The sequence below is a fragment of the Juglans microcarpa x Juglans regia genome, chromosome 7D (genome assembly GCF_004785595.1).
Source record: "Juglans microcarpa x Juglans regia isolate MS1-56 chromosome 7D, Jm3101_v1.0, whole genome shotgun sequence".
Lineage (NCBI taxonomy): Eukaryota > Viridiplantae > Streptophyta > Magnoliopsida > Fagales > Juglandaceae > Juglans > Juglans microcarpa x Juglans regia.
Window position 1 is genome coordinate 8,208,105 of NC_054606.1, and position 72,089 is coordinate 8,280,193.

General features: G+C 37.3%; 1 protein-coding gene, 2 long non-coding RNA genes and 2 pseudogenes across 3 annotated transcripts in view; 1 reads left to right on the forward strand and 4 right to left on the reverse strand.

The window, feature by feature from the left end:
* Positions 1-8,523: 8,523 nt before the first annotated feature.
* LOC121239149 lies at positions 8,524-9,212 on the reverse strand (annotated as a pseudogene).
* Positions 9,213-25,185: 15,973 nt separating this feature from the next.
* LOC121239151 lies at positions 25,186-42,938 on the reverse strand. Its single transcript, XR_005935248.1, has 3 exons — positions 42,800-42,938; positions 41,571-41,655; positions 25,186-25,361 (listed from the first exon to the last, which is right to left on the reverse strand). It is a non-coding gene; the product is annotated as an uncharacterized LOC121239151 (long non-coding RNA).
* A 31-nt stretch (positions 42,939-42,969) lies between these two features.
* Positions 42,970-43,580, reverse strand: LOC121239152. The gene is made up of 3 exons (XR_005935249.1): positions 43,433-43,580; positions 43,127-43,352; positions 42,970-43,040 (listed from the first exon to the last, which is right to left on the reverse strand). It is a non-coding gene; the product is annotated as an uncharacterized LOC121239152 (long non-coding RNA).
* Positions 43,581-43,793: 213 nt separating this feature from the next.
* LOC121239684 lies at positions 43,794-44,428 on the reverse strand (annotated as a pseudogene).
* A 25,289-nt stretch (positions 44,429-69,717) lies between these two features.
* LOC121240056 (abscisic acid 8'-hydroxylase 2) overlaps positions 69,718-72,089 on the forward strand; it is a 4,932-nt gene continuing 2,560 nt past the window's right edge. The window contains exons 1-6 of the mRNA XM_041137508.1: positions 69,718-70,041; positions 70,238-70,556; positions 70,659-70,808; positions 71,042-71,296; positions 71,659-71,748; positions 71,903-72,088. Of these exons, the coding sequence (XP_040993442.1) occupies positions 69,797-70,041; positions 70,238-70,556; positions 70,659-70,808; positions 71,042-71,296; positions 71,659-71,748; positions 71,903-72,088 (1,245 nt within the window). The 5' untranslated portion in view covers positions 69,718-69,796. The remainder of the gene's footprint in view (positions 70,042-70,237; positions 70,557-70,658; positions 70,809-71,041; positions 71,297-71,658; positions 71,749-71,902; position 72,089) is intronic.

Here is a 72,089-nt window from a genome sequence, read left to right on the forward strand (position 1 = left end):
ATTCATTCTCGGAGCCTTGAGTGTGCGTATAGAAAAGACCATACTGAAAACCACTTTGTTTCCAAAGTAGGTGCATCAGAAATATAAAAGTTTGTACCAACCTGAATAGAGGCCACAGTTTTACACCCGTGGTAAGGTTAGAACGAAACAGAAACATAAATAGAATGTTATGCCAGATGTTTTCATAAATCACATCATATCATATCAGAGTACAGAAAATCTTCAGAACAACATAAAATCAGATCACAAAAACATAATTTATGCACAAAATTTCATATTCACTCTCTTTTTGCACAGTTCAAAAATAGAATATAAAAAATAAGCTCATGTCTACACTAGTCATGACAGAAAATACTTTCTTCTTAAACAGAATCTCATAAGTAATGCAAAACAAATAACTGAGGTAGTTCAAATTTCTTTTCATAACCAAATATGTATATTTTCCAAAAATCAACCTCAGCTCATTTTATTTTAATGCAAAGTTTAGCATAGGAACCCCGCTTATCTGGACTTCTTAGTTTTTTCGAAATTTTCCTAAAAAAATGTCGAACAATAATTAATCGTCACGTATAAAATAATCACGTAATTCTCTTAAATTTTCAATTAATCACGTATTTCGCTATTTAATCATAAGCTTATAAAATAACCTATTTAATTCCTCAAAACCTAAAATTTCATAACATCAAATTATAAATCATCACTTTCTGAAATCATCAATATTGATTTAATAACTCTGACTAAAACATTTAAAAGTCTGACCTATTTATTATTGAAAACAAACTATAAAGTTTAATACTAGATAATATAATTATCCCAAAATATTTTAAAATAAACCATAACTATTTTTAAATAGACTAAATCATATCTAAAGTGTAAAAATAACATTACACCAATATTTTTTACTCTTAAAATAAATCTTTACTTAATAATATGTTAAAATACTTAAGATATCTCTGTAAACATAAAATATATTAGAGATTACTAACTCATATTAAAAGTTTAAAACACCTTAACGCAACTTGTAGCTCAAAGGGTAATAATGTAATTTTATTTAATTAAATAATACATTACCCAAGTTACGTAAACTCATGTTAACAAAAACTACCTGAACAAAAACTCATGTTACATAAAAGCAAAATAGCAGTTTGTGAGGCAGAGGCTCACTGAGAGATTGAGAGCTTGATGGGCGGCGAGTTGGGCAGTTGTCTACGGTGGTGGGGGCAGTGGTTACGATAGAAAAAGGGGCGGCTGAGCACGTGGGGTAGAAAGAGAGATGAGCTGGAGGAAGAGAGTTCAGCGTGAGGTAGGTAGAGGTAGCTCACCGTGAGGGAAGGTGTGCGGCGCTGGGTGCGGTGGAAGGTGGTGAACTCGGCTGCTGTGCACTGGACGAGAGAGAGAAACACGGTGAGAGAGAGAAAAACGTGAGGGAAAGAGATGAAGCTCACAGTGAGGCGCGACGGACAAGGGGTGTCGGAAAGTCATTGGCGGTGGTTTCTATGAGGTTTCGACGGTGGAGATTGAAGGCGATAATGAGGTGCAACACCCAGTGAGAGGCCAACGGAGGGGGGCTCGATGGACGGCTTGAGCAAAAACTTGCTCTATTTCGGGGAGCAAAAATAGAGGTGTTTGTGGATGTGCCATGATGACTCGCAGTGGTTGCCCTGGACATGCACTTGGGCTGTGACGTAGTTGTACTCGGGTTGGGTAGGGTGGTTCTGTATGGAGTGGAAGCACGGGAGTTGTTGTTGTTTTTTTTTTTTTTTTTTTTCTCTCTCTGATGCAGCAATGCCTTGCAAAGTGATGCCATGTTGCGTCGGGCTGACTCGTTTGCAGCAGTGGAGTGGTGGTTGAAGATCGTAGCAGCGACTGCAATTTGGTGGAGGGTTTGACGGAGGTTGAGCCACAGTGTAGGCATGCTGCGAACGTACATGTGTGGGTGGAGGCGTTGGGCTGAATTTCGGACAGTGCGAAGAGACTGAGTTATGGTGCTGCAGGTTGGTGTTTTGCAGGAAGTATGAATAAATATATAGGCGACAAAAACAAACTCTAGAGAAAAGAGGGAGACGTGCAATATCATGCATGCCGTGGAAAACGGACGAGGAAAACGAACTAGATGAAGTCGTGCACGACAAGAAATCTGTGGGGCTGTGCGATGAACTGTGAAGTTGCCGTGTGAATATATAGATGATTGAAACAAAACAAAAACAAAACCCTAAAGCTGAGGAAAATATAGAGGCGTACGTGCATGGGAGTGCAATCATGCGTTGCGGCAAAAAGAAAATCATAAACTCAATTGGTTTTAATGGTTTAAGAGACACGGGTGTGGGCTTGGGTCTTGGGCTTTTTCTTGAGTCATCGATCATGACTCAATTTCTAAAAAATAATTCAATTAGTCCAAAAATTTTCTTGACTCATAAAAATATTTTTAACCTAATTATAAACACCAAAGAAAATAAAACTATAAACCAAAAAAACAAAGATTTTAAGCCCTTAGTCTATTCCAAAAAAAAAAAAAAAAAACTCGAACAGTCAATTGGGTTTTTCATACGCATAAGCCTAAAAATATATAAAAATCAGGCTTGACTGGGTCTGGGTGTTACACTTCTCCTCCTCTCTTCCTCCATTTCTCATATTTTCCTCCTCTCGTCCTTTCCTCCTCTTCTCTTCTTGGGGACAAGGCTCGCTGCAATGGAACAACTGGTGGGAAAACTAACTACCGAGGTGGAGACCCTCCAGAAGGAGAACGAGAAGCTCAAAGTAGCCACCAAGGAGCCAGAAAATGACGTGGAAGCCAGAAACAACGAGCATGTGGGATCCAAGAGTGCAGGAGAAGGATGTGATGCTGAGGAAGAAAGGAAAAATATGCAGGACAAGCTGTGTAATCTCAAAGGAAAGTATGAAGAGATGGTGAGGAAGACGGGCACATCGTCATTAGTAGACCAACTGCTCACCAGTATGGGCCTACCCTTCAACGAGTAGGTAATGGTAGTACCCCTATCGCCAAAGTTCTGAGTGCCCCTCATGGACATTAACAAAAGGACTAGAGATTACCTTGACCACCTAGAAACCTTTTTGCATGGTTTACCAGGGGAGAAGTGGCCTACAGGCCTTTCTTGCTGAACTAGAGGGGCCTAGCGAGTGTATGGTTTGGATCATTGGCACTCGGGTCCATAGACGTCTTTGGGGAGCTGGCTTTCCTATTCATCACACATTTTATGGCGAGTCGAAGAAGGAGACACCCCGCGGCATACCTCTTCACCATCAAGCAGGGGGAAGACGATGGCATACCTGTCCAGGTTCAACAAAGAACGAATGACTACAGACCACTAAACGAAAAGATAACTTTAGTGACACTCTTGGGAGGAGTGTGGCCTTGATCCCAGTTCATGCCAGAATTGGCAAGGAGAACTCCAGCCACACTGCAAGAATTCATGGATCAATGCTGAGGACACACTTCTTCTCTCCTGTTGTTGCACGACCCTTTCTCCGTCTTCTCATGGGCCTTGCCCTTGGTTGGCGCCTTCCATTTCCTCTCTGCCTGTTCCACTTCTTTCCTCTTCTATGAAGGGCTTGGGGCTTCGGTTTGACCGACTGGCACCATCCATAAAGACTACTGCCAATCCACCCAAAAAGACGATTACAAGGGCGCCATCTGTTGCTATTACACCTACCACCAATCCCCCACTCATAACACTGAAGATTGCATTTTCTTGAAAGAGGGAAAAAAACAGGCTGGGAGGCCAAGGTAGTGGTACCCTCCAGCTGGGAGGCCACAATGGGAATGGAGGCAGAGATCACAAGAAAGGGTGGTTGTGCAGGTCCTAGCCCGATCGCCCTCGCGCACCAGATAAAGAAGGGACACCGTTAGGAGAAATTAGAACCATCACTGGGAGGGGGGTTCACTAGTGGGGCACAACCTCATCAGGGCAAAAGGCACATGCCAGACGAGCGAGATACCAAAAAAATGTATTCGGTAGAGTGCCGCCCCACCAAGTACAAAAGAAACAACCCGACCCCGACCATTTAGAACAACACTTTCCATCTCTTGCTTTCATAGAAAAAAAGAATTTAGGAGATGAAATCCTGATTACATTACCGCAAGCCAACATTTGATTTGGAAAAGCAAGCCAGAGAAAATCAGCGTTGAGATAATCTACTTTCATCCTAATCTCATCTACTGAAAAAGGGGGCCCTATTGATCACCTGAAGAGATTTTTAGGCAGAATTGGCATAATTATTACCGGAGAGCTGCCAAAAGATATTTGAATCCTTTGGGCTGGAAGATAAGATTTATGCAGTCCATAGAAAAAAAAAATAAATAAAAAAAGTCTTATGAAGCCAAATGCTCTTGGATGGGCAGTTGAATAGGGAGAGAAATCCTTTTTTTCTCCTTCATATTGAATGTAGTCTATCACTTGGAGGTCATGAGAACCTTGTGAATTGATATATTATGGCATGCATCTCTGAGGAGAGTGGCACGGCCAAACATCATCCCAGAAGCGAATCCGCTTACCATTACCCAACCAAAGTCTAGCCCAAGTTCTGCCTGAAAGTCTCTCTGTACCAAATAATACCTTTCTAGATGCAGGATATTTTAGACGGATCAATCTATTTTTGCCATTGGAGAGGTACTTAGCAGCCAAATATGAGCACCATGGCTTTTTCTTTTCCTTTGGAAATCTCCATAGCCACTTCATAAGAAGGGCTGGCTTGGTTGAAGTCCACCTCCTTCGTTAAGGTGATTGAAAAAATCTAGACCATAAAAAATCTTTCATTTTTTGTATGGGATGTTAGTAAGGATGAACATGACGAGGTCTTATTGCATTACTGTTTTTTTTTTGAAAATAAAAATTCAAACATATCTATCTCAATCTTGTGGCAATTTCCTTTTCAAATCACATCAAGATGAACTTTGAAGGAGTAGGGAAGGCTACTCTGGGAATTCGGATTATGGTGGGGTCATAAGAGATGGCAATGGTGCTGTCATGTGGAATTAAAAGGTCTCCTCTAGGGATCAAAGATGCAACCTTTGCAAAAGCAGAAACTCTCCTTCACGGCCATAGTTTTGTCCAAACTATTGATTCTTTTTCAAGTCATCATATCAAACAAAAAGGGGTTCTCTTAACATGATTAGATGGGCGAATAGTAATAATCAATAACCTTGGCGCCTATGCTTTATCCTGATAAAACATTTCTCAATATATGTTGAGTTAAAATTCATCATGTGAAGAGGGAAGCGACTCATTTAGCTGACCGTCAGGCTAACTTGGGTGTTAGGCTGCAGTCTTGTAGTCAGTGGATGGGAGGTCTTCCATTCCAGAAGAGATTTTCATTTCACTCTTTCTCCCACTTATCATCTCTCTGTGGGACCTCTTCAACTCAGCGCTTTATAGATAGGCATTTTTATTGAGAATAAGGTCCCACCTTACCTTTCAAAAAAAAAGTAGCCGAGCCGAAGGAGCTCTCACAAATAGAATTTGAGTACTACGGAGAAAAGCTAGCTGGATAAACAAGACAGGGATCACCCGCTCGGCAATGCTACCTTGGGGAGGAGACAAAACACTTTAATATAACAATTGAAACTCATATTCAAAAGCTTTTTCGATATATGAACAATCTTACTATGGAAGAGTTGGTGAACATTGTTCTGACTCATAGCTCTAAGATGACTAGCATGAATGAGCCACCTTCAACACCACCTAGACTCTTAATCATAGATAGACTTGCACTGACCTCAACATAAAAGGATGAACCTGGTCTGTCTATTTGTATGCATTGGCTTAACTCACTCCTAACCTCCCTAGACATTGCAAAGAACACATAATGAAAACTGCCAGGTAAGGGCTGTACAAGGGAACGAGAAAGGAGTTTGATAAAAAAGAGTTTGGGAATGTCCCGCTTAGTTAACAAACATCGAGTTTGGAGTCGGGGCAGCATGGATACGAGACTATTGAAGTGAAGTTTGGAATCATTTTGGTTTTCTATCTTCAGATTACCAAATTGGAGAATCACCAAGGCCTTTCAGCGATTCGACGCGCCCCCCTAAGCTAGACGCTTCACCTACCTGACCTCAGAGAGAATAGAATGAGTCGCCCTATCCCTAGTCTTACTAAGAGTTTGAATTGCTCTGTAGGATAGTAGGGCGAATGAATCGCATTAGTGCGATTTGGCTAGCGGAATCGCGCCCAGCGAACAAATCGCCTCCTTGCTATCTTAAAAAGAAAAGCGGACTCGCGCGAATCGCATCTTCGATCTTGCATATATATATATATATTTATATACCAGGTCAACTGACGCCAGCATCACCACTACGGAAACGAAATTTCCTTAGTCCTTTTTCTGTGAAACAAAGCCAAGCCTTTTCCGCCTTCCATCCCGCCTTTCCCTGCTTGAGACTGTTTTTTATTAGCCCAGTCATGAACCACCCTGGTTGGAGCTATGGTCTACCCAGCAGTGCTTCATATCCTCCTTGCTCTTTGTCTAAGATTGGACTAAAGGTACAAAACCAGGCATCCTTTTTTGTTGTTTTTCTTTTGGCTAAGAAGCCCGTAGGTTGTACGCCAGCCATACGTAGCTTGAACTGTGATGGCCACAATACTTAGCTATTGCCGATCCCCAAGACGCCTTTGGTTGAATGTTCACACCTGATCCATCGTCTGCACTTCCTACATTCACTCCCAAATTGAAACAGGAAAATAGGAATTGTAACCTCCCGGTCCGTTGTAGTCAGCCTCACGGTGTGCCTGACTGGCGAGTCTGCTGGCTCCACGGCTTTCCCTTTTGCGGGCTGCTCCTCAAGCCTTCGAGTGCCGATCTTCGCTTGGGCTGGCTCCGAGGCTCTACCCTAGCTTTTCATTGGTTCCTCCCAGGGGCCCTTTATCGTATCGCGCGCACATTTTCAAGCAATCGGGGGGGGGGCGCCGAGTACATAGAGAGCCGGTCCCGGGAATGAAAGCCCATTCCCTCGTGCTCTGGAACTCCTTAACTTCGGTTGAACAAAAAAGGTTCAATCTTGTGAAACCGTAGCGTAGGCGAAACCCACAGCCCGCCCAGAGTTTGATCTTCTCTGGTCCTGGAAGGAAGCCCCACTTTCCTTCCTTCCCCCAGTAGGCAACAACAATGGGAGGAAGACGATCAGGATCCATGTGTGGCAGCTATTGGAACAAACACCGAATCCAAGAGGTACCTACCTAGAACTCACCACTCATGGTGAAAGAGGAGAGAGAAAAGACCCATTGAAGGCCCCGGGGCCAGAATGCGGTAGGGTCTTCAAGCCTCACGCTCGATTCTCGAGATTCATGGGCCGTCTCCGAAGATCTTCGATCCGAACCTTCGCATCTACTCTCGCTTAGAGGATGAACCACGCCTTCACTATCACAAGAATATAGCGATCGAAGAGCTATCGCTCAGCTGCTTCGTGTATTACAAAGCCTATTGCTCGAATGGGGGCATGCTGCAAGAGCGTAGGTGAGTGGTAAGCGTAGGAGGCGTGCTAGAAGGGCAGCGGCAGCAGTGTGGTTCCAGGTGCCGTCGCTAGATTGAGATCTGCAGGGTGGTGGGGACTTCGACTGCCTTGTATCAGTGAAGAGAAGGGGGTGGTAGGCTTAGTAGGGCTCGAACCTACAATATAACCGTTATGAGCGGTACGTTTCAACCAATTAAACTATAAGCCCCTACGGATCGTTACATGCAATTCGCTCACCTCGGAGAGCGACGGAAAGAGGAGGCCTTTGCTCTATCTGCTTTTTCCTCTTCCCAGGAATGAACAATTGGATAAAAAAAAATGATTTTCTTTGTTTATATATATTTTATATATTTTCTTTTTGATTTTTTATTTTTATAGATATATAGAATATTATATATCTATTATTAATTAGAATAATATAATTAAGCAAGCGGCCCTTTCACGACTCAAACTACAGGTGCACTTTCCGGCTCGCAACGACTCAAACGGGCGGGGGCTTTCTATTTGCTTGCAATGCCGGCTATTCGCCTTTAGTTAGAAGTAGAAGTAGAGGGCGTCCTTTGCTTTGCCCCACACTTAGAAAAAGTCAAAAGTATGGATTAAGTAAGAAAAAGTACATAAGTAGTGAGAAAGAAAAACTTGGTTACGGGAACCGAAGGTTAGGCCGACTACTTACTTTAGTATAGCTGCACCTAAAAAAGTTTATTCCTAACTCATTTTCTTCCTCTTTCTGTCAATGTTGCCAATTCCCAGAATACTAAAATGTACCCTCGTGCATATAGTTGCCCAACTACTTTATTTGTCCGACTTCTTTAGCCACTTCCGCATCTGTCGTATTAGGGAGAGCTTGCTTCGTGGCGGAGCATTTAGCAATGCCAGCAGCCTGGTGAGGGCTAGTTGTCTGGGGACATGTTAAGGCAGGGCCTGCTGGGCTTGCTTCTCATGAGATTGGGTGAGGGAATCGGAAAGGGGCTCATAAACTGGGCGGATGGGGACCATTGAAGAAGTGCCTCGACGCGCCGCATCCACTACTTTGACTCCTTTTATGCAATTATGAACTCCACAGAACTTTCTCAATTCCAATGCAACTTATCCTTTTGGAGCTGACGTAACAAACTACGTGAGCCTCCCGACGAAGCCAACATAAATCCTATCTGACAAAGAAAAAGAAAAGGCAGTTTAATTATGGTGGTATGCCAGCCGCCTGTTATGGAACTTCCAGTTCCAATTGAAGCATATAGATCCGTAAATGGATTTGTATGTATAGCCACTTTAGTCGTGCTTGTAGTTTCTTGAAAGTATCTTTTTTCTGGGAACATGGTCAACCAGAAATTCTTATGTTCACGATTCTTCATCCACTGATGCAGAAAATGCACCAGTTTTCCATTCTCATATGAGGCCGGAAAGTTTATTGGCAACAGGTCGGCACGAAGTGATTCATCATGCTCAAACATGAGCCGATTGTTCGTTAGGGACGGTTTATTGATCATAAAATTGCCACAAATGGAATGAAAAGTGGGTCCATGTAAATGATCGAGACCTCACAAACAACAACGCTCCTTCCCCATATAGAGTTAGGAACCCAAAGGCAATCGTTGAGTGAACTGTATCTTCTTTGTGTTAGTTGACCTAAGCCGCAGCATTACTGCTGGGGTGGGGCCCGACCTCCGAACCGTACTTGAGACGAGTTTCTGCCTCATACAGCTAGGGCCGAAGACCGGGGGAAGAATAACAGAGGGAGTCACCTTGCAGCCCTTTCCTCCAATCGAGTTGCAGTTGGCCTTGTTTCAGTCAGAATAAGTACCCGGGACCCTATCTTTATAGTAGGTTCTTTAGTCTTCGCTCTCCAGAACTAGTACGCCCTTCTCTCTAAAGGGTCTTGGTGCCGAAAAGGGCTTAAATTACACCACTTCGCTGGAAGAACTGTTTGGTATAATCGCCAGGATTTCAATCAAGATGAAATCGGTTAGTTTTAATGCCTGAAAAAAAGACTGTACAAGAGGTCATATATAAGAAAAAAGAAAAGGTAGACTTAATGTCATAGAAATCGAATACATCGGAATCAGCACCGTCCTATTCGTTTGCAAAAATAGGACTCAAAATAATCATGATTCGGTAAATAGGCGGCATCCAAGCTTTACTAACTAATAGGGGTGAGGGGCCGGCAAGCGTGTACCAAACCATTCGAGGGTAGCTAAGCAAGGAAATAAGCAAAGACAGCTTACGGTCGTGTGCTGGCAAAAAGAGTATCATCAAAGTTTCCAGTGTCGAGTTGTCACAAGTAGGTTTTTTAGTCATAGCTAGACAGCCAAGATAGATAGATGTCCTTCTCCTCGGTCAGACTCAGTATCCTCGGTCAGACTCAGTAAGGCTCACATTACTGCCATTTCACCAGAAGATCAAGGCCATGTCGAAACTGAAATACCAGAGGCACTTCCTATTAGTCATTCACTAGAGTTCTTTCTTTTTAAAGAAATGGGTGGTAGAGCAAGATTCGCGCATCCAATTGTCCAGTCAAAAAGAAGAAGGTTAACAAGCACAAAAACAATTCTCAACAAAATGCTCAATCCACATCCATAAAACAAAAAATGAGAGTCTAAAGAAAGAAGAGGGGGTCGTGCCCAGTCCCAAGCAGTGCATTCTTCAGTTCTGCCTTTCAGGAATCAGATGATGAGAGGACCAAGGCTAGATGATCGTGTCATTCTCCATATGCCTGAAAAACCGTCGTATTCTATCTCTTTTTTTTTTTTTGCCTTCGTCCAGTGGAAAGTTGAATTAACCTAGGTTTGCAAAACTTATGTTGCAGGTGAGTCACCATTTCGACAGGAGATCGAACAGGGCTTTTTTTTAGCTACTGAGGATCGCTTTGTGCCTGACTCCACTCACTACCTTTTCTTTTAGCATGAACGGATAAAGAAAGGCCATCAAAGAGCTCAATACCAAACAGGCACAACTAAGGAATCGTGCACTCAAAGGAACATGTCATCGAAGAGTTTCCAACATTCATTCTCGAGCGGGGAACGAGTTCAAGACCAAAGAAGGCCAGAGCATCTCTTCCTTTTCGCCTTGCCTCGAGGGCTTACAGGTCTGTGGGCACAGTTGAACAAGGCTCGCATTCAGATACTCCACCTAAAGAAGAGAAAGGCCAGACCATAAATCAAAAAATCAGAAATCAGAATAGAAAAAACCATAGCCAGAAGAACAAAGGAACTGTACATTCAGTGTTGTGTAACAAACAAAAGACAGATATATAGTCCTATCCAAGCTTGTCAGGATCAAAGTCATTGGGATTAGATTAGCAGACTATGGATGGGTCAAGACGTCGAGTAAAGTCTCCATCATCTCCAAAAGCGGGGTGGTTAGGTTCGAGTCTTCATCGATCGGGTGGTCGGATGCAATCTCTGTCATCTGGCTCCTTCCACACAAGACGACTAGGATCCAATGGTTTACAATAATGTTAAGAAAGAAGAAGATCGAGACCATTCTTATTAAGACAAAGGGCTTGACTTCTATCGGGTCAGTGTCGAGGGAGAGTACACCAACTAGTTGGCTATGTAAAAAAAGAGTGGGCTAAAGGGGCCTTTTCTGAATGAGAAGATTCTCTTTCTACATTCTAGACATATCCTGCCTCTTCCTTCCTTGCCCGCCTCAGAATATTCCTTCCTTTTTGATTGGTGGGACAAAGTCGCATTGATTGAATCGGTTCTGGTCTTCACTGAAAAAGTGAGGCTTTACTTGACAAGTAGACCAAAATGACTCGCTTATTGGGACCTGCAAGAAGCTGAGTTTCTTTGCTTTCTTTAGTCACAGTAGTTGGAAAAAGAAAAAGTCAAAGCAACAGACCAGTAGTCCCATTATCCACCTTTAGAGAAATTTTTGAAGAAGGTTCCGTTTCACACATCTTGGCCAAGTAGGAAGAGCAGGAAATAAGTGCTTTGTTAGTTGAAGGTGTTCTCTTCTCTACTCCTAGACATTGGGGAGGGGGGGGGGGCTTTTATTGACCTTTCAGGAGACATGTTGTAATGTGAAGCTAGCAATACGTGCTTGAGTCGATGATCAATCCACCATTCAATCCTTCTATAAATGGTGATCAGACTTGTTAAGATTTTTTCTATGTTGAGAATCATCTGTGAATCCGCACTTATACCTTGACCAGTCATTGCTGTTCTCAGAAGCTTTTACACAGATGGGGATAAAGGCCTCCCAACTCCAACCAGCTCCCATGCCGCTGAAAGGTCCAAGGACATGGTATAGCCGGTTGGAACGATCACACTGTTCATCTTGGCAGGCAGCTCCCTCTCGATGGCCTCTGTCATGGTTGACTTCCTGATGGTGAAGGCTCCTTAGCCATACAACGCCATAATCGGCAGACCTACCCTCAACAACCTAAGGGTGGTAACATCGACCTATCACTTGAAGATGAAGTTCCCGACCTCTCAGGGGATGAGAGAAATTCGAGGCGAACAGGTCCTAGCGCGGGAGTGTTACACGTAGGAATTGAAACCGAGGGGTCCACGCCCACAGGACACAGAGCGTCTGTAGAGTTTCACTACGAAAGAACCTTATGACTTGTAATTTATATTTCTATGTCGGTAGTGAAAATTTTGTTAATAAGAATGTGGTTTTTTCATGGATAAAATGTGTCTCGCCAATCTCAAATCCTCAAATCCTTACTCCATCAACATAAACTATGTCAACATAATCTCCACCAACGTAATCTCCATCAATGTAATCTCCATCAAAGAAAATCTCCATCGATGACTACTTACCTCCCTGCTAGGCACCAAAGGGATGAGTTACGCCTAAGGCTACCCTATCCTTCTCACGATGGAGAGCGGGCTAGCCCTCAGCTGCCCAACATTTACCTTCCTCCTGAGTGTCAACAAACGGGAGAGGATCCAGTCTCAAACAGCCTAGTAACTTACCCTCTAGCAACAGAGAGCGGGTCGAGTTCCTCGGCTACCCGACGACTTACCCCGACCTCCGCCACGATGAAGAGTGAGATTAGCTCTGGCCTGACCTGACGACTTACCCTTACCTCCACCACGATGAAGAGTGAGATCAGCTCTGGCTTGTCACAGACGAAAACAGCCGATTAGAGCTGCCCTGCAAAGCAGGGAACAACCTCCTAAACTTGAGACAGGTTGCTCCGCAGATCTTTAATGACCACTGCCTGGGCATCTAGCCTTTTCTCAACTCCCTTGAAATCGTCAAATGCTTGGTCAGCCCTCCTCCTCTTCTCTTGGTCGGCGGCATCTTTAAGCCCAACAAGTCTTCCCTTCCTTTCAAAGCTGTAGAAAGGGACTCCAACTGCTCAAGTTGCTGGGCCTCAGAGTGACAGCCTCTCAAGTCAGCATCCTCTCAGTGCATGCTGTCTTCGATGGCTTCCTAGCCGTCCACAATGAAGGCAGCCATCCAAGATGCACCATGTTGGCAATAAAAGCAAAAATGGGAATAGTTAGCATAAGACTCTTAAGTAATAAAACAACAGAAAAGAACAAACCAATGTGAGAGACCTCAGAGACCTAGGAGAAGAAGCCCATCAAGGATTCAGTCACCCGTTTGAGAGACTTTACTCGAGCTCCTCCCCCCTGTGAACGAGTGGAGAGAGGCCACAGGGCTCACTTCGAGGGATGCTTGGTTCCCCCACATCTCCGATGATGCCCATGACCCTGCCAACCTCGGTGACAGAATGAAGTTCTCCTCCAAGACTTTGGGGCCCCCCTCTCTCACTGGAGCTCTATGAACTATCTCCCTTGCTCCTCGCCCCTCCACGACCACCTCAACTTTGGCAGCTGATGAATCGATAACCGACACAGGAGAGAGTAGCAACCATCTTCTCTACGGCAAGGTCAGGAACCACGTCTAACTTTGACTCCACCCCTTCCCTTCTAGAGGTTCTCCCGACAGGCTCCTCGGTCGAGGCCATAGAGATCTCAACGGTGGTTGGGTGTGGAAGGGCTCCGAGGAAGACAACCCCTCCATGCTTGGGTTGGAACCCCTTGAGTGATCCTCAGCTGCACCCTCGAAGACTTGACCCTCGATTACAGTCCCGTAGATGTGGAGGAGGGATTATATTTACCAAGCGAGAAAACCTGCGAGGGCCCATCGGCGAGATTGGCTCAGTGGGGACCTCGACCGTGACAGGCTAGGTGGTCAAATTGGCCGCGGAAGGAGGAACGGTCTGTGCCTTTGGGAAGGCCAGTACCTCCAGGACATCAGGGCTTTTTCCTCCCTAACTACTCGGTCGGTTCAAATGACATATGGATGGGGTCGGCTGTAGGGGAGGCTTAAATGGTGGAGGACGTCGTGTTTCAATCAGTGCTAAGTGAGGGTGGGCAAAATTTCTAATTTTCCAACTCCGACCGAATTCCGACAAGGATCAATGCATCAAAACAACGTCATTCCACTTTAAGGAACAACATCGTTTCACTCAAGTGGATCCATAACGTAGGGGAAACTAAATGCCGGAGTTTGCAGAATTTGGAGTTGGAGTTCAAAAACGGAGTCGGAACCCATGTGGGCTCCGAACTTCAAACTCCAATATTTATTTTAAAAATATAATGCATCGAAACGACGCCGTTCCACTTTAAGGAACGACATTGATTCACTCATGTGGATCCAAAACGTAGTGGGAAACTAAACGCACTTTGCAGAAGGACGTTGTTTCATTGAGAAGGGGCCCCCTTCTTTTCCCCTCACTTTCGCATAACAGTTCCCCAGTTCCCTTTGTCTCCACAGTCCACACTATGCTTCGTGAAGTTCACCTCCCCTAGTTTCCCGTCGTCTGCCATCAGCTGAGGTTGCCACTAGCCACCTTTTAGAGTTCATCACAAATTGTAAGCCACTCGGTCGGAGTCAGAAAATCAGAAAGTTTGCCCATCCCTACTCGACACTGATTGAGGTACGACGTCCTCCACCATTTGTGCCTCCCCCACAGCTAACCCCATCCATCCGTCATTTGAGTCCATAGCCAGGGAGGAAAAAGCCTTGTTGTCCCAGAGGCACTAGTCGCTCCTCTTTCCACTGCCAGTTTGACCACCTAGCCTATACGATTGTTGTTCCTGCTACTCCAACCCGTCGATGGGCCCGCGCAGGTTGTCTCGTTGGGCAAATATGCTTTCAACGTACTTCTATGGGCCACTTTTGGAACCAGCTTCCCATCGGTCAACATAGGTGGAGCCTCCTCCTGAGGTGAACATGGAGATGATTTTCTCCTCCCTATCGACCGGACAGTCTGCCATCAAGGGTCAAGTCTTCGAGGGTGCTGCTAAGGATCACTCAAGGGGTTCAAGTCCAAGTATGGAGGCGTTGCCTTACTCTGAGCCCTTCCGCGCCCAAAGGCCACCAGAAGGCCCTACTCCTGCCACCACGAGACGGCCGGCCGTTGCTCCCACGCTTGTCACTGGTTCAGCAGCTGTCGAAATTGAGGCGGTTGTGGAGGCGAGGAGCAAGAGAGATAGTTTCCAAAGCTCTAGTGAGAGAAGGGGCCTCAAAGTCCTGCTGAAGAACTTTCTTCTGCCACCGAGGGCCACCTTCTCTCCCCGCCTTCCATCAGCCCTGCCGAGGGGGTCATGGGCGTCGTTGGAGATGTGGGGGTAACTAGTCGGCCATCCCTTGAAGTGAGCTCTGTGGAGGCTGTTCCTCTCTCCACTCAATCATATAGGGGAAGAGCTCGAGCAGAGTCTCTCAAACGGGTGACCGAATCCTTGACGGGCTTCTTCTCTAAGGTCTCTCTCATTGGTTGTTCTTTTCTGTTGTTTACGCTGACTATTCCCATTTTTTCTTTTATTGCCAACAGGGTGCATCTTTGCTGACTGCCTTCATTGTAGCCGACCAAGAAGTCGTTGAATGAGAGAACCAGGCCCTTCACTTGCTGGTGCACCAAGCCCTGCAATGTGCTTGGGGGAGAGGAGAAGGAGTGGCTGGAAGTGGAGCAAGTGAAAGTCCATCTTGCTCACAAAAAGAGTCGAGGGCGAATGGGCAAGCCAAGTTGGCTCGTAATGAAGTCCTTGCTACATTGACGACAAGGAGCTCGACCGAGGAGTTAGTTGATGAATTGACCGTGAAGGTCGTGACACTTGAGGAATCACTGAGCTAGTTGTAGTGAGAGAATGTCGACTTGAGGGGCAGTCGAGAGTCTGAGGCCCAACGTCTTGAGCGGTTGGATAAAGACTGCCAATCCCTTTCTACATCTTTGAAAGGATGGGAAGATTCGTTGGCAGTCGCCCAAGTTGCTGTCGACCAAGAGAAGAGGAGGGCCAACTAAGCATCCGATGATTTAAAGGGAGTTGAGAAGAGGTTGGACGCCTAGGAAGTGGTCATTGAAGATTTGCAGAGTGACCCATCTCAAGTTCAGGAGGTTGTTCCCCCATTTAGCAGGGCAATTAAGGTCAGATGTGTTCATCCACTACCAGGCTTGGTTATACAAATACATTGAAGGCCTCAAAAGGATGTGGGATCACATCCTGGAGAACCCTCAGGAGCCTTAAAGGCACACTTAAGAGCCTTTGACTCCCGTGACCTCCCTCTAGACCCTAACGTGCTCGAGCATGGCTACACCTTGGGTAGGGACATGATTCCTGATGCCTTCTCTTTCGATTCTGAAGCTCCTGACCTAGGTCCTAATGCGCCAGCACCAGACCCCAATGAGCAAGCAAAATCCTAATGCTCTCGTACCTTAGTTTTTGTTCATGCGGCTCTGTTTGTAAAATTAGACACATTATTTCCTTTTCTTGTAAAGAACTCTGACCGAGTATCTTTGGATGCCCTTGCAGCTATTTGCTCATGCTTTATATACATTTTGAATTATTAATAAAATTATCTTTCTATCTTTTTCCTTCGCTTCGCTATTTTTTCCTCAGTATATTTTTTTTTTTGCTTTTTCTTTTGTTGGCTTGGTAGGCCTGATGTGAGGGATAAGTCAAGTCTGGGGAGAAGCGATTGGCTCCCCGGTCTCCTTTGCTAACATTGTAGCAAAGAGTGAGGCAAATTTGTGGGAACATGGCGCTTGGCTTTCCCGATCTTCTCGTCATCCTCATAGACTGACAAGTCCACGGAGACATGATGATGCCTAGAATCACGGCTTCTTGGAGGAATTGGGGAGAGTGGATCACGTGCTCCAGAATTTTCAAAGTGATTCGAGGGCATTGGAAGTGTAAGTACTCTCTCCAGAACCGGCAGCTCTAAAGTGTTGGACCTCGATAAGGAAAGACTTGATGCCAAGCGCACTCTCGGACGCCCCTGCCAGTGCCAATTCCATCAGATGAACATTTCCCTTCTTATATAGAGGCATTTCTTGGGTCGTGGAGTGAACTGGCCTATATTCCTTAGGAAGAGAGGCCGGGATGCCTTAGGCTAAGCCCTCATAATATGTAATGCAAAAATAATGCCTCAGAGAACTATTAGAAAGAGGAGGAGAGGACGAGTAGGGGAAGGAGGAGAGGAGGAGGGAAAAAACTTTAGTAGTAATTGAGTATTAAAAACAATTTCCTCATAATATGTAATACAAAAACCATTAATGCCTCAAAGAACACAAAATAGATCAATACAACAAGCTGAATATGTTTACCTAGTGTTATAAAATACATAAATATAGCAAATATCTTCCATAATCAATCTTTACAAAGTTCGTTGCTACAATGCTCAAACCGCATCAACCAGCTCAGAAAACCTACATTATTAGACAATCCTAGAGAACTCCAAATTTTATAGCTAATAGAAAAATATGATTAATCTATAAAGAAATATAACAAACCTAGAGTTAATATTATGTTATAAAGCTTAACATAATATACCTACTGATTATTTAGGTAGAACACCACAGTTAGCTTGTCATAGTATATTTATTGAAAGCTGTCAGGGTAAAGTTTTTAACAACAATACATGTCATAGTATATTCATCATCAAAGAATACATGTCATCAAATAAAAAAGTAATAGTACGAAATTAATTTGTAATCTGCCATAAAACTTTTACCTTTTGCTGTCTAATTGAAGATTATAATTTTGAAAAGAAAACAACAATATCAGTACCTAAATTAACCTTTCTTCATCCCTTCATCTTTGTATCAAAATGAAAGGTATTCCTGAATAAGTACAAAATGTCATCTATAGACCTAGAAAGTGTCTGTCTCCTAAGGCTTAACAAATCTCAAGGTTTGGATATTAAAATCTAAAATGCTTAAGAATTTTGAAAGAATACTAAAGGTCTAATAATCACAACCAACCAATAATAATATAATATTTAAAAATATAACAAACAAATAGTATATCTAGGAGAGAATGAGAATGATGAGGAGAAAGAAGCGACGAGGAGAGGAGAAAGAGAGGATGAGAGGTAGAGTGGAGGAAGATAGATGGAGGAAGAGGAGGAGAGGAGGAAGAATGAAAGGAGAAATAAAGGAGGAAAAATGACGAGAGGAGGAGAGGAAGAGTCGACGGAGCAAGATAGGTGGAGGATAGGAGGAAGATGAAGAGTGGAAGAGAAGAAGAGAGGAGGGAGAATGGAAGGAGAAAGAGTGGAAGAGAAAATGAAGGAGGATAAGGAAGGAAGGAGCAGAGGAGAGAAAAAACTAGTAGTAAAAAAAATATAGTAAATCTTCTTCTATGATATTACTTTTAGCAGAAATTGACTGTTTAAAAAAAGTTCCTCAAAATATGCAATGAAATAATGCCTAAAATAACACAAAATAGATCAATAAAAATACCTGAATATGTTTACCTAACTCTATAAAATACATAAACATAGCAATTATGTTCTGGAATCAATCTTTACAAGTTCATTGATACAATACTAAAATTGTATCAATCAGCTTGGAAAACCTGCATTATTAAATAATCCTAGAGAACCACAAATTTTGCAACTAATGAAAAAGTATGATTAATTTACAAATAAATGTAACAAACCTATAGTTAAATGAAGGAAAACGTTTGAACTTCCACGTTATAAAGACAATAAAATGTAACAAAAAATGGAAAGTCCTTGAAAACAATCCAATAAGAAACATAAAGCTTCTAACATAATATACATGCTTTGCCCTCTAAATGGGGATTATAATTTAAAATAGAAAATGACAATATAAGTACCTAAATCAAATTTTTTTATCCTTTCCATCTTTGCATCAAAATAAAAGGCATTCCTGAATGAAGGGATAAGACCTAGAAATAGTATTTGATACAAACAAAATGAAAATACAAACTACCATCTATAGACCTAGAGAGGGTCAGCCTCATTTGGATCAAAGCTGAGGGCTAGCCACTAGAGATTGTTTGGATAGAGAAACGATCTCATCTCAACTCATTTCATCATTACAATTTTCTCAAATTTCTGCACAAAATATAATAAACAATTCAACTTTTTCAAATCTCAAAATAATAATAATATTAAAAAATAATATTCTAACAATATTTTATTCAACTTATCTAAAATCATCTCATCTTATCTCACTATCCAAATGAGCTCTAAGTATTCAATCAAAGTTGTACATGCCTAAAGTCTCTCCCTCTTCAACAAATGTCAAGGTTTGGAAATTAAAATTTAAAACATAAGAATTGAGAAAGAAATACTAAAAGTCTAAAAACATTCAATCAAAAATATATAATATTAAAAATATAACATGCAAATAGTATATCTAGGAGGAAGAAATGTGGAATAGTAAGAGAAGAGGGAAGGAGGAGGAAGGGAGGAGGAGAGGAGGAAGGGTAGATGAGAGGGGAAAGAGATGAGGACAGAAAGAGTGGAGAGAGGAAGAGAGGAAGAAAGGTAGAAGAGGAGGAGTGGAAAGAGCAAGGGAGGAGGAGGAAAAGTAGAGGGAGGAAGAGAGGAGGAGAGGATGAGGAAGAGAGGATGAGGAGGAGAAGGATGAGGAAGGGATGAGGAGGGAAAAAATAATGTTTCAAAGAACATAAAATAGATCAACAAAAAAAAATCTAAATACGTTTACCTTGCTCTATAAAATACATAAACATAACAAGTATCTTTCGTCATCAATCTTTACAAAATTCCTTACTACATTGCAAAAACCGCATCAATCGGTATGGAAAACCTGCACTATTAGAAGAGATCTAAAACCTAGAGTTAATGAAGGTTGTCATAGTAATGGTACAATAAAATGAAAAGTTCATGAAAACATTTCAATAGGAGATGTAAAGCTTCCGCATTATAAAGACAATAAAATGTAAAAAAAATAAAAATTCATTGAAAACAATCCAATAAGATACATAAAGTGTGTAACTACCCTTCATCATCGAATAGAAAACGACAATATTAGTTACCTAAATTAACATTTCTTCATCCCTTCATCTTTGCATCAAAATGAAAGATATTCCTGAAAAAAGAATTAAGACCAATAAAGAGTATTTTATACAAAAAATAATAATAATTACAAAATGTCATCTATAAACCTAGAGAACGTCTGCCTCCTTTGTATGCTGAAGGCTAGCCCACTAAGTCTATCCAATCAAAGTTGTGCATGCCTAAGGCCTCCTCAACAAATCTCAAGGTCTGGAAATTAAAATTTAAAACCCGTAAGGATTGAGAAAGAACAAAGTCTAATCACATCCAACAAAAACTAATATAATATTTAAAAATATAACATATAAATATTATATCTAGAAGGAAAAAATGTGTAGTCGTAAGAGAGAATAAGAGAATGAGGATGAGGAAGCGAGGAGGAGAAGAGAAAGGGAGAGGAGGATGAGAATGAGAGGAGGAAAGGAACATAGGAGGAAGAATGGAAGAGAGGAAGAAGAGTGGAAGAGAGAGAGATGAAGAAGAGTGGAGAGAGGTAGAGAGGAGGAGAGAAGGAAGAGTTGAGAGGAGGGAAGGAAGAGTGGACGAAGGAAGAGAGAGGAGGAAAGCACGAGAGGAGGAAGAGTGGAGAGGAGGGAAGGAAGAGTAGATGAAGGAAGAGAGGTGGAGGAGAGGAGGAAATTAAGGATTGAGAAAGAAATACTAAAAGTCTAATCACATCCAACCAAAAATAATATAATTTTTAAAAATATAAAATACAAATAGTATATTTAAGAGGAAGAAATGTGCAGTAGTAAGAGGAGAGAGGATGAGGAGGAGAGGGAGAGATGAAGAATAGTGGAGAGAGGTAAAGAGGATGAAAGGACGAGATGAGGAAGAGTGGAGAGCAGGGAGGGAGGGAAGAGTTGACAATGGAAGAGAGGTGAAGGAGAGGAGGAAGAAGGGAGAGGAGGAAATTAAGGATTGAGAAATAAATACTAAAAGCCTAATCACATCCAACTAAAAATAATATAATTTTTAAAAATATAACATACAAATAGTATATTTAGGAGGAAGAAATGTGTACTAGTAAGAGAGGAGAAGAGGAGAGAGGAGGAGAGGAAGAGGAAACGATGAGGAGAAGAGGAAGAAGAGAGAGGAGGAATAGAGGTGGAGAAGAGGAAAGGAAGATAGGAGGAAGAGTGCAGGAGACGGAGAGATGAGGAAGAGTGGAGAGAGGGAGAGAGGAGGAAGAGTGGAGGAGAGGAGGAAAAGAGGAAAAGAGGAAGAGATGAGAGAGGAGAGAGGAAGAGAGGTGGAGGAGAGGAGGAGAGGAGAAGAGTAGATGAGAGAATGAAGAGAGAAGAAGAGGAAGAGTGGAGGCGAGGAGGATGAGTGGAGGGGGGGAGGAAGAAGAATTATTAATTATTAATTATACATATAAATGTTTGAAGAAGAATTATATTTGCAAATAAGTTCTATAATATAAATAGTATAAGAAAAAATATATTCATCATCTATTTTTTCATCATCCTCTCATCATCCTATTATATGACATTAGATTATAGGTTCATAAGTGAAATATAATAGATAGTCTTCAATCATCTAATATCACGTCATGAGATGATTAGTGGATGATGAAAACTTAAAGGTTTGGACCACATGATATTTAATTATAGGTGGAGCAGAGGAAGAGTGGAGAAGATGAGGAAATGAAGAGAGGAGGAAGAGTGGAGGAGAGAATGAAGATAGGAGAAGAGGATGAGTGGAGGAGACGAGAAAGATGAGAAGAGAGAAGAGGAGAGGAGGAGAAGGGTGGAGGGAGGAAGAGAGGTGGAGGAGAGGAGGAATTGTGGATGAGTGGAAGAGTGGAGAAGATGAGGAGGAACAAAAAAACTTGGAAAAACAAATATGAGAAATTTTCTGCTATGATATTACTTTTAGCAGTAATTGACTGTTAAAAAAAGTTTCTCATAATATGCATAGCAAAAATAATGCTTCAAAGAATACAAAATAGATCAATAAGAAAAATGAATACATTTACCTCGCTTTATAAAATACATAAACATAGAAAGTATCTTTTGTCATCAATCTTTACAAAGTTAGTTGCTATAATGCTAAAAGCACATCAACCGGCATGAAAAACCTGCATTATTAGACAATCCTAGAAAACTACAAATTTTACAAATAATCAAAAAATATGATGAATGTACAAAGAAATATAACAAACCTAGAGTTGATGGAGCAAAATGTTTGAAGTTCAACATTTTCAAGACAATATAAGGTAAAATAAAATAGAAAGTTCCTGAAAACACTCCAATAAGAGACATAATGATTCTAACATAACATACATGTTGATTCCTTGGGCATAATACCGCAGTTAGCTTGTCATAATATAGTCATTGAAAGTTGTCAATATAATAAAGTGTGTAACTATCCTTCATCATCGAAGAATATATGTCAAAATTAATCTTGTAATCTGCCATCAAACTATTTATTTTTACCGTCTAAATGAGGAGTATAATTTCAAATAGTAAACAAGAATATCTGTAACTAAATCAATATTTCTTCATCCTTTTTGATCTTTGCATCAAAATGAAAGGTATTTCTGAATAAACGACAAAAGACCTATAAAGAGTATTTTATATAAAAAATAATAATGAGTACAAAATGTCATCTATAGACCTCGAGAGCGTCTGTCTCCCTTGTATCAAAGCTGAAGGCTAACCACTAAGTCTATGCAATCAAAGTTGTACATGCCTAAAACCTCCTCAACAAATCTCAAGGTTTGGAAATTAAAATTTAAAACCAGTAAAGATTGAGAAAGAAATAATATATTGTTTAAAAATATAACATACAAATAGTATATCTAGGAGGAAGAAATGTGTAGTAGTAAGAAAGAATGAGGGGAGGAAGAGGAGGATGAGGATGAGGATGAGGAAGCGATGAGGAGAAGAGGAAGAGGAGAGAGGAGGAAGAGAGGTGGAGAGGAAGAAAGGAAGAGAGGAGGAATAGAGTAGGAGACGGAGAGATGATGAAGAGTGGAGAGAGGGAGAGAGGAGAAGATAAAGAAGAGAGGAGAAGCAGAGGAAAGCAGGAGATGAGGAAGAGTGGAGGGAGGAAGAGAGATGGAGGAGAGGAGGAGTGAAAAAGAGGTGGAAAGAAAGAGAGGAAAAGAAAAGGAAAGGAAGAGAAGAGGAGAAGAGTGGAAAGGAGGAAGATAGGAGAAGTGGAGAGGAAGAGTGGAAGAGAGAAGCAGAAGAGTGGAGGGAGGAAGAGCGGTGGAGAAGAGGATGAAGAGTGGAGAAGATGAGGGAAATGAGGAGTGGAGGAGAGGTGGAGGAGGGAAAAAACTAGTAATAAAAAAAAATATGGGAAATTTTCTGCTATGGTATTAGTTTTAGTAGTAATTGACTGTTAAAAAAAAGTTTCTCATAATATGCATTTCAAAAATATTGCCTCAAAGAATACAAAATAGATCAATTAGAAACGTGAATAAGTTTACCTTGCTCTATAAAATACATAAACATAGCAAGTATCTTATGTCATTAATCTTTACAAAGTTTGTTGCTACACTGCTAAAAGCACATCAATCTACATTATTAGACAATCCTAGAGAACTACAAATTTAGTAAATTATGGAAAAGTATGATTAATTTATAAAGAAATATAATAAACATAGAGTTAATGAAGAAAAACGTTTGAAGTTCCACATTATCAAGACTATATATAATGTAAAATAAAGTACAAAGTTCTTGAAAACAATCCAATCATAGACATAATATTTCTAACATAACATACATGTTGATTCTTTAGGCAAAATACTGCAGTTAGCTTGTCATAAAATAGTCGTTGAAAGATGTCATTGTAAAGTGTGTAACTACCCTTCATCATCAAAGAATGTATGTCATCCGATAAAAAAGTAATAGTATGGAATTAATCCTGTAATCTGCCATCAAACTATTTACCTTTGCCGTCAAATGAGGAGTATAATTTCGAATAAGAAACAATAATATCATTACCTAAATCAAAATTTCTTCATCTCTTCATCTTTGCATCAAAATGAAAAGTATTCCTGAATAAAAAGGACTAAGATCTATAAAGAGTATTTTATATAAATAATAATAATGAGTACAAAATGTCATCAATAGACCTAGAGAGCATATGCCTCCTTTGTATCAAAGCTGAAGGCTAGCCACTAAGTTTATCCAATCAAAGTTGGACATGCCTAAGGCCTCCTCAACAAATCTCAAGGTTTGGAAACAAAAATAAACTCGTAAGGATTGAGAAAGAAATACTAGAAGTCTAATCAGACCAAACCAAGATTAATATAATATTTAAAAATATAACATACAAATAATATATCTATGAGGAATAAATGTGTAGTAGTAAAAGTGGAGAAGAGGAGGAGGATGAGGGAGAGGAAGTGAGGAGGAGAAGAGGAAAATGGGAGGAGGAAGAGTGGAGGAAGGAAGAGAGGTGGAGAGAGGAGGAAGAGGAGGGAGGCGAATGAATGGAAGAGAAAGAGTGGAAGAGTGGAGAGAGGGAGAGAGGAGGAAAGGAAGAGTGGAGGAGAGGAGGAAGAGGGGAGGAGAGGAGGAAGAGTGGATGGAGGAAGAGAGGTAGAGGAGAGGCAGAGAGGAGAATATGAGGAAAGGAAGAGTGGAGGGAGAAGGAAGAGAGGAGAAGAGGAGGAGGAGGAGGAAGATTGGAGGCATGGAGGAAGAGCAGAGGAGGGGAGGAAGAGAGATGGATGAGATAAATAGTGGAGAAGAGGAGGAAATGAAGAGAGGATGAAGAGTGGAGGAGAGGAGGAGGATAGGAGAAGAGGAGGAGGAAAGGAAGAGAAGATGAAGAGTGGAGGAGAGGAGGAAGATAGGAGAAGAGAAGAGTGGAAGAGAGGAGGAAGAGGAAAGGAAGAGAGGAGGAGAGAATGAAGATAGGAGGAAATGAGGAGATGAGGAAGAGTGGAGGAGGGGAGGAAGAGAGATGGAGGAGAGGAAGAGTGGAGAAAAGAAGGAAAATAAGAGAGGAGGCAAGGAGGAAAGGAAAATAGGAGGAAGATATGAAAAGATGAGGAAGAGTAGAGGAGTGGAGAAGTGGAGAAGAGGAGGAAGATTAGAGGCGTGGAGGAAGAGCAGAGGAGGGGAGGAAGAGTGGAGGGAGGAAAAGAGATGGAGGAGAGAAAGAGTTGAGAAGAGGAGGAAAGGAAGAGAGGATGAAGAGTGGAGGAGAGGAGGAAGATTGGAGAAGAGGAGGAAAAGTGGAAGAGATGAGGAAGAGAGGAAGAGAGAAGGAAGAGAGGAGGAAAGGAGGAGATGAGGAAGAGTGGAGGAGGGGAGGAAGAGAGATGGATGAGAGGAAGAGTGGAGAAAATGAGGAAAGGAAGATAGGAGGAAAGGAAGAGAGGAGGGAAAAAAACTTGTAATAAAAAAAAAATAGGTAATCTTCTACTATTTTAGCAGTAATTGAGTGTTAAAAAAAGTTTATCATAATATACATTGCAAAAATAATGCATCAAAGAACACAAAATAGATCAATAAAAAAACATGAATATGTTTACCTTGCTCTATAAAATACATAAACATAGCAAGTATCTTCCGTTATCAATCTGTACAAAGTTCATCACTACAATGCTAAAAGTACATCAACTGGCATGAAAAACCTGCATTATTAGACAATCCTAAAGAACTACAAATTTTGCAAATAATGGAAAAGTATGATTAATCTATAAAGAAATATAGCAAACCTAGATTTGATGAAGCAAAACGTTTGAAGTTCAACATTATCAAGACAATATAAGGTAAAATAAAATAGAAAGTTCCTGAAAACAATCCAATAAGAGACATAATGCTTCTAATATAATATACGTGCTGAATCTTTAGGAAAAATACAACATCATAAGATGATGAGAGGATGACGAGTGGAGGAAGAGGAGGAGGAGTGGAAGAGTGGAGAAGAAGATGAGCGAAAAAACTTGAAAAAAAAATGTAGGAAATTTTCTGTTATGATATTACTTTTAGTAGTAATTGACTGGTAAAAAAAGTTTCTCATAATATGCATTGCAAAAATAATCGCTCAAAGAACACAAAATAGATCAATAAAAAAAAGGAATGCGTTTACCTCACTATATAAAATACATAAACATAGCAAGTATCTTCCGTCATCAATCTTTACAAAGTTCCTTGCTACAATGCAAAAAGCACATCAACCGGCATGGAAAACTTGCATTATTATACAATTATAGAGAAATGCAAATTTTGCAAGTAATGAAAAAGTATGATTAATCTACAAAGAAATATAACAAACCTAGTGTTAATGAAGGAAAATATTTGAAGTTCCACATTATCAAGACAATATAATTTAAAATAAAATAGAAAGTTCCTGAAAACAATCCAACAAGAGACATAATGCTTCTAACATAATATACCTACTGATTCTTTAGGCAGAATACCACATCATGTGATGATGAGAGGATGATGAGTGGAGGATGAGGAAGAGTGGAGAAGAAGAGGAGTGAAAAAGCTTAAAAAAAATATAGCAAATCGTCTGCTATGATAATACTTTTAGTTGTAATTGACTGTTAAACAAAAGTTTCTCATAATATGCATTACAAAAATAATGGCTCAAAAAACACAAAATAGATCAATAAAAAACATGAATACGTTTACCTCGCTCTATAAAATACATAAACATAGAAAGTATCTTCCGTCATCAATCTTTACAAAGTTCATTGCCACAATGCCAAAAGCACATCAATCGGTATCAAAAACCTACATTATTAGACAATCCTAGAGAACTACAAATTTTATAAATAATGGAAAAATAAGATGAATCTATAAAGAAATATAACAAACCTAGATTTGATGAAGCAAAATGTTTGAAATTCAACATTATCAAGACAATATAAGGTAAAATAAAATAAAAAATTCCTGAAAACAATCCAATAAGAGACATAATACTTCATAACATACATGTTGATTCCAATGGCAGAATACTGCAGGTAGCTTGTCATAATATAGTCATTGAAAGATGTCAATGTAAATTGTGTAAGTACCCTTCATCATCGAAGAATATATGTCACCAGAAAAAAAAAAGAAATAGTACGGAATTAATCCTGTAATCTGCCATCAAACTATTTACTTTTGTCGTCTAAATGAGGAGTATAATCTCGAATAGAAAACAAGAATATCAGTACCTAAATCAAAATTGCTTTATCCCTTCATCTTTGCATCAAAATGAAAAGTATTCCCGAATAAAGGACTAAGACCTATATAGAGGATTTTATATAAAAAATAATAATGAGTACAAAATATCATCTATAGACTTAGAGAGCATCTGCCTCCGTTGTATCAAAACTGAAGACTAACCACTAAGTCTATACAATCAAAGCCATACATGCCTAAGACCTCCTTCACAAATCTCAAAGTTTGAAAATTAAAATTTAAAACCCTTAAGGATTGGGAAACAAATACAAAAAGTCTAATCACATCCAACCAAAAATAATAAAATATTTAAAAATATAACATACAAATAGAGGAGGAAATGAGGAAAGAAAGAAATAAGGAAGAGTGCAGGAGACGGAGAAAAAAGGAAAGGATGAGAGGAGGAAGAGTGGAGAAGAGACGGCAGAGAGGAGCAGAGGAGGATAGGAGGAGGCGAGGAAGAGTGGAGGTGTGTGGAGGAAGAGTGGAGGGAGGAAGAGTGGAAAAGAGGAGGAACGGAAGAGAGGAGAAGATGATGAAAGGAAGAGAAATGGAGAAGAGTGGAGATGAGGAAGATATGAGAAACTGAGAGGAAGAGTGGAGGAGAAGAGGAAAAGAGGAGGCGGAGGAAAGCAAGAAAAAGAGTGGAAGAGAGAGGGAGAGATGAGGAAGAGTGGAGAGAGAGAGGGGAGAAAAGGATGAGAGGAGGAAGAGTGGAAAGAGGAAGATAGGAGAATATGAGGAAAGGAATAGAGGATGAAGAGTGGAGACGAGAAGGAAGAGATGAGAAGAGGAGAAAGATTAGAGGTGTGGAAGAAGAGCGGAGGAGGGGAGGAAGAGAATGGAGGAGAGGAAGAGTGGAGAAGAGGAGGAAAGGAAGAGAGGATGAAGGGTGGGGGAGAGGAGGAAGATATGAAGAATAGAAAAGGAAGAGAGGATGAAGAGTGGCGGAGAGGAGGAAGATAGGAGAAGAGGAAGAAAATGAAAGGAAGAGAGGATGAGAGGAGGAAGGGAGGAGGAAAGGAAGAGATGAGGAAGAGTGGAGGAAGGAAGGAAGAGTGGAGAAAAGGAGGAAAAGAAGAGAGGAGGAAAGGAGGAAAGGAAGAGAGGAGGAAGAGTGGAGCAGATGAGGAAGATATGAGAAGATGAGGAAGAGTGGAGGAGAGGAGGAAGAGTAGAGGAGTGGAAGAGGTGAGAAGAAGAGGAGGAAAAGATAAGTGGCGGAGAGAATGAGGGAAAAAACTTATAATAAAAAAAATACAGGAAAGTTTCTACTATTTTAGCAGTAATTAACTGTTAAAAAACGTTTCTCATAATATACATTGCAAAAATAAAGCATCAAAAAACACATAATAGATCAATAAAGAAACATGAATATGTTTACCTTACTCTATAAAATACACAAACATAGCAAGTATCTTCCGTCATCAATCTATACAAAGTTCGTCGCTACAATGCTTGAAATACATCAACCGGCATGGAAAACCTACATTATTAGACAATGCTAGAGAACTACAAATTTTGCAAATAATGAAAAAATATGATTAATCTACAATGAAATATAACAAACCTAGAGTTAATGAAGAAAAACGTTTGAAGTTTCACATTATCAAGACAATATAATGTAAAATAAAATAGAAAGTTTCTGAAAACAATCCAATAAGAGACATAATGCTTCTAACATAACATACCTGTTGATTCCTTGGGCTTACACAGTTAGCTTGTCATAATATCGTGATTGAAAGTTGTCAATGTAAAGTGTGTAACTATCCTTTATCATCGAAGAATATGTCATCAGATAAAAAAGTAATAGTAAATAATTAATCCTGTAATCTACCATCAAACTATTTACTTTTATCGTCTAAATGAGGAGTATAATTTCGAATAGGAAACGACAAAATCAGTACCTAAATGAACTTTTCTTCATCCCTTCATCTTTGTATCAAAATGAAAGGTATTCCTGAATAAAGAACTTAGACATATAAAGAGTATTTTGTACAAAAACAATAATGAGTACAAAATGTCGTCATTTATAAACCTAGAGAGTGTCTGCTTTCTTTTTATCAAAGCTGAAGTCTAGCCACTAAGTCTGTCCAATCAAAGGTGTACATGCCTAAAGCCTCAACAAATCTCAAGGTTTGGAAATTAAAATTTAAAACCCATAATGATTGAGAAAGAAATACTAAAAGTCTAATGATATCCAACCAAAAATAAAATAATATTTAAAAACATAACATACAAATAGTATATCAAGGAGGAAGAAATATGTAATAGTAGAGAGTAGGAGAGGAGGAGGAGGATGAGAAAGAGAAAAGCGAGGAGGAGAAAAGGAATAGGAGATGAGAAAAAGAGGTGGAGAGGAAGAGTGGAGGAAGTAAGAAAGGTGGAGAAGAGAAGGAAGAGCAGAGGAAGAGTGGAAGAGAGGAGGAAGAGTGGAGAAGAGGGAGATATGAGGAAGAGTGGAGAGAGGGAGAAAGAAAGGAAGAGTGGAAGGAGGAGAGAAATAGTGGAAGGAGGAAGGGAGGTGGAGGAGAGGAGGAAGAGTGGAGGAAAGGAATAGAGGAGAATAAGAGGAAAGGAATAGTGGAGGAGAGAAGGAAGAGAGGAGAATATGAGGAAATGAGGAGAGGAGGAAGAGTGGAGGGAAGAAAAGAGATGGAGGAGAGGAAGAGTGGAGAAGAAAAGGGAGGAAAGGAAGAGAGGAGAAGAAGAGGAAAGGAATAGAAGAGGAACAGTGGAGCAGAGGAGGAAGATAACAAAAGAGTGGAATGAGGAAAAGAGGTGGAGGAGAGGAGGAGTGGAAGAGTGGAGAAGAGGATGAGGAAAGGAAGAGTAGAGGGGAGGAGAGGAGGAGGGAAAAAATTTGTAATAAAAAAAATATAGGAAATCTTCTACTATGATAATACTTTTAGCTGTAATTGACTGTTAAAAAAAGTTTCTCATAATATACATAGCAAAAATAATGGCTTAAAGAACACAAAATAGATGAATAAAAAAACATGAATACGTTTACCTCGCTCTATAAATACATAAACATAGAAATCCTAGAGGACTAAAATTTTGGAAATAATGGAAAAATATGATGAATCTACAAAGAAATATAACAAACCTAGATTTGATGAAGCAAAACGTTTGAAGTTCAACATTATCAAGACAATATAAGATAAAATAAATAGAAAGTTCCTGAAAACAATCCAATAAGAGACATAATGCTTCATAACATACATGTTGAAGCATTATAGTTAGCTTGTCATAATATAGTCATTGAAAGCTGTCAATGTCAAGTGTGTAACTACCCTTCATCATCAAAGAATATATGTCACCAGATAAAAAAGTAATAGCATGAAATTAATCCTGTAATCTACCATTAGACTATTTACTTTTGCCGTCTAAATGAGGAGTATAATTTCAAATAGAAAACAAGAATATCAATACCTAAATCAAAATTTCTTCATCCCTTCATCTTTGCATCAAAATGAAAAGTATTCCTGAATAAAAAGGACTAAGACTTATAAAGACTATTTTATATAAAAAATAATAATGAGTACAAAATCTCATCTATAGACCTAGAGAGCGTCTGCCTCATTTGTATCAAAGCTGAAGGATAGTCACTAAATCTATACAATCAAAGTCGTATATGCTTAAGACCTCCATAACAAATCTCAAAGTTTAGAAATTAAAATTTAAAACCTGTAAGGATTGAGAAAGAAATACTAAAAGTCTAATCACATCCAACCAAAAATAATATAATATTTAAAAATATAACATACGAATAGTATATCTAAGAGGAAGAAATATGTAGTAGATAAGAGGAAATGAGGAAAGGGAGAGAGGAGGAAGAGTACAAGAGACAGAGAGATGAGAAAGAGTGGAGAGAGGAAGAGATGAGGAAAGGATGAGAGAATGAAGAATGGAGGAGAAGAGAAAGAGTGGAGAAGAGAAGGCAAAGAGGAGTAGAGGAGGAAATGAGGACACGAGGATGAGTTGGGGTGTGGAGGAAGAGTGGAGGAAGAATGGACGAGGGGAGGAAGAGTAGAGGCATGGAGGAAGAGTGGAGGAGAGGAGGAAGAGCGATGTAGGAGAGGAAAAGTGTAGAAGAGGAGGGAGGAAAGGAAGAGATAAGAAGATGAGGAAATAAAGAGAAGAGGAACAATGGAGAAGAGGAGAAAGAAGAGTGGAGGGAGGAAGAGATGTGGAGGAGAGGAGAAATGGAAGAGTAGAGAAGAAGTGGAAGGAAGAGTGAATGAGTGGAGGAGAGGAGGAGAGTATAAGGGAAAAAATTTGTAATAAAAAAAATGTAGGAAATTTTCTGTTATGATATTACTTTTAGCAGTAATTGACTGGTAAAAAAAGTTTCTCAAAGAACACAAAATAGATCAATAAAAAATATGAATATGTTTACCTCGCTCTATAAAATATATAAACATAGCAAGTATCTTCTATCATCAATCTTTACAAAGTTCATTGCTACACAGCTAAAAGCACATAAACTGGCATGGAAAACCTGCATTATTAGACAATCCTAGAGAACTACAAATTTTGCAAATAAAGAAAAATTATGATAAGAAATATAATAAACATAGAGTTAATGAAGGAAAACATTTGAAGTTCCACATTATCAAGACTATAGAATGTAAAATAAAATACAAAGTTCCTGAAAACAATCCAATAATAGACATAATACTTTTAACATAACATACATGTTGCTGTTTTGGGCAAAATACCGCAGTTAACTTGTCATAACTTGTCAAAATACCCTTCATCATCGAAGAATATATGTCATCAGATAAAAAAGTAATAGTACGGAATTAATCCTATAATCTACCATTAAACTATTTACTTTTGCCATCAAATAAGGAGAGTATAATTTCGAATAGGAAACGACAATATCATTACCTAAATCAAAATTTTTTCATCCCTTCATCTTTGCATCAAATTGAAAAGTATTCCTGAATAAAAAGGACTAAGACCTATAAAAAGTATTTTATATAAAAAATAATAATGATTGCAAAATGTCATCTATAGACCTAAAGAGCGTCTGCCTCCTTTGTATCAAGCTGAAGGCTAGCCATTAAGTCTATACAATCAAAGTTGTACATGCCTAAGACCTCATTAACAAATCTCAAAGTTTGGAAATTAAAATTTAAAACCTGTAAGGATTGGGAAAGAAATACTAAAAGTCTAATCACATCCAACCAAAAATAATATAATATTTAAAAATATAACATACAAACAATATATCTAAGAGGAAGAAATGTGTAGTAGATAGGAGGAAATGAGGAAAGGTACAGGAGACAGAAAGTTGAGAAAGAGTGGAGAGAGGGAGAGATGAGTAAAGGATGAGAAGAGGAAGAGTGGAGAAGAGAAGGAAGGCAGTGAGGAGCAAATGAGGAAAAGATGAGACGAGGAAGAGTGGAGGTGTGAAGGAAGAGTGGAAAAGATGAGGAATGGAAGGAATGAGAAGATGAGGAAAGGAAAAGAAGTGGAGAAGAGTGGGAGGAGGAAGATAGGAGAAGTTACAGAGTGGAATCTTTAAAAGGGGTCTATGGAATTATATCGGCGCTTGTCCCTATTTTGACTCTTGTATTGGGAATCACAATAGGCGTATTAGTAATTGTATGGTTAGAAAGAGAAATATCCGCAGGGCTACAACAACGTATTGGACCTGAATACGCTGGTCCTTTAGGAGAGGAAGAGTGGAGGAGAGAGAGAGATGAGGAAGAGTAGAGAAAGGGGGGAGGAGGAAGAGTGGAAGGAGGAAGAGAGGTGGAGGAGAGGAGGAAGAGTGAAGGAGAGGAAGAGAGGAGAATATGAAGAAAGGAAGAGAGGAGGAAGAATTGAGGGGAGAAGGAAGAGAGAGGAGAAGCGGAGAAGAGGATGAAGATTGGAGGCGTCGGGGAAGAGCGGAGGAGGGGAGGAAGAGTGGAGGGATGAAGAGAGATGGATGAGAGGAAGAGTGGAGAAGAGGATGAAAGGAAGAGAGGATGAAGAGTAGAGGAGAGGAGGAAAATAGGAGAAAAGGAAAGGATGAGAGGATGAGAGTGGAGGAGAGGAGGAAGATAGGAGAAGAGGAGGAAGAGGAAATGAATAAAGGAGGAAGAGTGAAGAAAAGGAGGACAAGAAGAAAGGTGGAAAGGAGGAAAGGAAGAGAGAAGGGAGGAAGAGTGGAGCTGATGAGGAAGATGAGGAAGAATGAATGAGGGAGGAAGAGTAGAGGAGTGGAAGATGGGGGAAGAGGAGGAAAAGAAGAGTGGAGGAGAGAAAGAGGGAAAAAACTTGTAATAAAAAAAAGTACAGGAAATTTTCTACTATTTTAGCAGTAATTGACTGTTAAAAAAAGTTTCTCATAATATGCATTTCAAAAATAAGCATAAAAGAACACAAAATAGATCAATAAAAAAAATATGAATATGTTTACCTTGCTCTATAAAATACATAAACATAGCAAGTATCTTCCGTCATCAATTTGTACAAAGTTCGTCGCTACAATGCTAAAAGTACATCAACAGGCATGGAAAACCTGCATTATAAGACAGTCATAGAGAACTACAGATTTTTCAAATAATAGAAAAGTATGATTAATCCACAAACAAATATAAGAAACCTATAGTTATCAAAGAAAATGTTTGCACCAAATTATCAAGACAATATAATGTAAAATAAAATAGAAAGTTCCTGAAAACAATCCAGTAAGAGACATAATGCTTCTAACATAACATACCTTTTGATTCCTTGGGTAGAAAATAGCACAGTTGGCTTGTCATAATACAGTCATTGAAAGCTGTCAATGTAAAGTGTGTAACTACCCTTCATCATCGAAGAATATATGTCATCAGATAAAAAAATAATAGTAAGGAATTAATCCTATAATCTGCAATCAAACAATTTACCTTTGTCATCTAAATGAGGAGTATAATTTCAAATAGAAAATGACAATATCAGTACCTAAATCAACCTTTCTTCATCTCTTCATCTTTGCATCAAAATGAAAGTTATTTCCGAATAAAGGACTTAGACTTATAAAGAGTATTTTATACAGAAAAATTAATGAGTAAAAAATGACATCTATAAACCTAGTAAGCATCTACCTTCTTTGTATCAAAGCTGAAGTCTAGCCACTAAGTCTCTCCAATCAAAGTTGTACATGCTTAAGGCCTCAACAAATCTCAAAGTTTAGAAATTAAAATTTAAAACCCATAATGATTGAGAAAGAAATACTAAAAGTCTAATGACATCAAACCAAAAATAATATAATATTTAAAAATATAACATACAAAAAGTATATCAAGGAGGAATAAATATGTAGTAATAGAGAGTAGGAGAGAAGGAGAAGGATGAGGAAGAAAAAGTGAGGAGGAGAAAAGGAATAGGAGATGAGAAAGAGAGGAGGAGAGGAAGAGTGGAGGAAGGAAGAAAGGTGGAGAAGAGGAGGAAAGGAAGAGCGGAGGAAGAGTGGAGGAGAGAGGGAGTGAAGCGGAAGAGTGGAGAGAGGGAGAGAGGAAGGCAGAGTGGAGAGAGGAGGTAGAGGAGTAGATGAGGTGAGAAAGAGTAGAAGGAGGAAGAAAGGTAGAGGTGAGGAGGAAGAGGAAGAGAGAAGGAAGAGTGGAGGAGAGGAATAGAGGAGAAGAAGAGGGAATGAAGAGTGGAGGAGAGAAGGAAGAGAGGAGAAGATGAAATGAGGACAGGAGGAAGAGTGTAGAAGATGAGGGACGAAAGGAAGAGATGAGAAGAGGAGGAAATGAAGATAAGAGGAACAGTGGAGTATAGGAGGAAGAAGAGTGGAGGGAGGAAGAGAGGTGGATGAGAGGAGGAGGAGTAGAAGAGTGGAGAACAGGAGGAGTAAAGGAAGAGTGAATGAGAGGTGGAGGGAAAAAATTTGTAATAAAAAAATGTTGGAAATTTTTTGTTATGATATTACTTTTAGCAGTAATTGACTAATAAAAAAAAGCTTCTCAAAGAACACAAAATAGATTAATAAAAAACCATGAATATGTTTACCTCACTATATATAATACATAAGCATAGCAAATATCTTCTGTCATCAATCTTTACAAAGTTCATTTATGCAGTGCTAAAAGCACATAAGCTGCAATGGAAAACCTGCATTATTAGACAATCCTAGAGAACTACAAATTTTACAAATAATGGAAAATTATGATAAGAAATATAATAAACATAGAGTTAATAAACGAAAACGTTTGAAGTTCCACATTATCAAGACTATATAATGTAAAATAAAATACAAAATTCCTGAAAACAATCCAATAATAGACATAATGTTTTTAACATAACATACCTGTTGATTCCTTGGGCAAAACACTACAGTTAACTTGTCATAACTAGTCAAAATTCCCTTCATCATCGAGTAATATATGTGATCAGATAAAAAAGTAACAGTACGGAATTAATCCTATAATTTACCATCAAACTATTTACATTTGCCGTCATTACCTAAATCAAAATTTCTTCATCTCTTCATCTTTGCATCAAAATGAAGAGTATTCCTGAATAAAAAGGACTAAGATCTATAAAGAGTATTTTATATAAATAATAATAATGAGTACAAAATGTCATCAATAGACCTAGAGAGCATCTGCCTCCTTTGTATCAAAGCTGAAGCCTAGCCACAAAGTCTATACAATCAAAGTCGTACATGCCTAATACCTCCTCAACAAATCTCAAAATTTGGAAATTAAAATTTAAAACTTGTAAGGATTGGGAAAGAAATACTAAAATTCTAATCACATCCAACCAAAAATAATATAATATTTAAAAATATAACATACAATTAGTATATCTAAGAGGAAGAAATGTGTAGTAGATGGGAGGAAATGAAGAAAAGAAGAGAGGAGGAAGAGTGCAGGAGACAGAGAGATGATAAAGAGTGGAGAGAGGGAGAGATGAGGAAAGGATGAGAGAATGAAGAATAGAGGAGAGGAGGAAGAGTGCAGGTGTGGAGGAAGAGTGGAAAATATGAGGAATATAAGAGATGAGAAGATGATGAAAGGAAGAGGAGTGGAGAGGAGGAAGATATGAGAATAGGAGAGGAAGAGTGGAGGAGAAGAGGAAGAGAGGAGGCAAAGAGAGGGGGGAGGAAAAGAGGAGGAAGAGGTGGCAGAGGAAAGGAAGAGAAAGAGTGGAAGAGAGGAGGAGAGAGGGAGAGATGAGGAAGAGTGAAGAGAAGGAGATAGGAGGAAAGGACGAGAGGAGGAAAAGTAGAGGAGAGGAGGAAGAGAGAAGGAGAAGAGGAAGAGAGGTGGAGGAAAGGAAGAGAGGAGGAAGAGTAAGAAGAGTGGAGGAAGAGTAGAGGGGGAGAAGGAAGAGAGGAGAAGCAGAGAAGAGGATGAAGATTGGTGGCATGGAGGAAGAGTGGAGGAGATGAGGAAGAGTGGATGGAGGAGAGGAAGAATAGAGAAGAGGAGGAAAGGATGAGGGGATGAAGAGTGGAAGAGATGAGAAAAATAGGATAAGAGGAAATGAAGTGTGGATGAAGAGTGGAGGAGATGAGGAAGATAGGAGAAGAGGAGGAAGAGTGGAAGAGAGGAGGAATAGGAAAGGAATGGAGGAAGAAGAGTGGAGGAGAAAAGGAAAAGTGGAGGAATAGTGGAGTAGATGAGGAAGATATGAGAAGATGAGGAAGAGTGAAAGAGAGGAGGAAGAGTAGAGGAGTGGAAGAGGGGAGAAGAGGAGAAGGAAAAGAAGAGTGGAGGAGAGAATGAGGGAAAAAACTTGTAGTAAAAGAAAATATAAGAAATTTTCTACTACTTTAGTAGTAATTGACTGTTAAAAAAAGTTTCTCATAATATGCATTACAAAAATAATGCATCAAAGAACACAAAATAGATCAATAAAAAAACATGAATATGTTTACCTTGGTCTATGAAATACATAAACATAGCAAGTATCTTCCGTCATCAATCTGTACAAAGTTTGTCGCTGCAATGCTAAAAGTACATCAACCGGCGTGGAAAACCTGCATTGTTAGACAATCCTAGAGAACTACAAATTTTACAAATAATAGAAAAGTATGATTAATCTACAAAGAAATATAACAAACCTAGAGTTATGAAAGAAAACGTTTGAACCAAATTATCAAGACAATATAATGTAAAATAAAATAGAAAGTTCCTGAAAACAATCCAATAAGAGACAAAATGCTTCTGACATAATATACCTTTGATTCCTTGGGTAGAAAATACGACAGTTGGCTTGTCATAATATAATCATTGAAAGCTGTCAATGTAAAGTGTGTAACTATCATTCATCATCGAAGAATATATGTCATCAGATAAAAAAATAATAGTAAGGAATTAATCCTGTAATCTACCATAAACAATTTACGTTTGTCATCTAAATGAGGAGTATAATTTCGAATAGAAAACGACAATATCAGTACCCAAATCAACATTTCTTCATCCATTCATCTTTGCATCAAAATGAAAGGTATTCCTAAATAAAAGACTTATACTTATAAAGAGTATTTTATACAAAAAAAAAAAAATAATGAGTACAAAATATCATCTATAGACCTAGAGAGCGTCTAGCCACTAAGTCTATCCAATCAAAGTTGTACATGCTTAAGGCCTCAACAAATCTCAAGGTTTGAAAATTATAATTTAAAACCCATATTGATTGAGAAAGAAATACTAAAAGTTTAATGACATCCAACTAAAAATAATATAATATTTAAAAATATAACATACAAATAGTATATCGAGAAAGAAATATGTAGTAGTAGAGAGTAGGAGAGGAGGAAGAGGATGAGGAAGAGGAAGCGAGGAGGAGAAAGGGAAGAAGAGATGAGAAAGAGAGGAGGAGGGGAAGGGAGAGAGGTGGAGAAGAGGAGGAAGATGAGGAAAAGAAGAGCGAAGGAAGGGTAGAGGAGAGAGGGAGTGATGAGGAAGAGTGGAGAGAGGGAGAGAGGAGGGAAGAGTGGAGGAGAAGAGAGGTGGAGGAGAGGCGGAAGAGGAGATGAGGTGAGAAAGAGTGGAAGGAGGAAGAGAGGTGGAGGAGAGGAATATGGGAGAAGAAGAGGAAATGAAGAGTGGAGGAGAGAAAGAAGAGAGGAGAAGATGAGGAAAGGAGGAGAGGAAGAAGAGTAGAGGCGTGGAGGAAGAGTGGAGGAGGGGAGGAAGAGTGGAGGGAGGAAGAGCGATGGAGGAGAGGAAGAGTGTAGAAGAAGAGGGAGGAAAGGAAGAGATGAGAAGATGAGGAGATGAAGAGAAGATGAACAGTGGAACAGAGGAGGAAGAAGAGTGGAGGGAGGAAGAGAGGTGGAGGAGAGGAGGATGAGTGGAAGAGTGGAGAACAGGAGGAGTAAAGGAAGAGTGGAGGAGAGAGGATGAGGGAAAAAATTTGTACTAAAAAGAAATGTAGGAAATTTTCTATTATAATATTACTTTTAGCAGTAATTGACTGGTAAAAAGAGTTTCTCAAAGAACACAAAATAGATCAATAAGAAATCATGGATATGTTTACCTCGCTCTATAAAATATATAAATATAGCAAGTGTTTTCTATCATCAATCTTTACAAAGTTCATTTCTGCACTGCTAAAAGCACATAAACTGGCATGGAAAACCTGCATTATTAGACAATCCTAGAGAACTACAAATTTTGCAAGCAATGGAAAATTATGATAAGAAATATAATAAACATAGAGTTAATGAAGGAAAACGTTTGAAGTTCCACATTATCAAGACTATATAATGTAAAATAAAATACAAAGTTCCTGAAAATAATCCAATAATAGACAATGCTTTATACCTGTTGATTCCTTAGGCAACATATCGTAGTAACTTGTCATAACTTGTCAAAATACCTTACATCATCGAAGAATATATCATCAGATAAAAAAGTAATTGTACGGAATTAATCCTATAATCTGCCATCAAACTATTTACTTTTGCCGTCAAGTGATGAGTATAATTTTGAATAGGAAATGACAATATCATTATCTAAATCAATCTTTCTTCATCCCTCTTCATCTTTGCATCGAAATGGAAGGTATTCCTAAATAAAGGACTACGACCTATAAAGAGTATTTTATACAAAAAGAATAATGACTACAAAATGTCATCAATAGACCTAGAGAGTGTATGCCTCCTTTGTATCAAAGCTGAAGGCTAGCCACTAAGTCTATCCAATCAAAGTTGTACATGTATAAGGCCTCCTCAACAAATCTCAAGGTTTGATATTAAAATTTAAAACCCGTAAGGATTGAGAAAGAAATACTAAAAGTCTAATCATATCAAACCAAAAATAATAATATTTAAAAATATAACATACAAATAGTATATCTAGGAGAAAAAATATGTACTAGTAAGAGTGGAGAAGAGGAAAATGGGAGGAGGATGAGAGGGGGAGAGGAAGTGGGAGGAAGGAAGAGAGGTGGAGGAGAGGAGGAGGAGGAAAGGAAGCGAGGAGCAAGAGTGGATGAGAGGAGAGAGGGAGAGAGGAGAAAATGACGAGAGGAGGAAGAGTGGAAGAGAGGAAGAGTGGAAGGAGGAAGAGGTGGAAAGTGGAAGGAAGAGGTGGAGGAGAGGAGGAAAAGTGGATGAGAGGAAGAAAGGAGAAAAGGAGGAAGAGTGAAGGGAAGTAGGAAGAGAAGAGAAGAGGAGGAAGAGTAGAAGAGAGGAAGAGTGGAGAAGAAGAGGAAGAGGAAGAAAGGAGGCAAAGAGAGGGGGAGGAAGAGTAGAGGAGAGGAAGAGTGGAGGAGAAGAGGAAAAGAGGAGGCAAAGAGAAGGGGGAGGAAAAGTGGAGGAAGAGGAGGCGGAGGAAAAGAAGAAAAAGAGTGGAAGAGTGGAGGAGAGAGAGAGATGAGGAAGAGTGGAGAAAGAGAGAGAGGAGAAAGAGTGGATGGGAGGAGAGAGGGAGAGAGGAGAAAAGGACGAGAGGAGGAAGAGTGGAAGAGAAGAGGAGATGAAGAGTGGAAGGAGGAAGAGGTGGAAGAGTGGAAGGAAGAGGTGGAGGAGAGGAGGAAAAGTGGATGAGAGGAAGAAGAGTGGAGGGAAGTAGGAAGAGAAGAGAAGAGGAGGAAAAGTAGAGGAGAGAAAGAGTGGAGGAGAAGAGGAAGAGAGGAGGCAAAGAGAGGGGGAGGAAGAGTAGAGGAAAGGAAGAGTGGATGAAAAGAGGAAGAGAGGAGGCAAAGAGAAGGGGGAGGAAAAGTGGAGGAAGAGGAGGCGGAGGAAAGGAAGAGAAAGAGTGGAAGAGTGGAGGAGAGGGAGAGATGAGGAAGAGTGGAGAGAGGGAGAGAGGAGGAAAGGAGGAGAGGAGCAAGAGTGGATGAGATGAGAGAGGGAGAGAGGAGAAAAGGACGAGAGAAGGAAGAGTGGAAGAGAGGAAGAGTGGAAGGAGGAAGAGGTGGAAGAGTGGAAGGAAGAGGTGGAGAGGAGGAAAAGTGGATGAGAGGAAGAGAGGAGAAGAAGAGGAAGAGTGGAGGAAAGTAGGAAGAGAAGTGAAGAGGAGGAAGAGTAGAGGAGAGTAAGAGTGGAGGAGAAGAGGAAGAGATGAGGCAAAGAGAGGGGGAGGAAGAGTAGAGGAGAGAGGAAGAGTGGAGGAGAAGAGGAAGAGAGGAGGCAAAGAGAAGGGGGAGGAAAAGTGGAGGAAAAGGAGGCGGAGGAAAGGAAGAGAAAGAGTGGAAGAGTGGAGGAGAGGGAGAGAGGACGAGAGGACGAGAGGAGGAAGAGTGGAGGAGAGGAGGAAGAGGAGGAGGAGGAAAGGAAGCGAGGAGCAAGAGTGGATGAGAGGGAGAGATGAGGAAGAGTGGAGAGAGGGAGAGAGGAGGAGGAGGAAAAGTGGATGAGAGGAATAGAGGAGAAGAGGAGGAAGAGTGGAGTGAAGTAGGAAGAGCAGAGGAAGGGAGGAAGAGAGATGAAGGAGGTGAAGAATGGAGAAGAGGAGGAAAGGAAAAGAGCATGAAGAGTGGAGGAGAGGAGGAAAATATGAGAAGAGGAAAGGAAGAGAGGATGAAGAGTGGAGGAGAAGAGGAAGAGTGGAAGAGAGGAGGAAGTGGAGATGAGGAGAGTGAAGCGAGGAAGAGATGTGGAGGAGAGAAGGAAGAGCGGAGTAGATGAGGAAAGGAAGAATGGAGGAGAGGAGGAGGGAAAAAACTAGTAATAAAACAAATATAGGAAATTTTTTGCCATATTATTAATTTTAGCATAATTGACTGTTAAAAAAAGTTTCTCATATTGCAAAAAAAATGCTTCAAAGAACACAAAATAGATCAATAAAAAAACATGAATATGTTTACCTCACTCTATAAATTACATAAATATAGCAAGTATCTTCTGTCATCAATCTTTACAAAGTTCGTTGGTACACTGCTAAAAGCATGTCAACCAGCATGGAAAACCTGCATTATTAGACAATCCTAGAGAACTACAAACTTTACAAATAATGGAAAAGTATGATTAATCTACATAGAAATATAACAAACCTAACATAATATATACCTGTTGATTCTTTAGGCAGAATACCACAGTTAGCTTGTCATAATATATTTATTGAAAATCGTTAGCGTAAAGGTTACATAATCATCGAACAATGTATGTTATCGGATAAAAAAAATAATAATATGGAATTAATATTGTAATCTACCATCAAACTATTTACCTTTGCCCCTAAATGAGAATTATAATTTGGAATAGAAAACAATAGTATAAGTACCTTAATCAACATGTCTTCATCCCTTCATCTTTGCATCAAAATGATGTACAAAAGATGAGCCAGAAGTACTCACTGCTGAAAGACTCTGGAAAAAGGGTTTAACAAAAATGATGAGAGGATTAGAACACTTGTAATCACAAGTTACCCGACAAATTATCTCTAACATGTTTCACATATGAATTTCTCTCTAGAAAATGCAATTAGTTTTTAACTGTATTGCTTTTTTGCATGACTACCTAACGTAAACAAAGTTCACAAGGCTTAACGAGGCTCTTAAAAAAAAATTGTAGGAAATCATCTTTCAAAAATTAAGTCTCATATGGTTTCAACCAGAGAAGGCAAATGGCAAATACACTTGCAATTGACACACTTGTGCATGTAGAATTATCCTATCAGATGAGGTCATGCACAATTACTAAAACTAGGTGTTGATTTGAGCAGCTGGTTTGATATGATGTACACTAATCAATGTATGCGGACTTTGCAAAAGCAGACCCAAACCTGTCAACCAATGATTATATTCATTCAAATTTATATTCACATATCTCAAGCACACCCAACTGTTCAATAGCGTCAGCTACATTGAAAAAGTTAACAGATTGATTTCCAGGACCTATATAAAATAAAAGTGTTACAGTGGCTGAAAAGAGCGGCAACTATCCAAATGGAAGTTAGATAGCATTAACAAAGAAAGCGTGAATCAAAACCATTAATGGTGTTTCTGTGAGAGGAGAAACCATATTAATTTTCCTTTGATCTTTTTGAGCCCAAATATGGGGGAGATCAGGCCAGTGATATTTTACACACACGCGCGCGCATGTATACAAGATATACACACAAATATGATGACCTCACGATTTTGGTGTTGGAAGTACTAGATTTAGGGTTGGTGTGTTAATATTATCGATCTCTGGTACCTTTCACAGCTTCTGATTTTCCCCCATCAAATAAAGTTGTTTAGGACCAGTACTATACGCATGCAAAACCCCCACTTCATGAATATTATCTCTAGCTAGCTATATGATCTGTTGAATGCAGAACACACTAATTAAAATTTAAGACCCACTGGCAATTAAGTGATCATATTTAAGATGACACAGATCATTGTCAGTATTAAAAAAAAATTAAAGCAATAACAATGGAAAGTCACACGTCCTTATCATTAATATACCAACTCAAAATTCATTAGAGACAACAAACCTGAAGAAAGAGATCTGAAGACAACAAACCTGAAGAAACATTCAATTCCAGCAAAAGAAAGATCCAGATACACAATGAATGTCAAACTGGGCAACAGAGACAGTGAGGAGAGATAAGGCCAATACAACCAGTGCTCACAATCTGTTGAGATATTAGCAGCCAACGAAAGCTTGACATGGATGAAGAACATTGAAGATATGACAGCAAGCTGCTCTGCTCCAGGAAGATTCCCTCTTTGGCAAGATTGACAGCAAGCTCCAAATTGTTCAACTGTAAATGTAAATAGACCCCATTTGTAAACAAAATAATTATTCTTCCATAATAAAACCAACAAAAATGCATGCTTGTGAGTATACCTGGCCACGACAAATGGTACAATTGTTTGATCATTTACAGTGGCCAATAACACCTGTCCATGCCTATTGATTGCATAAAAAACCTCTCACTGGTGAAGGCTGCTGTCAAAAACATTGGATCTGGACAGATTCTATTTCTATAAACTGCAAAAGCGATCTCCAAGTCATAAACAAATAATAGCCCAAGCTTGGTGATCACGTAGATCAAACTGTATTTGTGGGATATCTGTGAATTAAAAAAATTCATGACTATCAATTTTGCAGCAGTTTACTGAAACAAGTACCAAAAAGTAGCGACTTTGACACCTGCATTGCAACTGGAAAGTCTTCGGCAAAATCTGGGGGGAACAAAAGATCTGCTTGTTTCTTTGTAGAAGAAGGCTTCCCTACCATCAAAAATGCAAATTCATATAGTTATTAAGGATGCAAGAAAAAAAAAATTGGTTGGCAGGATGCAAGAACGTTGCAGAAGGAGAAATGTGAATACATATTAATGATAACTTCTGTAAACTAATACTCTGCCTCCAGGGTTCCCTATAGATTCTGAAAATTAATACAGTCTACCTCCAGGAACCCCACTTGATACCAGAAATGTTTATGAATCTCAAGCTCTTTCTTCCTATAGCCATAAATTCGAATACGAATCTTTTTTTTTTTTTTCATTTCTAAATAAAGATTAAGATAATAGGAGAAACAGTAGGGCTCATGGCACCTGAAAAAGATGCATAAGAGTCTGGATAACTGTTAAAAACAATCCATCATACTCCAGGATATATGATTGGAAAAGCCCATCACGCGCTATCCTACAACCATCACTACTAGAGAAGAAAGTGGTGGAGAAAGTAGCATCTTGATGGTTAGAGTTCTCGTTAAAACAGAGTAATCTGACCCACCAATCACAGAAAAAGGGAGAAAAATTAAGAACCAAGTAAAGGTTAACGGCGCTCTCATTCTGGATCAGGCGAACCACCAGGTACGAGAATGGCAATGTTGTTTCCATTTAGTAAAATCTGATCCAGCTTGTTATCCGTCTCCCTTCAGCAGTGATCTCATACTCTGTGACGTCTTCGAGGACCATATTGACGTAGACGTCGAAGCCCCTGAGAGTACCAACGAGCTCCTTGTCCCCTTCATTATCACCCATATCTTCGACCTAATGCACCTATCAATTAGTTCTGACGGGAGCAGCTGCGAAGGATTGTTAGTGGCCATTGAGTGTTTGAAAGAAGCGAGCGGTGGCAGTGCGCGAAGCGACTAAGGCAGGCATTATACCTTCTTGTGTTCTTTCATCACTAGAAGATTCTAACGGCTATTTTTTGGATTTTGTTTAAAATTCAAATTAAAACCACGGTAACTAGCTTTATTAATATTCAGCCTCCGAAGAGTTGACGGGTGATTCAGGTGAAATAACGATGAAAATGTTGGCGATCGGCCAATTGGAGTATTAGCTTTTGTCTCGAGACTTTCTCAACATTATATTCACCCTTTTACAATTAATTTTACACGACAGGAACGCCAAATCATTTAAATTATTTCGTTCTTATTAGATGTTTTTCACAAAATATAAATTTCTATTTTTATTTAGATTGTAATTTTTTATTGATGAATTCAAAGGAAACGTAAATCTAGTTTATCGTAAATTCTTACTTTTTGAGATAACAAAAACTAATCCAACATATCAAACTAACATCAATGCCTTAATATGAATTTATAGATTTTTTTTTTTTTTTATTTGTTGTCGATTAATCATGTAGTTTCACTTGCTAAGTGTATCTGCATCCAAGAGGGCATTTTTGCAATTTTGGGAGGACGATTTTCTTCCCTCCGCTAGGGTTTGACAATTCGCGATATTTGCTTTGCTACTAGGGCCACGGCATATGCCTACTTTGGGTGGCACTCCGATGTCCCTTATGGCCGATAGAAATGAGAAGGAGACGTCTAGTGGTCGACTGGAAGGGTCTAGTTTTGAGAATAGGGTCGAGTCTGAGAAGGGTGGTTTGCCGTCTGGGGTGGGGGGAGATAGGCTGTCGTTTGTGCAAGCTCTGCAGAGGCCGCTGCCGCAGTCTAAGTTTCGGATTCCTCTGAGGAAGCCGAAGCATATCAATGGTGAGTTGGGGTTTGTCTTCTATGAGGTGGAGATGGACAGGATTGCAGAGGACCTCAAGTTCGCTCTTGTGCTGAAATTTCTAGTGGCGAGATCGTCGATTGATGTTTTACGGCTGAAGATTATCAAGGCTTGGGGTTTTCTCTGAGGTTCTGATGGTTAGCTTTATGGATGATTACCATGTCTTATTACATTTGGAAAATGAGAAAGCTACCTTCATGCCTGGGCGAGAAAGGAGAGGATGGTGACTGTCTGTCAATTCAGACTGTTCAACGGGATCGTGGACTTCGATGTGAAGAAAGATCCTTCAATTGTGACTCAATGGACCTACCTACCAGGTTTGCCTCTTCATTTGTATAGGATTGATTGTCTACAAATTCTAGCATCTAGATTTGGTAGATTTCTGAGTACAGATAATGCAACACTATATAGAGCAAGGGCTACAGGGGCGAGAATTTGTGTGGAGATTGATCTTCAAGATGAACCGATTGGTGGCTTTCTGTTAGTGGTTGGGCAAAAACCCCCTTTATGGCAGGATGTGGTTTATGAGAAGGAGGATTTTATTGCAGTAAGTGTTTTAGGCAGGGGCATACGGCGGTCGTATGTAAGGCTGGGGCGATGAAGCCAAAGCCTTTCAAAAAGATTGAGAATATGAAGTCAGGGAAGGAAAGGAAAGGAAAAAACATGGAGGGAGGTTGGGCGTAAAGACATCCAAGTTAATTTGGTGGTTGTTGGGGATGGTGGTGAGAAAGGAGATGATGGCACATGAGGGGGTATGACAGAGGGTCTGCTGTTAATTGGGGAGGTGGATGGAGGAAGGGGTGGATGGGGTTGTGAGTGTAATTCCTAAAGAAGAAACGAGGGAGGCTGCTAGGGGAGATACTGAGGGAACTAGTTTATTACTGGATGCTAAAGTTAGTAGAGGCTTTAAAGATAAGGTGGTGGAGAGGGAGCACATGGAGGGTGAGGAGGAGAGGTTGGATTTGGAAATTGGGGGTGGAAGTGATGGGCTAGAGGATAGAGTTGTTTGCAGTAACATGTTTGAGATATTATCGGAAAGGGATATTGAGTTCGTGGAGGATAGTTGAAAGATTATCACTCAGACCCTGGGTTGCAAATGCAGGAGGTTTCAGCAATGAGAAAGTCTAGTAGGGTGAAAGCCCAACCTTAAAAATTGAATCTATGATTGATAAAATTTTAGTCTTGAGAATTTCTCAACACTATATTCATAACGTTTTACAATTGATTTTACAATCTTTTAACGACAGAACGCCAAATCATTTAAATTATTTCTTTCTTATTAGATGTTTTTCACAAAAATATAAATTTCTATTTTTATTTCGATTGTAATTTTTCATTGATGAATTTAAAGGAAAAGTAAATCTGGTTTATTGTAAATTCTTACTTTTTGAGATAACAAAAAATAATCCATCATGTCAAACTAATATCAATGCCTTAATATGAATTTATAGATTTTTTTTTTCGATTAATCATGTAGTTTCACTTGCTGTAACGTTCATAACATGAATGACACCCGACACTACGATGGTCTCGTGACATGGGTATGTGAAGTTCACGTAATAACTGGTTAAGCGTGCAAGGTATGTGCTTGTAACCAATTATTATGACCTTTCAGTATAAACTGTAACATTCATAAGATAAATAACATCATAAAATAAAGGTGTGTTTGCTAATGGTTGGCATAGTTTAGTTAGATGATCAGACATGCACTTAAGACACCCAAATGAGAGTTGACATTCCCTTAAATGCTTTCCGTCACAAGAAACTGCAAAGTTCTGTCCAAATCCAATCACATTTTACTATAGGATATAATTACCCAAAAGATGAAAAGATGAAGAGTTGGATGGGCTGGAAGCCTAGAAGTTGATGGGCCTGGAGAGTAAGGAGTGATTTGGATTTAGAGATGAGTTGAGATGTGTTGAAATGGTTTGTGAATAGTAGAATAAATGTTGAATTATTTATTATATTTTGTGTGAAAATTTGAAAAAGTTATTTTGGGATTTGAAAAAGTTGAATTGTTTTTTTTTTATTAAAACAAACCACTTCATTCAAAACATAACAAAGAGTCACAAACAACTGTCAAGCCAAATGGCTTGAGAGATAAAGTCCGGGAACCCACCCCACCACATTGTGATGGGATCAACAACCCAAGCGTGTCTAGCTAGTCCATGGGCTGCCCCATTTCCTAGTCTATTCACATGACCAATCTTTACAACAATAAAAGTAGCAATCAGTAGCCGAATCTCATGAATAATGGACCCCCAAGGTGATTGGTCTTCAGAAGCTGCCACCAACACCTTCACCACCAGCAGGCAATCCGATTCCACTATCAAGTGTGTGATACCCATGTGTGCAATAAATTGAATACCACCATATCTGGATGTTCCACCTCCCATTCACCCTTACTAGCTGACAGAATAACTTTCCCTTGTGCATCTCTCAATATCGCCCCAACCCCTGTTCTATGGATATGGTGGAACGGCTCCATCAATGTTGAGCTTCAAGAATCCCACAGGAGGTGGCTGCCAACCATAAAAGTTTTTCAAAGCTACAGCAGGGTGTAATCTTACTTCCCCAAACATCCTATGCATCATCACTGCATGTTCAATTACAGTCCTTGCATCAAGAATTTCATTCTCATGACGCTTTCTATTCCTCCTAAACCATAAGCTTGAAGCTATAGTGAAGAACATTGCCAAGTCATCCAGTCCTCCCAAAGATCTCACCTGCGTAGCCGCATCAAACAGACTTTGGTTTCTATCCACTTGGCCCATAACAGGAAGGTAGCATGGCCATAAATCTTCAATACTTGGATAGCTTAACAGAACATGTGGCAGATTTTCAGTATCAGCATCACAGAACCCGCACCCCTCCCTCACTTCCATCTTTTTCTTTTGCGGGTTTGACTCTGTTGGTAAACAATCTAGGCAGGCTCGCCAAGAGAAGATCCTTGTTCTATGTTGGATATTCATCCTCCATAGTGCCTTCCATAAATCCCCTTGAGACTGAGCAACAGATGATTCCCCTCCAGCTTGTCTCTTGTTTGTTCTCAACCATCTATATGCAGATTTCACACTAAAATCTCCACTTCTATCTACCCCCCATATGAGTTTATCCCGTTGTTCCCCTGGGCAAACTGGGATCCTCAGTATCTTATCAGCCACATTTGGATTGAAGAGAGTTCTCACCTTCTCTATATTCCACCACCTAGCCTCCACATCAAACAGGGTGTCCACAGTATCACTTTCCTCCCTATTCGGCATAGCAAAATTTGAATTCTGGAGCAGGCCAGATTCACAACCTGGTATCCAATTATCAAACCATATCCTCACAGTTCTCTCATCCTCTATCCTCCACCTGCACCCTTGCTTAAGCATAGCCTTTGCTACCCAAATTCTCCTCCAAGTATAAGAGGGGTTACTCCCCAATTTTGACTAAAAAAAAATAGACTGCGAAAAATACCTCGCCTTAAACACCCTGTGCAGTAGCGTACCCTCCCCATTTAGTATCCTCCACCCTTGCTTTGCCAAGAGATCCATATTGAAATCTCTCAAGTCCTTGAAACCCATACCTCCACAAGCTTTTGACTCACACATTTTAGCCCAACTTACCCAATGTATCTTCCTCTCATCCTTCCTCTGACCCCACCAAAACCTAGCCATCATGGCTTCTAACTCAGAGCAAAACACCTTAGGTAACAAGAAACAGCTCATAGAGTAAGTTGGTATTGCCATCGCCACTGTTTTGATTAGAACTTCCTTACCCCCCTGTGACAGTAACTTCTCCTTCCAACTTTGTAATTTCTTCCACACACGATGCTTAATTTTAGAGAAAGCCCTTGTTTTAGATCTACCAACAATAGGAGGTAGCCCTAGATACCTTTCATAGTTATTCTCGGCCCCAATATGCCACATTCCCATGATCTGTCTCCGAAGCTGATCACTAACATTTTTGCTAAATACCATTGAGGTTTTCTCAATATTTATCTTCTAACCAGAGGCTAACTCATAAACTTTCAACAATGACTACACATTTAGATTCTCTTCAACTGTAGCTTGACAGAAAACTATGCTATCATCAACAAATAGAAGGTTGTTTATCACTGGTGCTCCCCTACACACCCGAACCCCACTAATTGACCTCTCTTCCCCTGTCTTCTTTAGTAAGGATATAAGGCCCTCAGTGCACAGGAGGAATAGGTAAGGGGATAACGGATCCCCTTGCCTTAATCCTCTCATTGGGACAATTGGACCCTTTGGAGCACCATTAATCAAAATAGAATAGGACAGTTCGCACATAAAACATAATCATGGCCACCACTTTTGTATCAAATCCCAAAGACCTCATGGCTCATTCTAGGAACTCTCACTCAATCCTATCGTAGGCTTTACTCATGTCCAATTTAATCGACATATAGCCTTTCTTGCCCTTCTTTTTATGCTTCAAGAAGTGAATAAGCTCACAGGCTATTAAGACATTATCCGTAATCAGACGGCCAGGTACAAAAGCAAATTGTGATTCGGAAATAATATGATCAAGCAAACCCTTCAGCCTATTTGCAATCATCTTGGATATCAGCTTATACAGCACATTACAAAGACTCACAGGTCTGAAATCAGTAACTTTAGTGGGTCCAGACTTCTTAAGAATCAACGTGATAAAAGTATGGTTTAAAGTTGACGGAAACTCACCAGAGTTTAAAGCTAACAACGCTGCCCTAGTCACCTTCCCTCCCACAGTTTGCCAATATTTCTAAAAAAAAAAAAAAAAAAAAAAAAAAAAAAAGAGGCATCCCATCAGGTCCCGGGGCCTTTAGAGGGTACATCTCCTTTAAGGCCTTTAGAGGGGCCTCTGAATTGTTTATTATATTTTATGTGAGAATTTAAAAAAGTTGTAATGATAAGATGAGATGAGTTGTGGTGGGTTTTGAATGCAAACGAAGCCTTAAGGGGAAGATTGACGTTGAAGGGACTAAGGATTGAAGATGTAGATATGTAAAAGAGTGAGTAGTAGGTGGTCAAATCTTTTTCGTTTTATTTTTATTCAAATATGAGTCAATATTGGACTCATTTTAGATTCAGGAATAGTTTTTTTTTTTTTAATATTTGTGTGAGTTCGAACTTGTGCTGCTTCATTTAGATAAATAGATTATTTTATTTTATAATTTCATTTACTAATTTTGACTAAAATTTTGCTAACATCTTTATAAAGTTTCTATATACATAAGTCAATCATTATATTTATAATGTGCTTCAAAAAAATGATTATATTTATAATGATTTAAGTGGCATGTTTATTCAGCCTCCAAAGTAGCATGTTTATTCAGCCTCCGAAGAGTTAATAGGTGATTTAGGTGAAATAATAATGAAAACGTTGGCAATCGGCCGATTGGAGTATCAGCTTTTATCTTGAGAATTTCTTTCACTCTTTTATCTCTTAAAAACAAGTATAAATCACAGCTTTTATCTTGAGAATTTCTTTCACTCTTTTATCTCTTAAAAACAAGTATAAATCATCAGCAACATTATATTCACAACATTTTATAATTGATTTTACAATCTTTTAACGACAGGAATGCCAATTCATTTAAATTATTTCTTTCTTATTAGATGTTTTTCACAAAATATAAATTTCTATTTTTATTTCTATTGTAATTTTTCATTGATGAATTCAAAGGAAACATAAATCTAGTGTATTGCAAATTCTTACTTTTTGAGATAACAAAAAATAATCCATCATGTCAAACTAACATCAATGCCTTAATATGAATTTATAGATTTTTTTTTTTATTTGTTGCCGATTAATCATGTAGTTTCACTTGCTGTAACGTTCATAACATGAATGGCACCCGACACAAAGATGGTTTCGTGACATGGGTATGCGAAGTTCATGTAATAAATGGTTAAGCGTGCAAGCTGGTGTGTGCTTGTAACCAATTATTATGACCTTATGGTGTAAACTATAAAGAGATAGAAAGGATATCCTATTAGTCCTCAAGTTCCTTTGGGATCTTTGGACTAATCTTTGTAACAAATAGTGGCAGAGAGTCATGCATGGTCTGACATTAAGGTGCCGTTTAGATAGTGAATTGAAATGAGATAAAAATTAAAAATTGAAAATTGAATAAAATATTATTATAATTTTATTTTTTTAATATTATTACTATTTTGAGATTGAGAAAATTGAATTATTATTATATTTCGAGTAAAATTTTAAAAAAATTGTAATGGTAAGATAAGATAAAATTAAATATGTTTTGTATCCCAACCGAACTTATAAAAGGAAGAATGATTAGCTTTAGCCTTTCTTTTTTAAAGAGATTTGTTTATTGGGTCATTTACCTACAAGTTAACTACTCGTGAACCCGGGGATCATGTAGCTTATTTGTGTACGTAAATAAGCTCCTCAGCTAGCTAGTGTATTTTGGACTCTATTACAACAACAACAAAAACAAAAACAAAAAAATAATAGACAGACAAAATGGATATCAGTCTAATAAGCAGATACTTTTCATATTCTTTAAAAGCTTAATAATAAAGTGTTAGTTGAAGCTACATTCTCAAGGAGTTAAAAGCTACATCCAGAAACATCATTAATTTGTAGTCTTTCCACCTCATTATAACGAGACATTCTTGTGTGCAGAAAGTTTCAATTTTTAAACCATTGCAGCACTACTCTAACATCTTTTAACAAATGTGACAACGCTATAGCCATTTAACAAAGATAAATTGAATCAACCTCATGAAGAACTACAACGAACATACATCGGTCAACAAAAATGATTGCTCGAAAATCTTTTGTGTACTGACACTTGAGAAGTATTACAAATATTTAGAAATTTAGAAACTCATGGAACCAAGAAGATAAATAACAGCCTATGATAAAGGCGTGTTTGCTAATAGTTGGCATAGTTTAGTTAAATGATTAGACATGCACTTAAGACACCTAAATGAGAGTTGACATTGCCTTAAATGCTTTCAGTCACAAGTAACCACAATGTTCTGTCCAAGTCCAATTACCATTTACTATAGGATATAATTACCTAAAAAAGGAAAAGGTGAAAAGTTGCATGGGCTGGAAGCTAGAAGTTGATGGGCCTGGAGAGTAAAGGGGAAGATTGAAGTTGAAGGGACTAGGGATTAAAGGGGTAAATGTGTAAAAGAGTGAGTAGTAGTGGTCAAATCTTATTCGTTTTATTTTTATTCAGTTGAGATTGGACTCTTCATCGAATTGCATTTTATATTCACAAATAATTTTTTTAAATATTCGAATGAGTTCAAAGTTGTGCTACTTCATTTAGATAAATAGATTATTTTATTTTATTTTATTTTATAATTTCATTTACAAATTCTGACTAAGATTTTGCTAACATCTTTATAAAGTTTCTGTATACATAAGTCAATCATTATATTTATAATGTGCTTCAAAAAAATGATTATATTTACAATGATTTAAGTAGCATGTTTAGGATTTGGAACTTGATTTCCTCTGATCTCTATCATTATTTAAAATATTTTTATTATAAAAATAATAAATATGAAGTTATTTGAGTTTATATGAGCTTGTATGAGTCCAATCGCGTCTTATATAAATTGTATTATTAAATAATCAATCATAATTTTGTACTAACGAACAACTCATCTAATAAACAAATCAAGTTAAATTCGAGTTAGACCGAATCAATCTCAAAGAACAATACTATATATTTACAGCCTTAAAAAAATAAAGATGCAGAATGTAAATAAAAAGTAAAATTAGTGCCAGCTCCAAATATTCCTATCTGGGACATGTTAACAAAGAGACATGTATACAATCAATGGTGTCCATTTTTTCAAATCCAGTGTTATACAAACTTCCCGCATTTTCTCTAATCTAGACTTGGCGCCAAATTTATAATTCGAAAGTAGCAGCTAAAAATTAGAAGGATGATGCTATCAGGCCGTCAGCATTTACTAGCTAGTTATAATTTTTTTATTTTTGATTATTTTTAAATATTTTTTAACATTTTAAATTATTGAAAAAAGTAAAAACATATATAATTTTACTAATAATTACTTTTTTAACCATTAAATAAATAAATTAATTAAAATACATCAACAATAAATTTGAAAGACTTCACTAACATTTTCAAAGCACCTGCACCTCCACATAGATCAAAGCTTAGCATGCTTACGACACGTAACCATGACACTTTTGCATAGCTATCTTCACAAGGACCACAAATCTAGTTTAAGGCAATAGCAACTTCGAGAACCAACCGCTGCACAATTTCATCATCTTAAGGCTCTCTTTACGAAATATTGGCAAAGTTGTGTATATCCTCGAACCACCATTAAAGCCCAACTATCAATTCTTCCCAATGCTATGAAGGACACACCTTTTCTGGGTGCACTTTTCTTGCTCTTTGGGTGTAGAGGGAGAGTGATTATTTGGTTGGAGATCATGAAGGAAGATCGGGAGGTATGTAGTGAGGCTGGTTGTTCAAAGCAAACACTTGGAATGTAGGATACTAGTGGCAATGGTGCCACCACTGCCTCCAAAGAAGAAGAGGGAACCGTCATAGAATGGGTATTTCCAACCACCTGATATCTAGCTCTTCTTTGCCATGGCTCCTAGACGCCTAGCCTATGCTTTGTAGTGGCGAGTGGCTTTTCTTCTTCTTCAATTTTCCCTTTTGTTGTATGAGTTGCTTGCTTACAACATTGTATTGGCTTTGGATATTACTGTATGCTTTCTTCTTCTTTTTTCTTTCCTGGTTTGAAGGAGTAAAGATAGGAAGAAGCACGTATGTATATTTATTGAGATTTCAGGGTGTAGCTTGGTCTTATGGCGTTCTGCTATTTGCATATAATCAATTCCAGAGTCTGTGTTAGCAAGTTGAAACTATGTTCAGTCTTTTTCTGCCATTTCCTCCCTGGAGAATTTGAAACCGTGATCACATGAATGGAACCTTTTTTTTTCGAATGAACCTTTTTTTAGTCACATCGTGAATGTTGGGATTGGTAAATGAAGAAGTCTTGCTACTATTTATAAATAATTTAGTACTGTTTATTAATTTTTTTTATTACTATTTACAATTTTTTATCTCATTGTCCCATAGCCTAATAGATTGTTGGAGCAGTTTTAGGTCACATCCTAGCTATTGAGCAATCCACTCTTTCCTCCAGCTCAAAGATGATACAAAAAATGAACTCCACCTTAGAAGATAGTCTTCCAGAAGAATCGAGTGTTACTTAGACTAGGATGTGTGCTACCTCTGTGTAAATGTAATGTTCTGGCAAGATTCCCTCTGTAACAAACTTTGCCAATCTTTCCGTATAGTAGTGCATATCAGCTACACGACAATTTTTCCAAACTAATTCTGTTAAGTCCAGATTGTATATATACCAACTTGTATTGCTCTACTAATCAATGAGAATGAAATACATTTCTTCCTAAAACTCTATCATGGTACCAAAGTTGGAATACGACTAAAGTCCTCAATGGCTGGTGACCACTCTTCCTTCGAAAAAGACCACTCCTCCACCACCTTCCAACTTCTCAGTAATTTTTCCCACATAGTTTCAGCCAAACTTGGTTCCGACAACTTCCTCCTCTAGCGAGTACAAATTCATTAATGGCTCTTCTCCTCCTCCCCTCTGATCCTTCCTGCCTCATCTCCCTCTCCATCACTTTCCTCCCCATCTCAAACTAATCCAGCTTACCTTCAATGGCGTCACAGAGACCAGTTGCTTCTCAATGCCCTTCTTTCATCTCTCACCGAACCCATTCTTGCTCAAGTCATTGCATCTCGCACATCTCGTGAGCTTTAGGTCACACTTGACACAATGTTCAATTCCCAATCCCAGACCAAAATTTTTCAAATCCGCCATCAACTCACCAACTTGAAAAAAGGTTCACTCTTGGTAACAGATTACAATCGCAAGGTTCGTTTACTTTCTGATAGTATGACTATTGTTGGGGAACCATTGAGGGATTCTGAGGTTGTTTCCTATCTTCTTGATGGCCTCACATTTAAGTTTGGGGCCTTTGTCATTTCTGTCACCACACATCCCACGCTCATAACCTCTGCTGAGCTCTTCAACCTACTTCTTACCTTTGAAAGTCACATCTCTTCAGCCTGGTCTTCTTCCTAACCCCTCTGCAAATATCACCACTGCTTCTTCCCCTTGTGGTGGTTGAGGTGAATATCGTGGTAGCCATAATGGCTATCGACATAGTCGTGGTTGAGGTGGCTGTCCCTTCTCATCCTCTCAGCCACCTTCACATTATGGTAACAAGCCTACTTGTCAGGTTTGCCAAAAATTTGGTCACGTTGCTTTGCAATGTTACCACAGATTTGATCAAGCCTATCAATATGATCCTCCCCAAGCTCTATCCATTCACTATACCAATGCTCAATCCCTTTCAGATAAGCAATGGTACCCTAACTCAACTACAACAAACCACCTTACTTCTTATCTGCATAACCTCAACCTCTCTGTCGAACCATAATCAGGACCTGAACAAATTAAAGTTGGTAATGGCACTGGTCTTACTGTGACCCGCTTTGATGACTCTCATTTCTCAACTTCCAATTCTAATTTTCTTATGCGCGATTTACTTTATGTTCCTCAGATTATAAAAAAATCTTATCTTAGTTAATCAATTTTATTGTGATAATTCAGTGTTTTTCAAATTTCATGACTCTCATTCACTGTGAAGGACAAGCGAACAGGAACCCTCTACTCAAAGGACCAACACATAATGGTCTCTATATATTTCCTTCTCCAAACACTCCCAAGTCAGATCAAGTTACTCTAGTTGGAGAAAAGACCATTATCGCTCACTGGCATCATCGTCTTGGCCATTTATCTCTTCGGCTTGTTTCTCACATTTTGCACAACAAATGCTTGCCATTTATTCCTTCTCCACCTGGCTTGTTTCTCACATTTTGCACAACAAGTGCTTGCCGTTTATTCCTTCTCAATCTAACTTTTTTTTTTGCACTAGTTGTCCTCTTGCCAAGTGTCAGGAATTATCCTTTAAGAATTATGTCAATAGAATTCTTCAAACTTTTCATTTGATCTATGTAGATGTTTGGGGTCCATCCCCTCATTTATCAAGAGAAGGTTTTCGCTATTACATTTCTTTTGTTGATGACTATAACCGTTATACGTGGTTTTATCCACTTGCCTCTAAAGGCGATGCTACCTCCACTTTCCTTCTTTTCCAAACACATGTTGAAAGGCTTTTAAGTGCTAAAATAAAAATTATTCAAAATGATTGGGGTGGCGAGTTTCGCCCCTTACCCGAGTTCTCCAATATCAAGGAATTGCGCATCGACTTTCTTGCCCTCATACCCACCAACAAAATGGTGTGGTAGAGAGAAATCACCATCACATGGTCGAAACCGGACTTGCACTTTTAGCAACGGCTTCCCTACCTTACAAATTTTGGACGAATACTTTTCAAACCGCTGCCTATCTCATTAATTTTCTTCCATCTCTCTCACTTAAAAATAAATCACCTTATCTTCTTCTTTTTAATTAGGAACCAGATTACTCATTTCTTAAAATTTTCGGTTCCAAATGTTAGCCAAATTTTCGTCCCTACAACAATCATAAATGCATTTCTGTTCTCTCCCTTGTATTTTTCTTAGGTATAGTCCCATGCACAAAGGATACAAATGTCTTCATTTATCAACCAATCGCATGTATATATCTCGAGATGTCTTCTTTAACGAGAATTATTTTCTATATTCCACACTCTCCTTGTCGGCTTCTACTTCCCCTCATCAAACTTAGTGTTATACAAATTTCCTGCATTTACCTGACCTAGACTTGCCGCCAAATTTGTAATTCGAAAGTAGCGATTAAGGCCTCATTTATTTTTGCAAATGAGATGAGATGAGATGAATTGAAATAAAAATTGAAAATTGAATAAAATATTATTAAAATATATTTGTTTTAATATTATTATTATTTTGAAATTTAAAAAAGTTAAATTGTTTATTTTATTTTGTGTAGAAATTTAGAAAAGTTGTAATGATTAGATAAGATAAGATGAGATTATGGCTGTAAAAATAAACCGGCGAACCGGAAAACCGGCCTAGACCCATTGGTTTGGTCTGATTTTGGACTGGTTCGATTCGAGACTGGTTCCTCAATTTTAAAAAGCTGTCATAACCAGTATGGTCTCAATTTTATGTTTTCTAGGATCAGACCGAACTAGTTTGCATATTTATATATTTTTAATTAGTTTTTAATATTATATATAATCTTTATAAATTATAATTATATCTGAAATAATGTTATATTATAATTTAGAACATAAAATTTTAATTTTAAACATGAACATTTATTTGATCATATGTTTTAAATATAAAATAGATAGTAATTACATTTTTTGGCTTACTAAATTATCAACATATTCCTTTTAATAAATATATTAGTAATACTAATATACATTAGTTTATTAATTAATATATTATCACTAAGTAATAGTACTATACCAATAGTATTACTATATACTAATACTATTAGTGTATTACTAATATTTATATATACTAATATGTATATATATATATAAGTATAAGAGATTAGATATTTAATATATATTAAAAACCGAAAAATCGAACCGGACCAGAACTGGTAAAATCGGAAGTACCGGTTTAGGAAGATAAACGATGTGATATCGATTCTTGAAAATGTAAAACTAGTGTATACTAGTTCGTTCCCAAAATTTGTCCAAAACTGGACTAGTTACACCCCTAGATGAAATGTGTTGTGAAAATAAACAAGACCTAAAAACTAGAAGGATGATGCTAGCGGGCTGCCCAACATTTATCAGCTAGTTATACATTTTTCTATTTTTTATCTTTTGATTATTTTTAAATATTTTTTTAACAATTTTAATTATTACGAAAAAAAATAAAAATAAAAATATACCATAAGTTTGAGAAACTTCACTAGTATTTTCAAAGCACCGTCGTACGTGCACTTCCACATAGATCAAAGATTTAGCGTGCTTACAAAACGTAGCCACGACACTTTCGCTTAGCTATATTCACAAGGACCACAAATATGGTTTGAGGTAATAGCAACTTCCAGAACCAGCCGCTGCACACATTCATCATCTTAAGGCGCTCTTTACAAAATATTGGCAAATTTGTGTATATCCTCGAATCACCATTAAAGCCAAGCTCTCAGTTCTTCCCACTGCTCTGAAGGCTGCCCACACACACCTTCTCTGGGTGCACTTTTCTTGCTCTTTGGCGTAAAGGGAGAGTGATTATTTGGCTGGTGATCATGAAGGAGGATGAGAAGGGCTGTTATGAGGTTGGTTGTTCGACGCCCAGACACTTAGAGTGGAGGATAGCGGTGGCAATGGTACTGCCATCACCTTAAAAGAAAAAGATGGAGAAGAGGGAATCATCAAAAAATGGGTACTTCCAACTCCTTGATATCAAGCTCTTCTTTGACATGGCTCCTACACACCAAGCATGTGCTATGTAGTGGCGAGTGGCTTTTCTTCTTCAATTTTCCCCTTTGTTGTATGAGTTGCTTGCTTACAGCACTTTGTTGGCTTTGGATATTACTATATGCTTTCTACTTTTTTTTTCTTTTCTGGTTTAAAGGAGTAAAGATAGGAAGAACTAAGAAGCACGTATGTATATTTATTGAGATTTTAGGGTGTAGCTAACTGGTTAGGGATGCGCAATGTGTAGCTTAGTTTTATGGTGTTCTGTTGTTTGCATATAATCAACTCCAGAGTCTGTGTTAGCAAGTTGAAACTGTTCACAGGCTTTAGGAGATGATCTGCTCTACATCTTTGCAGAGGATGGGCGATGGGGCCTTGGGAAGTGGATGGGCGATGCAGGAACTTTTGAAAGTAACTGCAATAAGTCAAAAAATTTAAAAAAATATATATAACACGCCCCAGACAAGTCTAGGGTATGTTTAAGCACACAGGATGTGTTATTTCTCCCATTTTTTCTTATCCCTAAGTCAGAGAGAGAGAGAGAGTAGACTCGTTTGAGTTAAAGTGAGAGAGATTTAGAGTGAAAGAGAACGAGAGTGAGAGTGAGAGTGAGAGTGATTGTGTGTTGAAGAGAATTAATTATTTGTTTATTTTTTATTGTGATTTTTATTATTGTGTTTATTTAGATTTGTTCTTTTGTAAGGAATATTTGTTATTTATTTTTTAACTAACTAGTATTGTGTTTATTTTGAAAGAATATTTGTTGGAGCTTGTTGAAGGTTGTAACTTGTGAAGGAAATTTGTGATTTTGGCTAGGTATATTTCTAAACTTGATTGTGTGTTGATATATACTAAATATTGTGATTTTTGTGATTATATTGTGAATTTTGTGAATATATTGTGATTTTTTGTGAATATATTGTATTTTTTGTGAATATATTGTGACTTTTGTGAACATATTTTGAATATATTGTGAATTTTGTGAATATATTTTGATATTGTGAATATATTGTGATTTTTTGTGATTTTTTTGTGAATATATTGTCTATATATTGTGAATATATTGTGAATTTTGATAAGAAATGATAGGAAATGTAAAGAATGCATAATTAATAAGATACTAAAATTAAAAAAGATAACTTTATGTATAGTATATACTAGATTAAACAAATACAAATATATAACTAATTTGATATTAAACAATACACATAACTAATTAATAATATATACTAAGTTTAAAGCAAATAACTAATCTTTATGATTAAAACAATACAAAGTAATAACTAACATGATATTAAACAGTAGAAAAAGTAAGAAATAATAAATACTAAGTTAAAATAAATAACTAATTAATAAGATACCAAGATTAAAAGAAATACCTAATTAATCACGTATTAAGCAATATAAAAAAATAATTTTTAATATATAGTAAGATTAAGGCAATAACTAATAGCTTCAATATATACTAAGTTTGAAACAAATAACTAATTAATTTCAAATAACTTTAAAAATTTTCAAATAATTATATCTAACAAATAACTAATAACTTTAATTTCAAATAATTAAAATAACCAACTCCACATACTATACTTAGGACAAAACATACTAAACTTCTTTGGAAACTTCAGAAAATGATCAACAATAGATTGTTTACTAAGACTTCCAAAGAAGTTTAGTACAAATATACATTACTTATATGTTATAGCTTGTGTTATAGATTTATGTTATATATTGTAACTACTATGTGTGACATTGCATGAATAACCTTAGATCTGCTTGAGAATTAGTGTAAACTCCGGTGTTTACTAATTCATGAATTGTCCGGTGTAGATAGTTTGAGATTATATTATCTATATTACACATTTTTCGTTACTCTTTCTTTACACATTCAAGATGGAAATTTCGGTGTCTTCTTCATTTATTCTTCAAGTATATTGTTCGCAGGGTAACAATTCCTCTCTACGACCATATATAATTGGAGAACTATGGTATGTCATTATGTGGAATGTCAACAAAATCAATTAACATAGTATTTGACTTATTTAATGAAGTGTTCCTTGAATGTTCTGCATTGCCGAATGATTTTTATGAAGCAAAACAATTGAGAAATGGGTTAGGATTTGAGTACAAGTTCATACATGCATGCAAGAATGATTGTGTATTGTTTGAAGGAGAATGAGGAAAAAAAGTTTATCCCATATGTGGAGAGTTGAGGTGGAAGGGTAAGAAAAATATTGTGTTTTTTCATCAGATGATGCTATTAGTGATATAATATGATACAATTTGTATGTTTTTAATTTTATGAAATTATTAGTTCTGATCAGTACGTTCGAATGTAAAGAAAAAACGTTCGAACATGGCTTTACGTTTGAAGTAACGTTCAAACATAATTACACGAACATACACACTCCACAAACATTCAAACTTATTCAATTAATGTTCGAATGACTAAAAAAGATACGTTCAAACAGACTGATTAACCATCCGAACGTTAAGTCTTTAACGTTCAAACAATTTCCCATTAACGTACAAATGCAACATTCAAACATCGCAATACAAATGTTCGAACATGTTTACGTTCTAACGTAAAAATCAAACGTGCTAATAAAAAATACCGAACGTTACTTTCTATGATGGAATTTACTGTCATAAAACTCTTCACGTTCAAACGTTATATCTCACGTAAGACTTTCAACCGTTACAAAATACTTTCTATGTTGGCTTTTTTGTGACGGTTGTGGTGACGGTCTAAAACCGTCATAAGAAAAATTTTGTGACCGTTTCGTCCGTCACAATAGATCAAATCTGTTGTAGTGACGGTTATGTCAAAGTATGTTAAGAATTGAGAATGGGATGGAAGTTTATGGAGAGTGTAATTTGTTAGAAAATTTTCAATTGAAGCAATCGCATTTCATCAATAGTATGCGCAAACAGATAGGTTGAAAAAGTACTTTTATGGGTCGAAGAACCTAACTCCATTTTTTTGTTGCTCCAATATGATTATCAGCAGTGGTGGTTTTTGAGAGAGGAAAGAAATTTCTCTAACCCTAGCAACAACCAAATGATTGAATCCAACGAACTGATTATATTACTTTTAGGACGAGAGAAGGAACTTTCTCGTGTGTTCACTTTTGGCGTATCCCATTATAGATCCAAAACAGATGAAGAGATTACGTTACTCCACGACAAAGGATATAAATACATCATAACTTACCCAAAACAACGTATAATCTAATCCCACATGTTTCTAAGCTCCGTTTAAATAGTGATATGAGATGAGATGAAATGGTTTTAGATAAAAGATAAGAGTTAAATAAAATATTATTTTTTAAAATTATTATTTTTTTAAAATTTAAAAAAGTTGAATTGAGATTTAAAAAAATTAAATTATTTATTTTATTTTACTTGAAAATTTAAAAAAAATTGTAATAATAAAATAAGATAAATTGAAATGATTTCTCAATCAAAACAAGACTAAATGAAAAATATTTTTAATATACTAGCCAAAAAAGCTTGGTTTTCGTACACCTAAACATAACTTGAGGAGGTAAGATCAAAATATACTTAAAAACAATATTATAAGTAGCAGTACACGTGGAATGAAGTGGTGCAACTCATAAATTAATGAGGCAATAGTACTCAAATCACTGAAAAAATGGAGGTCGATCTGGTGGTTTTCTGTTCCTGATTTTCTTTTAAACAATAAATTGTTGATATTCAGTTATTTGAACAGTTTGGCTTGTATTCACAATCTATTTCAATTCATCTCATTATTATTTATTAATTTTAACTCATAAATTTTATTACTATTCATAACTCATCTTATTATTATTCATAATTCATCTCAACTTATCGTCGAATCCAAACGACACCTAAATACTTTCAAATCTCGATAAAACATTCTTGCACGGAGCTTGCATGGGCGCTAATCTTATAATTTGGGCCACATTCCACTCCGATGTGCCCATTGCTGAAATCTGTAGGCCCAAATGAAGTTAGGTTAAAAATTAGAATTGTACGAGTTTTGGGCCTGAGTTACGTACTGACCTAGAAAAACAGCATAGAAAGCATTATGATGTGGTGGGAAGGTTTTTTATTTCTCAATTATTTTTATAGAAACTAGGGTTATGTTTACAATTTTTTTCAATTCATCTCATTTTATTTTATTTAATTATTATAATTTTTTCAAATTTTCATATAAAATAAAATAAACAATTCAACTTTTTAAAATCCCAAAACAAAAATAATATTTAAAAAATATATTCTAATAATATTTTATTCAATTTTTACCTTTAGGCCTTATTTGTTTTCACAGTTCATCTCAACTCATCTCATCTAATTATTACAACTTTTTTCAATTTTCATACAAAATAAAATAAACAATTCAACTTTTTCAAATCTCAAAACAAAAATAATATTAAAAAGATATATTCTAACAATATTTTATTTAACTTTTTTAATTTTAATCTCAGCTTATCTCATCTACAAAAAAAAAAACGAGGCATAGGAGTCATGCGGCACAGTACCCGGCACCAACGAGATTAAGAAATTTTATTGGTAATAATAGAGGAATCATGAAATAAGACTATACCATAGAACTCAAGGATTTACTCGTTTGAGAACTTAAATAAAATTGTGCATTTTTGCATATATAGCTACTAGTTATGATTCATGGAATATTATATTGGGAATTTTTAGAATATTTGTTATGATCATATTGAGATTATGAGAAAAAAAAAAGTATTTTGATGGAAGAATTTATCATTCGTATTAAAAACTACTCTCTCCTTGTGTAGAGATGATTTGAGGAGGTCGTAGATAGGTAGATCCCCTCTCTCCATCTTATCCTAATAGCCATACTATATATGATCTAGTACAGCTATTAGGATGGTTCACTAGCCACACCTTTCACGGGGTGGTTCGCCCCCAACTATCTCCATGCAAAATGATTTGTTAGCTATCTTATATACTTCCATGGCTTCGTAGGGGTCATGAGCTTTTTTCTTTTTTATTGTTTTTAATTTTTGAGTATTTCTTTCATAATTGACATGATATTTTTTAGCCGATGTATCAAATTCTATATAAATATCATGTTTTTATTCGACATAACATGACTTTCGAGACACGTGACAATTAGCTAAAGGCCGTAGCAAAATGCATAATTTTCTATAAGTTAAAATGAGAGCCTCAAGTAATGAGCAGATCAAATACGTATTCTACATGGGGCAATATTAGCTAGAGGTACGTATAGCAAAATACAAAAACATGATAATTCGGCTCCAAAAATATTGCAAAGACACATTTGGTATGTGCATGGTGAGATTATAACGTCCATGAATCAAGATTAATTATTCAGCCAATCTTTTAAGATTTAGAATCGAAGAATAATAAATATATATATATATATATAAATAAGTCTCATAACATTTACTAAGTACGTATTTAATGTTCGTTACTGAGGAGATTTATACATAAAACAATATATATATATATATATATATATATATATATATTATATATTAGAGAGTAGTACCCATTAATAGTCTATCTCACATTAAACTTTAAAATTTACATATAAACCCAAAAGAATTAATCCAAATCATCTTCAGATACTGAAAATTAGTTATATATATATATATATATATATATATATTGAGTGATGATCTCTATGATCTTGTCTGTGTTGCATGCTTATTTGGATTTCACCGCGTAATTCCCTAGTTAATTGTCGATCGGTATAGATTTGGATATCATCTCAAACAAATGTCAAAAGCATAATAATGATTTGGTTAAAAAAGATTAAAAAAAAATTGTTTGCTTGACTGGTTGCAATCATATATATACATCTCAGTGTCGACATTTGGCATTCATAACTTTCACATGATTTGTTCTAAAAATCCAACTTGCACACTCTTATGTATATATTTATTATATAATAGATATTTACATATCTGGTGCAGCACGTCACAATTTAATATTATATCTCACGTTCAATTTGTTGGGCCACGAACTAAAATGTACTCCTTTTTATATGTACAATAAGGATCATCCCAATGATGAATCGATGCTCAAAAGATAACTCAGCAATAATATGATCATCATGATTCATGATTATTGATCGATGAAATGTTACATGCATGCAATATTCCCTGTAAATGTCAGGGCCAGATCGATGGCACGAATGCTTGCAAATGTCTTTCGGTTTTCCTTTTTCCGTTACATGCAGGTGTTTAAATTTGCTACGTGGGAAGATCATGGCTGTTACGTGTCTCGTAGGCCATAGCCTTGGGAAAGTCTAACGTGTTGGGCGCCCGATAATATAAAATTCATACGCACGTATACTTTTGTACAAGTGTGTGGACAGCACAGCTTTAAGCTGTTCGATCGAGATAATAAATCCACTCAAGTAACCTCTCTTGCACGTTTCCGTCTTGTTGTAGATCATTTTTTTTTTTTAAGTAATCGAGGAGAGATTCGATCGATATCATCTTTTAGTCAAAAATAAGATATATATATATATATATATATATATTATAAATTATATAATTGAAATTTCTACTTATTTAAAAGAAATTAACCTTTGGAATATAATTTCTGCTGAGAGATGTTTAAATATGAATTAATAATATCAGCCGATTAATTATGAGATTATTGACTTTCATATGATTATGCGTACGTGGCAGGTAAAGTACTAGAGATCATAATGATCAGTAATATCATGATAGATATAAGTTCGCCAAATACATTAATGTAGGCCAGTATAGATAAAAAAAAAAAAATAAAAAAAAAAAAAATGATAAATATCTTAGCAAAAAAAAAAAAAAAATCTAATTATTTATATTAATAATGGATCAAAGTCGTTATTTATATATAATCGGTACTATTTCTATCTAGCTACTGAAATGTATGACCCGTGATCACGTAGGAAGACACATCTCGAAAAAGAAATGTAGCAGGACACGTTTATATATATATAGTGTGTATATATATAAATATATATATATATATATATATATATATATATGCGTGAAAGCGGAGTATCTAAGCGTTATGGGAAATCAAATTGACCAATGTTTGATTGTAAACATGTGCAGTAAGGAAATGATTGGCAATCATCAGGCCGGCACGCATAGAATATGTATGTAAACAGTAAAAGATCATCAGACACCTCTTCCCATATATAATTAAACTGATAAGCTGATCAGCTCTGTACACAGCCATGCATGCACTGCCCACTGGGTAGACGACGTGAAAAGAATGAAAACAAAAGACAGGCGATGAAGTTCGTGCACCCGGCCCTGCACCAGGATTGACGACAATAAGAGCGCGCGCTAGCTCTGCCATTCAGCCTCAAGTGGCTTACAAATAACATTATCTATATATAGCAAAAAGATGGTCAGTAGTAGTACTCTGTCTCAGTTAAAAGTTTTCTTCAGGTTTTGCCTAAAAACCAGAAAACTTCCATGTCTGCAGCAATGATGAGCCTGCCTATGATTCTTTCACGTGTGGGGTGCGATTCCCGTTGATTTAGATCGAAAAATAATAACTTTTCCTCGGATTACCTAACATGTATAGTAACATGCGCGCCACGCCCACGGGGCGCCAGTTGCGGGATTACAGGATTAGATCGGTGGCTTTGGATGGGTTGGGTTGGGCGGGGCTCGCCCACCATTTTTATTTTTATTTTTATTTTTTTGTGCATTCACGCTAGAGCATTAATATTGGATTCATTATTTTCATATTTAAAATTTGATAAAAAGTACATATTTTTCATAAATCAAAAACATATCTATCCATAATCTCACATTGGATTAGCTATTAGATTCATCAAAATAATAATATAATATTATTTTGTTAATAATAATATTTTTAATTTATTTTTTTCATATTTTACAATTACACTAACTATATTTTAATTAATAATTTATATTGATATTTAAATTATTATTTCCTAACTTAAATATATTGTCGCTCAAAATTAGAAAATAATAATTTAAATAAATAAAATAATGGTTATAGAGTGTGAATAGTAAGTCTTCAAATTTAAAGATGAAGATGAATGTGTTGTAGCTAAAAGCTTAACATTTGACCATATGGTGAATCCAATGCCAGGATTTTAAAGCCAAAATCATCAAATTTTGAAGATTGAACTCATTTGATAAGTCCAATGCTAGTGCTCTTAGAATGATCTCTTGCTCAATGAACAAATTTTGGACTTAAGCCATGTGTAGGATTCGACGTTGTTTAATCTATACATAATAATAAATGTTTACACGTATTTAAATACCTAATAGATTAAGGGTGCGTTTGGATATTGAATTGAGTTGAGTTGAGTTGAGATGATAAAATATTGTTGGAATATCATTTTTTAATATTATTATTATTTTAAAATTTGAAAATGTTGAATTGTTTATTATATTTTATGTTGGGATTTAAAAAAATTGTAATGATGAGTTGAGATAATTTTAGGTTCCAAACGAAGCCTAAACGATAAAACGGTGAACTTTATGATAAAATTATTTTGTTCAAAAGATTCGAGATTCTTTTAGTACGTAAGCAATATCAGAGAGCATTTTTTTTTTAGTAGTGCTACTCATCATCCCAACTTTCATCATCATTTCATCATCCTATGATGTGACATTAGGTGATTAGAAATTATTTATTACATTTCACTTGTGAACCTAGCTTGTTTGGCAAGTAAGAGTATCTCAAATACTCTCACTACTATTTTTTATTTTATTATTACTTTTCACCTACTTTTTACTACTATTTAATATTTTATTATTACTTTTTAACTACTATTTACAAACATTCTCAACACTTCTCAGATATTCTCACTACCCAAACTAAGATGTCACATCATTGTATGATGAGAGTTGGGATGATGAATAAATTTTTTCTTTCTTTTTTTTTTTTTATTCGGCATACAACATTTGAGGGACTGCTCTCAAGATTCAACGTGGTCTAATATTTCTTCAATCAAAAACTCTTAAGTACAATTATTTTTACATATTTTTTGCGCACTTCATTAATATGATTGAATCCATCACTTTTTTAATATAAAATAATTGTTTTGACCAATCATATTAATAGAGTGTACAATAAATATGTAAAAGTGACTATATGTAGCAGAACTTTTGGACTAATGTATTGCTGGCCTATTGAGTTAAATACGTAAGTCTAGACCTTTAATTTATTTATCTCAATTTGGTGGATAAATAGAGTTTACCTAATAGCTATTGTATATAAAGTGGTCATTGCCAAAACTATAATGTTCCACAGAATTTCATCCATAATAACAATTTTGACCTAACATGATAATTACAAATAACGACAAAATTTTTACAAAATAGAATGCCTTCAAATCGATTAATATTGTTATTCATAAAACATATCTCTATTTTATGTATATACATGAACTACATATACATGAACGAGATAAAAAAAAAATCTAAGTATCATTAGTTATTAGATCGACCATTTAATAAATACTAAAAGAAGTCATGAGGAGGCCTAGCTACTACATCTTTAATTTCCACCCAGTTAAAATTTGATTTTCAATAGAAAAAAATTAAGAGGGCACTAATTATATTCCAAAAAGAATCTTTAAGACATTAAATGGTACTGACACTATCAATGTAAGTTACAAAGGGAAAAAGGGACAAGTGCTTAAATTAAGAACTATAAAAGACAAAGCTATCAGAAAAAATAATTTTTCCTATTGCCGGACGAGGTAGAATTTCTGAATTCGTAATTGTAAAGAAGTGATGCTAGATATAGACTAAAATGATTTATCACTAATAATTAATACACATTTTCAAAATAATCAATATACGGCCGGGTAGATATATTACTACCCTCCATGTTTATAACAAAAATTCTATGTGCAGTCACTTTTACGTATTTCTTATACATTCTATTAATTAGTATGATTGGTTGCATTACTTTTTTTTTTTATGAAAAAATTTATTCATTATCTATTTTTTTACCATCCTCTTATCATTTTATGATGTGATATTAGATGATAGGTTAAGTAAGATATAATAAATAGTTTTCAATCATGATCTAATACTACATCATAAGATGATGAGAGGATAATAAGAATTTAAATAATGAGTAGCATTACTCATATATATATATATATATATATATGTATATAATAAACTAAGCAACAGTGGCGGATCTACATATTGGCCCCCCCTAAATTTTTTTCAAAACTCGAAATAGCTCATAAATTTTTCATAATTCTATGTATATAGAAATTGCTTCCCCACCCCCGCGGGCGCAAATTTTGTAAAATTTCAATAACAGAGAAATGTCTCTCTCTATTTTTTTTTTTTTTCCCCTATAACTCCTAGATTTTGTATATTATCTATTTTCAAGAATTTGGCCATACTAAAGTTAAATTAAAACTAAGATTAAAAGAAATAATAAACTATTAACATTGACCCCAAAGTTTTTTATCATACAATATTAAGTTTGTTAATATAGAATCCAACGTGAAAATATTAGAAAAACCATTTAAGATTGATGATTTATATGAAAAATAGTGGAGATGATTTCTTCTCTGAAGTTATAGGAAAAAAGTTTATTTAAGGTTTCGGTTGTAGTACTCTATACTTAATGTGACACCAAAATATATAGATTTAACATAAATTTGATAAAGATCGCTTGATAGTTTATATGAAAAAAATAATTTTTAAATATTTCATATTTACAAAAATAATAATTGATGAATATTATTCTATGAAATATTGTCGTCAAAAATCTGAAATAGATGTTAAGTTGTGATTTTAAAATTTTATTTCTACGTTATTAGGAAAATTATCTATGCTTTATGACTTTGTGATATTTTTCATTTTACATAAACCTATCATGCGATAGAAAAGTTCCCAAAAAAAGAATTGCTGACTCCGCCACGACTAAGCAAGGTGTTCGTATAAAAATGGTGATGTCTGTTTCAAACCCCCACCTATACAAACCTCTCCCACTCTATAAAAGCCCCACCACCAAACCCTCCATCCATCACTCATCACTTCTTTGTTTCAAGTTAGCCTCTGCCACGTCTCAAGGCTAAAAGCACCATGCAACAGCTTTTCCCATTCTCAACCTTTTTTGCAAGCTTTCGTTCTCATCAGCCTGCTATTCTCATTATGCCATTGCTATTCTGCTCTTTGTTGCTGCTGCTAGTGCTGCAAATGTTCCTCCGCTGGTGCCAACCCAGGCACAAACGCCTGCCCCCTGGTTCAATGGGTTGGCCCTACTTAGGAGAGACCATCAAGCTCTACACTGAAAACCCAAATTCCTTCTTTTCGAACAGGCAAAAACGGTATATCACCTCAAAATAGACACGAACCACCCTAGACCTCAATTCTCTATCGACCCCTTTTTTTGCTCAAGATTATTTCATTTCCGTACGTAATATGTAGATCGAAAGAGAGATTCTGGTTTTACTGGGAAGTTTAATATTTTGATTATATGTATAACCTTCATTTTATTTCCTCAATATGGTTTATCTATTGCAGGTATGGGGATATCTTTAAGACCCACATATTAGGTTGCCCCTGTGTAATGATTTCCAGCCCAGAAGCAGCAAGAATTGTTCTAGTGAGTCAGGCTCATCTGTTCAAGCCAACTTATCCGCCAAGCAAGGAGAAAATGATAGGGCCAGAGGCTATATTCTTTCATCAGGGACCCTACCATTCAAGGCTCAAGAAGCTGGTTCGGGCTTCCTTTCTGCCCTCTGCAATTAGAGGGTCAGTCTCGGAGATTGAGCGTATTGTTCAGAAACTTCTCCCCACTTGGAAGAATCGCACCATTAACACCTTGCAAGAGATGAAGAGGGTATGTTTCTATTTGTTAGCCTCTTCTTATCCTTTTCTGCATGACTCAGCACTTTCGAGGAATCTAAAAATTAAAGGATTATTCTTATTTTTGGTGTCTCAGTATGCTTTTGAAGTGGCAATGATTTCGGCATTCGGAGACAAACTAGACTCAGAAATGGAAGGAATAAAAAGTTTGTATCTGTGCCTTGAGAAGGGCTACAATTCGATGCCTCTAAATCTACCGGGAACTCCCTTTCGCAAAGCAATGAAGGTAAAATATAAAATAAATAAATAAAAGGCTTCTTCTCCCCTGTAAATTTTTTTTTTCTTTTTGGCTCTAGTAGTCTCACATTGTTTTGAGAACCTAATCTTTGTCTTCAAGTGTATACATGATTGTACGATATTATTAATTAAGGTACTTATGTAAGATATGCTAATTAATTAATTAAGAATATGTTTTTTTTCACTAATAATAATGTATGATTATAATTAATTTTCAATTAGGCAAGGAAGCTTCTGAATGAGACATTGAGAAGATTAATCGAAAAGAGGAGAGAGGGATCAGGGAGAAAAGGCGGTGGCTTGTTGGGAGTATTACTGGGAGCTGCCAAAGACGAGAAGCTCAATCAGCTTAGCGATTCTCAAATTGGAGACAATATAATTGGAGTAATCTTTGCTGCTCATGATACAACTGCAAGTGTCCTTACGTGGATTCTTAAGTATTTGCTCGATAATGGCAACCTCCTAGATGCCGTGACGGTAATCACCATCTTATATTAATTCCTCCTTTAATTTAATTAATTAAATGAATATCCTTTTTAATCTCTGGACAGGTTTTCAAGCCAGAGCTAGCTAGCTCCTTAATTTGTTTTTATCTATCGGCCGTGACATTATAGTTTTTCCAGTCTGATCATGTATATATATTTTAATATTATTCTTGATCAAGTATTTTTTGCTTTGTCCTTTACACAGCTAGCTTCCTCAGTCATCGTTTTAATTATTGAGCAGCATGCAATGATTGGGGAAAATTCTGGCAGATTGAATTTCCAAAAGAAAATTGTTCTATATATATATATATATATATATATATATATTAATCGGTATTCATTCAAATGTTTCAGAGGGAACAAGAAGGAATTCAACGCAAACTATTAGAGGCAAATCGTGGACTTACGTGGGAGGATACTCGGCAAATGCCGTTGACTGGCCGGGTAATATATACGTACGCTATACCATTGTTAAATAATTTAAAATACACTCGACATATAAATATATATATATATATATATGTATGTATGTATAATTGGATCAGTGCATGCACGTATTGATCAAATAATATTATTGATGAAAGCGATCGAATTTCAGGTGATTCAAGAAACACTGAGAGCTGCAAGCATACTCTCATTTACATTCAGAGAAGCTGTCCAAGATGTTGAATTTGGGGGCTACTTTATCCCCAAGGGTTGGAAGGTTCTGCCTCTCTTCAGAACCATTCATCACTGTGCTGAGTTCTTCCCACAACCCGAAAAGTTTGACCCTTCAAGATTCGAGG